We start from the raw sequence: 58,077 nt of genomic DNA on the forward strand, positions 1-58,077 counted from the left end.
ATGAACTCATTTCCAACTTGATGGCAGCAACGCATTTCAAAAAAGTTGGGACAGGGCCACGTCCACCATTGTGTAGCATCCCCTCTTCTTTGACGTATGTAAACGTCTGGGAAGTGAGGTGATCAATTAGAGATTTGGGAGAGGAATGTTGTCCCATTCTTTTTTTCCTCTTGGTTAAATGTCTGGACTGCAGGCAGGCCAGTTCAGCACCTGGACTCTTCTTCTGCAAAGCTATGCTGTTGTGATGGAAGCAGTATGTGGTTTAGCATTGTCTTGCTGAAATATGCAAGACCTTCCCTGAAAGAGACATTGTCCGGATGGGAACATATTTTGTTCTAAAACCTAATAGTGCCTTTCCAGATGTGTAAGCTGCCCAAGCCATCAAAGATGAAGGCTTCTGAACTGTGCACTGATGACAAGCTGGATGGTCCCTCTTCTCTTGAGTCAGCAGGACATGGTGTCTGTGTTTCCAAAAAGGATTTAAAATTTTGATTAATCTGACCAGAACATTTTTCCATTTAGCCTCAGTCCATTTTAAATGAGCTGTGGCCCAGAGAAGACGGTTGTGTTTCTGAATTGTGTGATATATGTGGCTTCTTCTTTGCATGATGCAGCTTTAACTTGCATTTGTGGATTGCTTGATTTTCTTAAACATGCTGTTGCCTGAAGGTCATGAACATCCAATATTGACCATCAACCTTGTCTCTTGCGTACAAGGATTCCTCCAAATTCTCTCAATCTTTTGATGATATTATGTGCTGTAGATGGTGGGATATCCAAAGCCTTTGCCATTTTTCTGTAAAATTTGCAATTTTTCTGAAAATGTTCCAAAATTGGTGAACCTCTGCCCATCTTTGCTTCTTAGAAACTCTGTCTCTCTAAAATGTTTTTTGGGTACCCAGTCATGTGAGTTAGTTGCAAATTGCTCTTCCAGCTGTTTTTTCAGTCTTTTGTTGCCCCTGTCCCAACTTTTTGAGATGTGTTTCTACCATGAAGTTCTAAATGAGTTCATGCTTTTCTTGAAATAGTAAAATGTCTAGCTTTCAACATCTGATATGCGTTCTCTGTTCTATTGTGAATAAAATATAGGTCTATGAGATTTGATGCAAATCAGTGCATTCTGTTTTCATTTACATCCATTTGCATTTTACACAGCGTCACAACTTTTTTGAATCTGGGGTTGTATTTATATTGCACAAAAACAGCTGAAAGTCTTTAGGTAGTTGTGGGAAAATACAAAACACACTTGTCATGTTTTTTTTCCAAACACCTTTTCCATATTGTAGAGAAGAACTCGCACAGCAAAAACTCTACTTCTGAATAAAACATTGATGTGTTTTATACATCTTAAAATGTCTTTGAATCTGTGGAAGCTTGCCTGGGGGAGAGAAAAGTTCCCCTAACTGAAAAAACCGCCTGGTCTAGAGTACAGAGTTTCAGCAAGTGCTCCTGAAACTGTAGGAAGGAGAAGCTGACGCTGTTAAACTGTGAAGGTGAATAAGAACATTAGCTTAGCCCATTTCAAGGGCCTTTCATAGATTCCCTGTCCTTAGGTTCCCTGACCTCGGCGCTACCATGGCAACAGCTAGCGATGTAAACAGTGATGCCGTTAATCTTACAGCGTCACTGGAAATTAAACACCCATATACATTTATTTCTAAGCTTGATAGCATCTCTGGCACTGGCTAAGTGCTGTTTCCACTCGAGCTGAGACGTGGATGGGACAGGAAGTGCAGTGAACTCACTTCTTCAGCGAGTGTGCGATGGCGACGAGCGCCCCGCTGCTGCCGGACAAAGAGAGAGAGATCAGATAAAAACAGCAGCGAAACAGACGAGGAACCGGGGAAACAGCTGATAAACACCGGGGAAACTAGACTGCCGCCAGCACTTCACATGTGCACGGTGTCTTTTTGAACGGTTTGAGCGAATAAAAGACGCGACTGTGGATCCGGTGCTACTGATGACAGCCGGCGCGCTTCAGCATAACGGGTTTGTTTTTATATTTATTTATTTATGTTTAGATTTATTTCACTCTGGTCAGATATTCTAAAAGCAAGAACAGCTAAATGGACACTCTTTTTTTGTACGAAGCTGAAGTTTGCTTCCTATTCGCCACCTTCTTGTTCGAATGTTCCTGTTCCACCTTAAATGGTGCATCCGTTACACTCTGGCGCCTGAGTCGCTTGGATGGAACTGCTGCACCATTTAAGGTGGAACGGGAAAAAATCGAATAAGAAGCCGACTTCATTTTCGTCTTATTTGCAGATAGACTAAATTGAAATTTGTACCGTCTTCTTGCAGCCTCCAGCTGCCCTTGCGTTGCCAAACACATCCCTATAGAGATATTATATGGTTAATAAGTGGCCAGTGCTGCTTTTTTTACTCTTTATTCCCTTTTTGCGTCCGTCTGCTGCAGTAGGTCTGTCTGCTTACAGTGGGCTAACCCATAACGGATAGTTGTCTGCTAGTCAGCTTGTGCAAGAGTGAACACTGCGGGCAGTTGCCGCGTTTACTGACTCCTGTGTGTGGGTATATAGGTGTAACAGTGTTCCTACTTATTCTGTAAATTTAAATATGTTTTCTTGCCATTTTTTATCGAAAGGCATTGTTATAAATAAGCAAAATGTGGTCAGTCTGTCGTGCCGTGCGCGCGTCATTGTGGTGCGATATTGGGGGGTTACTAGAGGGCAAAGACTCTGTTCATTTGGGCGGAGCTACATGTGGGATAGGGGGTACATGTTTTTTAGCCCCTCCCCGGATCAACCCTTCACATAATGCTGATGTAGGGACTAGAGAACCAGCGTCACCGCAGCAGTGGGCCTCGAGAAAAAAGAGGGGCCTTATGGAATACAGTAGAGATCAGAGCAATCTCCAGTTAATCTGCAAATAACGATATGTAGAAAGATAAATATGTAGCTTGGCATAACTTACAGCCTTTATATTTTCAGTGTTTGGTGCTATAGGATAATAAAATGTGGTGCAGAAAAGTTTTAATGCAAGTCCACTTAATACATAGATTTTAAAATTTCAAGAATTGTTTTACACAAGAATGTAATTTAAAACAATTTCCCCTTGACCCTAGACACAGTCAATTGACCAGTTATGACATGTTTAGTAACTAAAGTTTGCTTCTTTAATTGTGCAGTGAAGCAACAAGGCTAATATGATAGCAGTCTGTTTCACGCAATAATATTTTGGAAATGAGATTTTCCTGCGAACCATTCCAACCAGTTTGAATGTAAAAACAAGATAGAAATATAATAATTGCTGCTTGAAATCCGCTTATCAGATCTACTTGAGAACTGTCTGGGTGTGGTCCTAGTATTCTGACATCCCAGCCTATTGCACCTCTGAGGCAACTAAGCAAAACAGCACAAGCAGGGAGAAAAGGGTAGTGTGCTGTACACACATCTGGTGGCATCTTAAAGAAAGTAGTGTTTGCTTTCACTTTAATAAGGGAGTGGCTGGTGTTACAAATGAACAACAGGCAGATAGACAGGTGAGCTAGTTTGATAGCTCAGTTATCCAAGATTAGGATTGGCCAATTTAAATTAAAATGCGGAATGTGGTGAAATATCATAGACATTGGAAAGTTGTGCATCTATATTATGTGACCACAAGAGTTAACCTTCTTTAGGAAGAAAACGCTTTGTTGGCCAGATCCTTCAAATAACACATTAGTTTGCTGCAGTCAGTTAAATACACTGCAGTTTATTCTTCAGTGAATATAAAAATAACAGTATTCAGAAATGCAACATACACAACATGTAACTCCAGCCCAAATTCCACTTTACATTTAGCAGAAGGCTTTTTGCAGAAAGGTTAAGCCCCACCCAAACTGATATCTGAGAGCAACATGGGCAGGTCTAAACATATAGCTCCTCCTAACATTTAGCCCAGTTCCAACTTTGACTTATATTGAGGGGCTGCACGTTGTCAAGAGGTGAGTGAGTGTAGGGCCTCGATTTAAAATGTTGTTCTTTTTAATAATCTTTTGCTTAGATTACAGAAAAAGCTCTTTTATTCTGTGCAGTTGTCTTAGGTTGTATGTGTAATGTGTCAGTTGCAGTTTGGATTAAATTCAGACCAGACCTTCTTTATTGTTGTCTGCCATATGGCTATGCGCACATGCACACTTCACTTAATCCTATGAAGTCCAGATCTCAGTAGTGCCAGATTGCGTCTTGACAGTATCTGCCTGTTTTCTTTCTCTTTTAATGCATTCTGATGGAGTACACATGGCTTTTGGCCTTCTAGGCCTCTCTGTTTGTTGCAGTTATGACTGTACTGTGCATGATGAGTTTAGACAGAAGTTTTAAACTGTTACACAGGTCCCAAAGACTTGAACTCAACCTCAACTGATTATCCCCTTCAGCTGGTGGCATGCTTAAAGCTAACCCTATTACCGTTACAGCTACCGTATAGGAACGCCTCCAACTTGGTGGTGGAGAATATGTTGGTCCACGTCACCTAAAGATCCCAGTGTAGAAGTACTGCTTCTTAGTCTGCTCTAAAGGTTATCTCATGAAAGCAGTTCATCTAGGATCTGACCCTAGATTGGCAAATGTAGTTTGGAGCTTCTTTGTGAATACCTGGCTTGCACTGTTGTTGGACAACTTTGTGTCTTGTTGATACTTTGTGGGTCAAACCTTTTGGTGACGCCCTGCTGAGATCCTCTTACTGGTCCCTACTTCTTCACACTCTTAACAGGCTATAACGAAACGACACCGACTGTGTGGCCTCTTTGCTTTTATTTCTGTTTTCATAAGGATCCGCAATGATAAACGGATCCTGTCGGTATCGACAGATAAAAAATGGCATTGGATGGATGTTTAGATTTGACTGATATTTAAAACCAGTATTTGCATTTATTGTACTCCAGAAGTGCAGAATGTTTGACCTACACTGGAATAGATAAAATGGGTCACTAGGAACATTTTTCTGCATATGTTATCCTCCGTACAATGCTACATGCTTTATAAAAATGTTACATTACTCTAAAGGTTACAAAATGTTACACTGCTCTATTATGCAAATTATATAACAAATCATAATAGTTCAAAATTCTACATTTTATAAATGTTTATAAATCAGTATCTGCTTTGGTAGATATGTATATGAAAAATATTAGATGTCTGCATGAGCCCACAATTCCCATATCGCATCCCTAAAAAGTAAATGGTAACAGTATACTTTACTACAACTTAGTAAACTAAAGTAAGTTTGCTTAGTTTAGAACAAATTGATATGTTACTCATTGAATTAAAATTTTCAAAAGAAATATTTGTAATTACTTAATTTACGTAGTATGTGAGACAACTTGTTTCCCAACTTTTTAAAGAAAACTATAGTGTAGGTTTTAGTATTTTTAGATAACCTGTGTTATTGCTAGGTGATATCGTCTATATTGGTTGACCAGTAAGATTGTTGCATGTCACCAATACGATTTTTACTTGGAACAGTTTTGATAGGCAGAGCGTTTAGTTTGTTTGTGGTTTCCCCATTTTGTTCATTTTAAGTGTGATATCCACATGCATACATGACATACATTAATACAGTGTAATGTATTAAACTGGCTGCATGCTTCTGATTGTTTTGAAAACACTTTAAAGTACATAAACACTAACTAAATGGTAGGTTTCCTTCTGCATATGAAGTTTCTCTGTGGTAAGGTTCCCATTGGTGTCATTTTAAGATCAGAAAACTGACAAAAACAAGCCAGCCAGTAGCAGTACTCTGGAAACAAGGACTCATTAACTTCCATCCATCCATCCATCTTCTAAACCGCTTCTCCCTCAGGGTCGCGGGGAGGTGCTGGAGCCTATCCCAGCAGTCATCGGGCGTAAGGCAGGATACCCCCTGGACAGGTCGCCAGTCCATCGCAGGGCAGACTAACTTTATCGATCCAAACTTAAATGTCATTTGTTTCTCTGATACATTCCAAAAGTATAATATTGAATAAAATGTTCACTATTGCCCAGCACTGATGCAGGAAGATTTTCATTTTTGTTTTTCCCAGTTGGCTATTTTGGCCTATCTTTGGAAACTATAATTTTGACACCACAAATCTTGTGACAGAGCTCTGCCATTCCCTTATTACACTGAGAGCTTACGTCAGTGAACAGTGGTTTAGAAAAGATTTATACTCCATTACAAAGGCCGCAAAAGGTGTTCAAAACCTGTTCTGTAGGCCATAGACAGATTAAACATGGCTAGACTTTACCTGAGGTTTTAGAACTTGCAGCCTATAGTGCACCAAAGGAGTCTTTGCCAAGCTGCGATCTGCCTTATTTAGCGCAACACAAATCAAGTTTGAGTCTTGATCGTATTCAGTGAGAACGTATTCACATTCACACCTTTCACACCTTTCAGTGCTGTTTGGAACCTAATTTTACTTGAATTTAATCTTTCATTCACCTGAAACCCCTTGCTGGCATGCTTTTGTTATCATGATGACTTTCATGATGACAGTAACTAGACCGTTTTATGACATGTCTTGGAACTGTTGGAAGATATTTTTATCTAAATCCAAATTACTTTGCCCTATTACCCTTTATAAGCTGTTCATAAGCTGAAGCATATTTGACGTCTAAAGTTTGATTATTTATTGCTTTTCAACAAAACATCATAAAACGAAGAAAATAGCAGTTACTCTAACAATGGTGATATTAAGCTAGAAAAAAAGTCATATGCACATAACTTTAGCTAAAGACTGAACACAGCCACACTTAGCAGATACTTGTATGTTGACTTGTATGTCTTTTTATCTGGTTCAACATTACAGCACACCTACCCTTTGAGTTCATTATGTACAAAGGGATGATTAAACATGTAAAACTATTTGTTAAAAATCAAAAACCGTGATAGTATGATTAAAAACAATTAGTTTGGTATTTCTATACTGTGTTCTGCTGCAGCCATTGATGAGCTCTCCACCACTGCAAAATAGACCCACCTCTGTTCCCTGCTGTTCCCTGAACAATGAGAACAGTGGTCATCAGCATACAAAATCAAGATCCAGAAAATGACCTTTTCTTCCCAGAGGAGTAAATAACAAGGTAAAATATCATCCAAAGACTGAATTAAGGGGTTGTTTGTCTTATACTCTTCACAGTTGTCTTTTGAAGAGCATATGGGACTATGTTAAAATTAAAACAGAGTTGTTGATTTTTGTGGAGGTGAAAGGACAATATTGCTATATTTGATCGTTGCTTACCACAATTTCAAAAGATGTTTTGATGGTCATATAAGCCAGCGTATGAAATTAGCAGCATGTTAGAGGTCCAGATGAAGCTAACTGGCTTCAAAATAACTGGAGCATGTTGATTCTGCACCATTTTGGACAGGTGTTTTAGTCAAATGTAGAGCTTTGTTCAGGACCTTTTGAGTAGAGCAGTCAAAATGTATTAAGACAAATGTACAGCTCAGAGCATCTCCTTTTGGGGTTGACCTGGTTAAAACTAATGCTGCTCAGATAAAGGAGGAAAAGTTTGTGTTTGGTAATATATAAAACAAATAAACAGAGCTATGACTTCTAAACATAACCTTAAATCTAGGGTTTTCACATTTTACCAGTGAATTGTCAAAGGAATCATATCCAGCTCAACATGGTAGCAGGAGGGAGTTCTTTTTGTTCCACATGTACCCTAAAATCTTCAGGAACCACAGTGGTGGAGTCTTTGTGAGTGTTGTGTCTCACAGTTGTGTCTCTTTGTGAGTAATAGTAAGATAGTGTTTGCTTATTCTGACCTGCCTTTGTTGTATTCCATTAAGCTCCTCTGGCGTAATGTGAAGGAAAATAGATGCAGCTTACTAACATGCCCTGTTTTGAATTATTGAAAAGATCATAAAGGAGCTTGTTTATTAGAAGATGAAAAATTCCACATTCATTATGTCTACTGTGAAGAGCAACCTGAATAATTTGTGGTTGTCCTCATTCCCGGCGGCTCATAAACACTACTGGTCTCAGCTTTTGTTCGTTCTGAGATCAGTACAGATCATCTGAATCCATTCACTGCTCCAGGAAAAGCATGATGACACATGGCGAAGTGGAAACACAATAACCTATTTTTTGTCAAAAGCTGGTTTTGCTAACAGATTAAGCCTAATTCTAGACAAAGGACATTTCAGTAGATGGTCCAATTAACTGTGATTTGTTTATTTGTTTATAAGTCCAAGACTAGGTTTAATCGTTGTCCAAAACTACATTTTGTGCTAAACTCAAAGTTTCCTAAGTAGTTCTTGGCCGGTACGTATCATTCTAGGAAGACACTTGTACTGATGAAAGAACCATATGTGGGATTTCTTAAAACTTTAAAAAAAAAGTGGTTCATACTCGCCACATGTCTTGCTCAAACAATGGTTATTCAAAAAGCAACCTGACAAATTTGTCAGTGAAAAATCAGTTGCCTTTTTAAAAAGCATGATTCAAATCAAATACTACATTGACCTTTAGAGGCCAATGGCACAATGAGACATGCCTAATTATGTTAGTGTAAAAGCAGCTCTCAGATACAGTGTCAGTGCACTTACCTGACTCATGCTGTTGTTAGCATTAAATTTCACCTCTGATTGGCCCAAAAAAAAATAGTAGATGGCCAATCACTTGTTTCGAGCTCAAATTCTGATCTTGGCTGATTTTGCTTTTGGCCAATTATTCCTAATTGAAAATTTCTGTAGGAATTCCAAAATTGTTATTCTGTTCTTCATTCATTCAAAGAGCCTCCCCCTTTTATGTATTTATTTATTTTTTATTTATTTATTTAGTTAGTTAGGACTTTTGTTGTTTCATAAGACCCATGATGTGCCTCAATGAATGCGCTTTGTGCTCTCTTTTATTTGCATACGTTTGCCTCAGCCTAACAAATAAAAATGCACCAAATTCACATTGTTCCTTCGAATGTAAACATATCATTTTGAAATTATGTGATATTGTGATAATAGCGATAGGCCTAAGTATAGGCCTTGTGGCATTTACATAAGAATAGCCCACAGCTTGTGTGGTCACCTTTTTGAAGCAGTTTTACTTGTTCCTCGTTGCTAATATGCACCTTGTGGGAATTATGGTGCTGCACTGATTATTCTTTCTTCCTTTGTGCCCCACCAGGGATTTAGAGGCACACTTAGATCTACATAGGCTGGCCTAGACATTTTTTTAATCATGCATGCATGTCCAGATAATCCTTTTATGTACACTTGTGGTGAGATGAATGGGTAAAGCTTTGAGAAATTGCTTTGATTCTTTTGTTACTGCCTGTTAAGGGACTAGTCTGTATTAAGAATGATGCAGTCTTAACAGGAAGGAAAGAGAGAGATACGCGTAATGATAAGAGAGAGCTCACTGGTTATGCTAGACAGTAGTGGTTTTTTTGGTCGTTTAGCCTTGTGTGTCTGTGGGCAGAAACCTGCCTACTCATCTTCATCACAACCAAGTCTAAACTGGACCTAGGGGGTATGGTTGCCCTTGGATACTTGAAAAGAAAGGTCACGCATTTGCTGCGGCAGAAGTGCGGGTCACTCACATCTTTCTAACAACCAGAGGGGAATACATTTATGACCAACCAACCACTCTCAATTTGCTTGATGCTAACAAGATCCATCAAGAAGAGTGGCAGTAAAGTTTTTGTTTCAAGGCAGCTCCTTTTACTTATTGAGCTAATCACAGCTGCCCTGCCCTCCTAAGCCACGCCTCACCCCTTCCAGCCTTGCCTTAAGGTTGATGTAAATGGGATGTGACTTATCCAGGGTGCTCCTCCAGAGCACTAATCACTGCTAATCCAATCCAGAGAAGATTAGCAGAGAGGAGGGCACACTGGATGCTAAAACATCTCCCTGTCTCTTTCTGCTCCTTTGTCCAGTCTACATTGTCAGGCTAGTTCCCCTTAGCTAATGAATTGCTGGCTGCACTGTGAGGAGTTGAGTTAGCATTTTGTAGTTAGTCAAAGTTTGGGCATTTCTCGTCCCTCTGGCCCGAAAATCTCAGCGTTTTTGCTTTGTGCTGACGGGACAGTTTGGAGTCGCGCCTCCTCCTCAGTTTATTGGATCTTGATTTGTATTTGCTGTCATCATCATAATCGCTTTCTCTCCTCCCGGGATTAGCATTAGCATGGCTTGTTAGCCAGACAGGCAGTGGACATTGTTCATCTTTCTTCTGCCCTCTTCTAGGAAAAATTGTGGATTTTTATGCCTTTTTTCACGGAAACAGGAGACCATTTACTCGTTCAGCTTTTTTGCGGACTGTAGTGTTCCACTTTCAGAAGTCTTTATTTTAGCTTTTAACTTATTTTGAGAGCATAAACCCAGGGTGAAGATGCTGAACCAGGGGGCTGTGATGATTTTCACAGGGATCTGTGGGGCGCTAGTGGTCATGGCAGTGGCCTACTACGCCTACTGGTAAGTGCTATGAACAGTTCCTCGATAGTTAAGTGCTTGGTATAGTCTAATTATGGGATTTGTTACTTTTAAAGGTTAAGTCAAGTGGGCTTTTATTCCTGCTTGGTCTACTTTAAAAAGGGCAGTGCAAAGCATGCTTTGAAGTCACTTTTTGATCAGTTTGGGAAACCTTTTTGGTAGCTTTGCACAGCTTTGTATGCAAGCACTTTTTGGGAGCATTTCACTAGACTGTTTCAGGACTTTGTTTTCTGCCTGATATTTTCTTCAGTATGTCTTTCCAGTTGAGGTTTTAAGTCTCTACTAGTAGTTGGCCTCATTGAGGCTCAACTGATTAGCCAGAAGTAGAGCATGGATAAACATGTCTTCTGCTTTCTAGTCCCTTATCTGTTTTCATTCTAACTTAAATTTGTTTTGGTACTTCTTGAGTTTGTCCAGGGTGATAGAGGGTGATATTTTAGTCTTGGATTTAGAAATGGAACCATTCCAGACTTGTAGACGGCCATCTTGGCCTGTTTTGTTTGGGATGGCCCCAACCTGGCTGATAATGCAGGCAAGGCAGCTACTTCCTCCTAAGAAGGTTTATTCCTCTATCTCTAATCTCTCTCTCTCGCTATCTGGATAACTCTGTCCCTCTACAATCTTTCTTTGCCTTGCCCTAACAGAATGAAGCTGGGAAACAAAGAGAGAGATATTATGATGATGATGTCTTAGTGTGGCATTTTAACTCCCATGTTAATAAGTAAAAAAGGCTTTTTGAACTTTGTAGCTAATGAGACCTATGGCTCTAAGCCTTCAATCTTTCTTTGTAAAACCAAGCTTTCCACACACTGTGCATGGTGTAAGATCATCTTAGCAAAAGTCTTAAGTCAAAAATCTTCCGAAAAGAGTAGTTCGCAATCCCAAGGAAAATCCAAACAAGTCATAGTCCTCTCATTGTTGATTAGTAATCAAGTGATTATTCTGACAATCACTCGACCAATATGAGTTTTTAAAAAAGGCCTAACAGTTAAAACAGACTTAAATGAACAGTATGAAACAAAACATACCTTCTCAAAGATCACAAATTACAGTCAAAGTGGCTTCATGAAACGAATATAAAACCTTTATGGTAACAAAATGCATATAAATGGATATGCTAGTCAGGCTGTGTTTGTTTGCTGACTTATTGGGAAGTAAAGCGTTTTTTAATTGTGTTAATAACGCCTTAGTTGGGCAATTATACTTTCTGCATATTCTGTCCTGTGCAAAAGACCACCCTTCATATATTAAATTTCCAATTAAAACAGGCAGTGAAGTAAGGCATTAAGTTAAGTTATTGACTTTTTTAGGAGATATTTCTGAGGAGATTAGGTATTGATAATCCATTTGCATAACAACCATACAAAATGTGGTAGACCACCAAAAGAAGCCGTAACTGAGACAAAAAAAGAGCATTTGCATACCAAACAAAGAAGCTGCTTGTGTTTTTCCCAATGGACTGTCCAGACCTCAACATCATCAATTGTGTTTGGGATTATTTGGCTTGTGAGAAGCAGAAAATGCAAACAACTTCTCAGACATTTTGACTAGAAATAAATGAAGGTAGTCTGTGACTTTTGCACAGTACTGCACTTGCGTTTATTAGGATGTTTCATTAATACAGGTGATGCCCCATGAACCCTGTGATCTTTTTCCTTTTCAATGGACCCTATGAGATAACAGGTATCTGAACAGAGCTAGTAAAATCTCTGTTTATGTGGTGGCCTTTGGCCTGTCGTCTTATCAGTGTTTAGCTCTGGATGGGCAGAGTTCCTCTCTGTGTGTGCGATGTGTCCCTTGTAACATGTGAGATGTGAAGGTAACAATAAGACTGCACAGAGGTATCTAACTTCCACTAGCATTCAGAAGGGGATTTATATAAACATTTTGTTTGTCTGCAGTATTAGGTCTGTTGGCTTTCTTTAAACAAATGCTTAATATTGTTAATTCACAGTTACCCTCACAATTGGTGTACATGGAGAACATTAGTAATTTTGTGGTACAGATAATCCGTATAATCCTAGTGTTCATGTAATACCCCAGTGATTTGAGTTGGATCTTATTTTGGGCTATGGTGAGGAAAGGGGGTCAGACTGAATGGGTTGTCTATACCAGTGTGGATATAGCACCACAATATTGATTCTTTGTAGGAATGCACAGTGATATCCAAATCACATCAGTGTTGCTGTATGACTGCCTAAAAATATGTATTGAGAGGATGTTTGGATTTGGCTGATATCAGTTTGAAATATTTGAAGATGCATTTATTGTAGTCCAGAAGAGCAGAACATTAACCTACTTCTCTAAAATACCCGAATTTTGTTCATTTTACTGCATTAGTAACCCTACATAAATAAATGTTGTATTTCTCTGTAATGCTAATCCAGGTAGATTTTTTCCCTGCAGATATGTACCTGAAAATAGCAGCAACAGTCTGCAATTCCAAACCCCATTTTTTAGAGCTATTGATAGATAATGAGCATTATGTCTATGGTAACATCCTATTTCATCCAGCAGTGGTATGTCTGTCAACGTGCCAGGAGAAATACGCTATGTAATTACTCTGTACACTATGTAATACTATGTTTATTAAGTTTTATTAGACATTCTTTTAGCAGAGTTCCAGTACTGAGGAAGCCTGAGTTCATTAGACTTGATCCATAATATCTGATGTCATACTGTGGTATATTTGGAAAATATAATATTACATTTTATTAATAGTGCCTAGCACCACCTATTTCACATGTACGTCAGGGATTAGTTGGAAAACTAGAGGCCATTTACCCTAGCAAACATTCAACCTTGTTGACCTCTGAAGAGAAAGAGTGTGTGTGTGATATGAAACTTTTGTGGCTGATACTATTGCAAATTTTAAGAGGCTAAAAAGTTATATAAATAATGACCTTGGCCAATATAATTTGATACATTATACAATATAATTTGATATAATACATTTTAGATGTTAATTTAGTCAAGTAAAAAAAACTACACTCTGGTAAAAAATTATGTTTCGCACTTTTTAATAAAGGAACACGCTCCTAGATGTACTCAAAAGTAAGAAAGTAAAAGTATTGAATTAAAAAAGCATTTCTAAATGAATTTTCTAAACAGGCTGTTCTTTATTGAGTGTTAATTAGATATAAATAATGGTTTATGCTGGACCTGCATGCATCATCTTTATCAGTTTTTTTTGTGGTGCATAAGCCAAAAATAATTTTTTAATGAACCAGGTCAAACCAACTTTCTTGGTAGTTGTGTACTAGTTTAGCCTCTATTTCTGTAATGCATTTTAACAGGGCTGACGCATATCAGACTCCCCAGTGTCATAACTGTGTAAGATTTCTCTCTGTTAGCAAGAGGTCACAAGCCTGAATCCTGCTGATGTCAAAAAGATGGTAATTATCAATGCATTACAAGCAATATTTTCACAAATATCAGTAAAGCCCCAGGTTGTCAATATCAACCACTATTATCAGCCACCTGATATCCATCAGTACTTTAGTACGGTGTTTCCCAGCCATGGTCCTAGAGGCCCACTGCCCTGCACATCTCAGTGCTTTTCCTGCTCTAGCACTTCCCATTCAGTAAGGGGTTGTTATTAAGCTGATCATTGGATCAGGTTTGTTGGGAAAACGGTATTTTATATGCAGGATTGTGGGCTTTCAGAATGAAGATGGTGTATGAGTGTTTCAGCAAGAGAATAATTTTGATGTTTGGGCATAAATAGATAATCCATTAAGTGCAAAATTAGAACAATGCCAAAAAAAAGACTTCAGCCAAATTTAATGTAGAGGTGTAGGTGAATTCAGCTGAAATAAGTGGAGGGCTGTTAGCTTACCTTTTTTAGATGATGGCACTCATCAGGTTGCACAAAATTTGGCAGTACACAGAGGAATACATTTCCAATTTTATTATTCCAAAATAGCAAGGAAATAAGTAGGTTTTTGTGTTGGATGCGTGACAAAGGCTGCATCAAATAGGCTAATGAGTTGAGTTACTAGAGGTAACAGGTGCTGGATGCTGCCGGAGATTTGCCATCATCTGCACGAGGTCATTAATCAGTGGACAGTTTACCAGCATGTTAGTTTGTCAGAAAATCATAGTTTCACTGTTTCTGGACAGAGCTAAAAATAATCAACAAAAGTAGTTAGCCTAGTTAGCAGTAAAACCTATCTCTGCCTTCCATGGCAAATCACTCACATTAGGCACTCACAGTTTGAAGTAGCAAAAATAAACAAACTCACTGCATATTAAAGTCCCAGGTAACAAAGAGTAAAATATTAATATTATATGCTAAACTTGCGTGTTACATTAAACATACAGCAAAGCTCGAATGGAAATATAAGATATAAAATATAAAAGTTTATATATATATATATATATATATATATATATATATATATATATATATATATATATATATATATATCATAATTTATATATAAGATATAAAACACAGCTTAAAACTGCTGATCAGACATATCTGAGCAACAAAGGGACATGGCTAAAGAGCAGCTTGATTCACTTGCTCTGCAAATTATACAGAGCTGCAATCGTTATCCAGCTTTTATGTGATGAATACTGAACAAAAAAGTCCTGGATGAACAGATGTGCAGACGGAGAGCAGCAACATGTGAAGGAATGGACGAACAAGCAATATTTGTGTCTGGATAAACAGATGTACGGGAAACAGGCGGCTAGAGACAAGTGGTGTAACTTGCTAGCTTTTAGTTATGCGGTTAGCTTTAGCTCACTAAGCTTCTCCGATTCGGAAACTATTTTGTGTGGGCGGGGCAAGAGACGTCAGTCTTGTGATGGGTGAGGTAAGCGCTTATGGAAGCATTACCTGAGATGAGGATTGTATCAAGAGGAGAGAAATATGGTGAATTAAATCGGTCATTTATTGGTCATTTGAACATTGTTCGAAGGGTATACTTAGTACATGTTTGCTGTTTGCCAGCAAGAACAAGGGTAAACTAATTAGAAAGAAAACAGATTTAGGTTCCTTGGGTCTTTAAAACATAAAATCACAGTTTCACTCAATTGTCAACCAGTATGTTTTCACGCCATATATATATATATATTTTTTGTCTTCCCATGATCCCATGTGCTGCTCAAACCTCCAGGTAGATCAAGTGATCCTTAAAACATGCCCACATTCATACATATGTTTTGAGACATGTAGGCAGTAAGACTAGTCTTTCTGCTCTTCGTCTCTCTTTTGCTTGCTGTGTCTTGCTCTTTCCTTCTCTGCACCTCTCTCCCTCTTTTTGTTTCACTCTCAATCGTTCTTCTTGACGGCTCTGCCTCACACACACACTCACTTAGGCCAGTCTCCAGAATTTATAGACTGGAGCACTGTGGCAATTGTAGAGAGCTTAGCTTTTACATCCTGTCTGTATTTAAGGGAGTAAGCTTTTTTCAGCTGAGGTTGAGCTGTGCCATGCTGTAAAGAACCACGTTTGTCCTCTTTTTTATGCAGTTTCACTACATGATGCACATAGTAGTGTTGTGCTTTCAAAACAGAAATGAACATTTAAAACATGCATCGAAAATCTGTATCGCAAACACACCTCTCTGTCTCTCAGCTTCGGCCCTCTGTCTCGGCTTCAGTATTGCAAATCAAATGTAACCTGAAAATATCTATCCTGACGCCCCTACTGCTGAACAAACAATCTAATTGAAGTGTTCTGTCATTTGTGTGCATGTTGTTGGATGAGTGAGAGGGTGAGTGAATGTGATCCAAACCCAGCCCCAGAAAACACCATTACTTGATTGAACTCATTAAGGAATTCCACCATTGGCCAAAATTTCTGCATAATTCAGTGGTTGGTTGGAATGCAAACAAAGTCATTTTAGAGTGGTGTAAACACTTATTGGCTTCATTTATATTGTCTACAGTGCAAATTTAGCCATTTTATTTACCATCCAAAACGATCAGGGAACCTACACATTCTGGTTTTTAATGTTCATAATAGGGATGCACCGATCAGCATTTTTATGGTTGATACCAGTTCCCATTTCTTTATAGCCAAATTGACTGATGATCATTATTGTTTACTTATTATTTTATTTACTTACCTCAGATGCCTGGTTCCTATCTCAAACACTGTGAACAGTTCTGAGTAAGTGTATCTAGAACAATGCAGAATTTAGCATCAAAGCACAGTGAATGACTTTGTTTAGACCTCAACAATTGCTTTGAGAGCTTTATAATGGCCTAGAGTTGAATCAGTTGCAAAGGAATTTGTCCTGTGTCCATTCAAGGTTGGAGTTTGCCATGTGACTAAGCCCAGCCCAGTACTATTCTGAAATGGAACAGATTTGTTCTAGCACACACTGTGCCACAGCTAGCTGACCAGTCAGTATCGCGATCGACTCTTTAATGGCAGATAAAGAGTTAAACAGGCAGAACAAACTACAAATCCCAGCTGCCAGATTGGAGCAGGTAGGCACAAGTTGTTTCGTACTAGCCAGCACAAAATCATTGTCCAGTTTTGCAACAACAGAGATACAGGGACAGTATTTATGACATCAGTGGTCTGTTACACAATCCTTTATTGCAATAGCAAGATCAGTCAGCTTGAGTCATTGTGGTTAAATCGAGTTGCAGCAGGGAGAATATAAATCCGGAGCCATTTTGTTTTGGAGCTTCTAGGGTAATTTGAGATCAAATTGTAAGTGGTCAGTTATGGCCAACATGTTTTTGAGAGACAATGGCCAAGAAATAGCACCAGTCTGATGCTGTGCATGTTGCATGTAGAGAGTGAGAAAGTAAAGGACAGGAAAGGACAGTAAAACTTGATTGTGTGACATTTGCAATGTAAAAAAGCAGCAAGAGAGACAGTGCTTGAATGAGAGGGAGAAGGGAATTTGTTGGCATTGCTTCAACTGGGTGAAAGTTCGCATAAAGAGTGTGGGTGTGTGTGAGGGACAGAAAAAAAGGGAGAGCAGCACTATGGTAGGAAGCTGCAGTCTACTCCCCCCTGCCTGCAGGAAGGGTAAAGAATTTACAGTGGCAAACTTTCACCGACTTCCTGCTGCATTTTTAGCATCTGAACAGAGAAGATACACAAGCAAATAATTTTGAGTCCTTTGATGCCAAGGAGTGAAGTCACTATATGTTTAATGATTGAACATTCAATACTGCAACCATTCAGGCTGAAATGGAGGCTTTATGATAGGACTATAGATGCTGAGGCATGCTGCCGCTTCGACTGGGTAAAAATACGCATTGATTTATCTGTTAGTACATGCACGTCTTTATCAAGGTTTGTGCATTTGTGTATGAGCTTGTGGGTGAACTAAAAGGTGCAGACTGCAGGAGTGAACATTTTGTCTTTGTCTCTTGCCTCTCTCTCTCTCAGGTCTGTGGTGTTGAGTGAGGGGCCGTGTAAAAGGGGATTGTAAAGAAGAAGAACCCACTGTGGTAAGTTCCGCACCTGTGAGAGGCCTTTCCTAATGCAAGCACTGCTGCGTAAAGAGTGTGGGTTGGACGATTTATAACCAAAATGCGTTTCTCATAATCACCAGTAGGTCTTTTTTTTAACCCTGGCAGATGATATTGTCCTCCTTATTTTTCAAAAAAAGGAAAAACAGTTGGTAGATTATAGCGCTAACTTGGCTACTTTAAAAATCCACCTTTTATAAAAATCCACCTTATCTGCCGCACCCACTGGTGGTCAGCCATTCTTTCAAAGAAACAATCTGTACTGTACTAAAATATTTTTGCGTTACACATGCTTTCAATCTCAAACTCTCATATTTGAAGTTGGTGAACTCGATGCTTACTAACACTTCTTCTGCCAATAACTCAACACAGAAATTATGTCATTGGTCAGGATTGTTGATGTTAGAATGGTCAAATTGCCCAAGTCTACTATGCACTACATTCCCGCTCTTTATGTACTATGTACTGTGTGTTTGAATTTTTGTGGCGTCAAATACTAATATTTATTTACTATGCAAAATGTAAATGGATTTTTGTAGAATTGAGTACTAACTTTCATTTAGCACAAGGGCTATCTCTATCAATTATTTTGACTATTAATTGAGTAGCCATATACACACAATTTATAACAGTGAACATTTACTGTAAATCTAATTTGTAACTACAAGCATACATGCATTCACAAGATCCCCCATGTGTATTATTCAAACTGTAAACATGTGCATCAAGAACATACATTTTAAAAGACTGATTGTTTTTAATCATGTTTTTGCTCTATTTTTCATTTACAACTAAAATTATGTTTTGCCTCACATCACTGAATCCAGTCTAAATGAATCCAGTCTAAATGAATCCATTCATCCCTAGTATTAACAGTATGCACACACATAGACACACTGCTTGCACTAATGGTGTCTAGTACAGTACAGATGTGCTCTGTTTCATGTAGTGTGTAAGTCGCTGCTTCTTCCCTGTCTGTTGCACTCTGCCTGACTTAACTTCTCTACAGACTGGCACTTCCTTATTTTACCAGGATGCCATATAAGGTTACTGTCTGTTATAGTTCACATCTTTTAAGCACAGCTGTCAGTGATATTTTAAGCTTATTCTAGACAAAGATATGAATTTAATCACAGCCTCATCACTGCAGTGTTGCTTTTCTATGGAAGTGTCTGGACTGAATTTGCATGTTGAGATATAAAGTTAAGATATGAAAGTCTGTGTTAGCATTGCATTTGCATGTTTAGCATTTGGCTTGATTGTGGTTAGTTCCACTGTAAACATGCACATAAAACTATATACTACCTTTCAAAGGTTTGCAATGCTTGTCATATTAAATATTATCTTATTGAATAATTTAAATGTTATAGACTTGGCACCAAAACTAAATTAAATTGCTTTTTTCAGTACTTCATGTGTCATGGAGTTTTATAAAGTTAATAAATAGAAATATTATTCTGCCAAAAAAAAAATATATATATATATATATATATATATATATAATTTGTCAACTTACCTGTCAATAATTACTCACCACTTTTGAAATGCAAGGCATTTAATTGTTAATTTTGTAACTTAATTTTTTTGTTATACTGCTTTCTCAGTTAATATGGGGGCAGTCATGGGCTGGAGGTTAGGGAACTGGCACTGTGACCGGAAGGTTGCTGGTTCAATCCCCAGTGCCGACAGCACGTGACTGAGGTGTCCTTGAGCAAGACGCCTAACCCCCAGTTGCTCCCTGGGTGCCATGAATAGGGGGACCTGTATCTGTATCACCTCTATCTGACCCTCAGTTGTCAGGGCTATATCATTAACTGGCAAGACTAAAACCAAAATATTAATTGTAAGATTTTTACAGCTCTGTATTTCACTTTGGACACACACAAAATGTTCAAAGATAAGGTAAAATACTTAAACTCAAAGGCACACTAAAAACTTTTGCTCGTATGGGCCATGGAACATTGTCCTGATAGGTGGAGACAGACATAAACAGGTATATGCAGTAAATGGCCCAAAACAATATTTAGCGTACAGCATACATATTATATGAGCAAAAGTGAAAAGAAGTGGGCTACTGAAAGGTCTGTATACTACAGTTATAAAATTCTGTTTATTTCTATTTATTTACTCATTACAAGCCAAAGGTAAAACAAACAGAAATGGCAAGTCTGGGAGTAGCTTTGTCTCAGTGAACCTCAGTAGCTTTCAAAGCCGCTAGCGTCCTTCTCCAACTTGGTGTGTGTGTAGCAAAATCAACCACACAAGTCAGGCTAAACCTGCAAATGTAGCGCTAAAAAAAGGGCATCCATATCTTTACCTTGTGTCTAAACATGCAAAGCCCAGGTGCTTTCCAAGAAAAGCATCACTGTAGTGTGAAACATGAAGCTGTGTTAATCACTTTCCTCACACTGCTGTGCCTCCCACTCTCAGAGAACATGCACAAAATAGTTCTCTGATTTACAATGCTTGTTGACGTTTACTTTTAATATGGTACATTGTTGTGTACTGTCGTTCTCTCTAAAAAGGACTCCTGAACACCACCATCTAGCGGAACCAATTGCGTATTGTGCTCTTATGCATACAATTAAAAAATGTTCCATGGATGAAAAACTTGAATGAAAATATGGCCTACTCAGACATGACCTGGAAATGAAAAGAAATTGAATGAAAGTAACGTTTTTAACTGATAGCATTGATCAAACAGTTATATATTTATCAGTTAGTGGTTAATCAGTTGATCATTTGCATCTATGCATGCAACCAAATTAGTGTTGTACAATTAAGAACAGTGATTCCAAACTTTTGAACAGTAATATATACACCCTCACTTTCTGTGTCTTGCCACAGGTGTGCATGTATGTGTGTGTGAGGCTCGTCCGTCATGGGTGTGTTGGCCTGGCTGAAGAGCCAGTTCATCCTGCAGCTCCTCATCGGCTTTGTCTTCGTGGTCAGCGGCCTCATTCTCAACTTCATTCAGCTTTGCACCTGCGTGATCTGGCCCTTCAACAAGCAGCTCTATCGCAAGATCAACACCCGCCTGAGCTACTCGCTATGGAGCCGTGAGTATTTCTGTGTCATGTTTAAATGTGGAAGTAACTAAGAAGCAATGGAAGATTAAATTAGCATCACATAGTCCACTTGCCTAAATTATCACAGACTTGCTTAAAGAGCCCATATAATGAAAAAAAAAATTTCTTGATTTTTAGAAATAAGAGTTTGGTGTAATATATAAACATTGTTAAAGTTTCAAAATGTAGTCCAGTCCATACATTCAATAAATGGGAGTTAAACTGCAAAAATATTGGAATTTGTTATTTTTGTTTTGAAACCCAGGGCATTTACATAGCCGTATGCAAAGGTATTTGCCAGCCCCAGTCAAATTATGCTTATTTTTATTTCTAAGTGAAGAAAGGTTAACACATCCTTTACTGTGAAAACACTTCTGTGCATTTTACTGCACGATTATGTTTGATTTGTTAATGTGTAATGCTACCAGCTAGCAGTGAGCTTTGTCGTGTGTCTCAAACACATTTCAGTTGATGGTACCTACATCGCAAGGCTGCCTTCTAAGGCACTGATTTATGAGATCCATCGAGGCATAGAAACAGCTGCCTTCAGTTTCAGATAAAGCTCAGGAGTGCTGCAGGCTGGACTGCTTTTTGAATGACAATACTGCACAGCCAATCAGAGATCATTTACATATATCAAAAGTAAACATCCATAAACAGGCACACTTACTGTTTATTTGCATTGTACGCAATGAATACAATGAATATGTATTAAATTCAATCTAATGAGGAGCGTTTCAGACTGGATTTAACATATATTATGTACATAATAGCAGTAACAGCATGTTCAATTCTAAGGGTCATATAAGAAGATTTATGACAGTTTGGTACATAAAACTACACAAATGCCATGAGTGAACTTCATGAAAACAAATACAAGAAAAATGTACGATGTGGGCCCTTTAAGTAATCTCAGGTAAACTTGCTAAAGTGGTTTTTGATACTGTATGATATACTGTTATCTATTAAATGGACAGAAATGGATTTTATAGATTACTGTCAGAAACCACATAAGCAAGTCTGTGTAAGTTCACTTAATGTGATCTGCGGTAAATGTCTGATTTAATTGCTTTAATTTCTGCATTGTTGCACAATGGCAAAAGCCTATAAAAGTTCTGAAGATGTAGGTCATTTGCATTTTATCTTAAGGATGAATGATTTTTACACAAAAATGCAGCTTTTGACTGAAAAACACTAGCACAGCCAAAATGTTTCCTATGGTTGCTCAGGTTAATATCAGATGGAAGTGCAGGCATAGATGTGTTCCCATAAGTGTATTCAAACAAAAGGGGGAGCATGTGTGGGACTAGTATTGATAAGTGCACTGTAGTGATTGATAAGTAGCAGGAGTTAAAAAAAAAAATAAAGGATATAAATTAAAGATATTGGATCAGGAGAAACACTAATTAAGACTTATTATTGATTTCTCTCTTTCCCTCTCATTTTCCTTCCTTAGAGTTGGTGATGCTTTTAGAGTGGTGGTCAGGGACAGAATGCATGCTGTACACTGACCAAGCTACGGTGGATCAGTTTGGCAAAGAGCATGTCATCATCATCCTCAACCACAACTATGAAATTGATTTCTTGTGCGGCTGGACCATGTGCGAGCGATACGGCGTGTTGGGGGTCAGTACCCAAACCTCTGTGTGTTACCTAATAATGCTAACATTACTAATACCTAATGGAATCTAATAAGGACTGTTTGGGGTTTTAATAAGCAGAGTACTAGTAATAAGCTAAGAGTAATAAGCTGAGCACTATACACACTTTCACTTATTGTATAAATAAGCTTGCTTGCGGAAATAAACATGCTGAAGCTTCTGCCCAGAAACTTGTAGGCTAACTTGATTCTTGTTTTGGTTTGGTAGTTTTTTGCTATACAATAAGTAAATCACAATTATTTTTATCAAAATAATAAAGTGGCTAAATCGTACTGTGCTAAGTTAGCCTATAGGCTACTGTTACTGTTGCCTAATGTGGATAATAGTCTATTAGACAGGGCTGTATTAAATTTGAGTTGAATTTTTGGATTTAACAAATGTGATGCCATCACAGTGTCAATCATTCAAGCCTACATTCATTAAAAAAGTTTGACTTAAGTCCTAATCACTGTGCCATTTGTTCTGATGTCCACCTGACTGTGATTGGTTCTAATCAGGGTGTCATTTCTTAAGAGATGCCCCTCTGACTGGGACTGGTCCTAATCGCAGCATTGTTTGTTCTGAGACCACCCCTTGACTGCAATTGTTGCTAAAGCTGAAAAATTCATAGCTGTTATATCAAAATCTCAAATTGAAAGAGGACAATTTTCTAATTGCTTATATTATCAACAGTGTTCTCATATGAATTTTTAAGTGGTAATATTTAACAGCGCTTATGAACTATGTGCTTATGTGCTAAAACATCAGAACCACTGCCAATCTGATGCGCTACGTTCAATGTCCTGTGGATGTGACAAAGCTATATTCTGGCCTTCTTGGCCAGAAAAACAAAATAATCACAATTTAAATTGCTGTCACAAATATTGGTGAGAAAAATCACAATTGGATATTTTCCTCAAATCGTTCAGCCCTAGTTCCTAATCGCTGTCATTTATTTTCTGCCTGAATGCAGTTGGTTTTAATCTCAGTGTTGTTTGTCATGTAACCACCCCTCTGGCTGTGATTGGTCCTATTCACTGCATTGTTTATTCTGAGATCTCCACTTGACGACAGCTGGCCCACGTGACACATGGTTGCCTTTAATCACTGCTCAGAATGGACCTCTAGCAGTGCTGAGTGAGAAGGATGTACTTTTTAACTATGCTTAACAATAGCGCATCTGGGGGTGGTTGAGTCTGGTTCGGTGCTTTTATCGTTTGAAGAATACTGCCACTTTTACTCAATGTAAACATGCAAATTAATCAACACTTTCCTTCTCGTTCTTCCTCTCTCTATCCCTCTTTTGTTCTTTGTTCCTCTCACCTTTTCTTTCTTTCTATCCCAGAGCTCCAAGGTGCTGGCAAAGCGTGAGCTGTTGAAAGTGCCTCTGATTGGCTGGACCTGGTACTTCCTGGAGATTGTGTTCTGTAAGAGGAAGTGGGAGGAGGACAGGGAGACAGTGTTTAAAGGGCTCCATCAACTCAGAGACTACCCTGAGTATATGTGGGTGAGTGTGTTCAGTGGCTCCCCCACATCACTGATCCATTAAACCAGTGATGTCTGAAAAGACATAATACTCAGCTGTTAGGCTGAACTGACAAGAGCTAACAAAAAAAAAGAAAAAAGAAGTGGTGGCGCTTCATCATGGTCAAAACCTCAAAACCACTCTCAATACACTGTCAGAAAAACTACGTTTTGTGGGTACTGTGCAGTTATATTTTTGCTCATCAAGATACAGATAATGTAAATGTACCCTCAAAGGTACAACATCAGTCTTAGGGTCCAACTGTGTACCTCATATAAGTTTTGTAGGTACACTACATTCACTTTCCCAGGCAAAAAGGGCATACTTGTACCTTTAACAACAGCTTCATAACATTTTAAAAGACAAAAAATTAAAAGCCTGGAGTTAAGACAGGATGTGAGAAGTCAGTGGAACTTAAGAAAAGAAATATATTTGGTAAATAACTATACCATAACTCAAGGTACTGAAAATGTATCTTTGAGGGAGCCACCCAAATTACAGTATAGTACATTTTTGTGACTCTTCTCTAGCCAATAAAATATTCTCTGTCAAAACAATATTCGATCTTCACATATTTTAAAGCATTTTAGTGTTAAATAATTATGAAAATTTAAATTTAAATAATTGTGATAAGTCAAAGTGTGTTATTGTGAAAAACATGATGGCTGTGGTTTGGTTACATTCATGAAACGCATGTTTTCTGTTGTAGGTATTGTTACAAATACATGTTTTTAAGATTGGCATTTTTTTCTGCCAAAAAAGTTCTTCCACGGGTAGTGTATTTATTAGAATGGTGTATTCTAGTCTATTTCTAGAATGTTTCTCCACTCATACAGTTCCAGATTGTTCTGCACAATTTACACTGTTCAACAATTTTCCTGCATTCACACCGTCTTAGAATGTTTCCCCTCTTCACACTGTATTTTCCCTTATTCACACTGTTCTGGAACGTTTCCCCCAGGTACACTGTACCTACACACCAATCAGTGCAGCAGAGGGAGCTGCAAAGCACTTAAATTGAAGAGATACATTGTACCTACCTGTAAAATGTACACAATTTTCCCCTTGCCTTAAATGTAGTTGTTCAGTCTTGATATGTTAGGCTAATGAGTCATGGTTATCTAAAATACAAAAAATGTTGACAAAGGTACATGGCATACACAGCATTAAAGTCTGAATTTTAACCACACTTTAGTTTAACTTTATAGATTAGAGTACAGTTTACTAAAGCATATAAGCAATTTGTTTGAAATAACATGGTTCGATGCAAGTGTCTGATCATTTCAGGCTTGAAGTCAGCACAAAAGTAAAGAAACAAATGTCAGACCCCAAACATGTTCTTGGCAAATCAATAACATTTTTAGCAGGGGAAAACAGTGTGTTTGATTTTTTTTATGTTTGTTTCTGCAGTTTCTACTCTATTGTGAGGGGACCCGGTTCACTGAGAAGAAGCACCAGATCAGTATGCAGGTGGCCGAGAGCAAAGGGCTACCCAAGCTCAAATACCACCTACTGCCACGCACCAAGGGCTTCACCACCACAATGCAATGCCTCAAGGGAACAGGTGCGCTCTCATGCACACACATCACTGAATGCTACTGCAGTGCCTGAAAAAGGAAGCCACCACACATGCACATTCCATATTAGTCACTTGGCAGGATGTATTAAGCCTTTCTCACCAATTTCAGACACAAATAGGAACCTTTTGCCCTGAAACAGTGTGGACATTATGTATAAAAATTTATACAGCACTGTACACACGGTTTTCCTAGACAACGTAATTTACCATTAGGTTTTGCACGTGTTTGGAACGTGAATGGGCACAACTTCCAATATATGTCTGTTGTGGACAACCGATAGCGTATGGATTAGCGTCAAGGCTAAAGAGAGCTATCATTATCCAGCTATTGTGTAGCTTGCTAGGTTTCGCCTCTATTGCACAAGAAGATGGCGGTTGTGTTGCCGTGGCATCATAGACAAGAATGTTTAACAAGAACAGTCTGTTCCTTATCCATTGAACCAATCCCAAGTGTGGGTTGAGGTGAAACTCTGGACAGATGTCATGTATATTGACATTATCAACTACCTTGGTTTTTCTGAAGGTGAAGATGACGAGGAGCTAGGAAATTATAGAAACACAGAAGCTTATCATTATCCACACAACAATAAAAATCTGAAAGGTTCTGTGCTACAATTGCAAACAGTTCACATTTCTCAAAGCTGAGGTACAGGCAGGCCAGTCCGTCAGGAAACCTAGGTTAATTACTCAGCATGGGTTACAGTTCAAAACAACGGTACTGACGACAGGTTGATTTTGCATCGCTGGTCTGGGCAGATCTTGTAGCCACGCCGCTGCTGTTTTGTGGAAGGTAGATTAGGGATTTTAAATGAAACTAGAATACATAGCTGGCTAAGATGTAACTTATTTTGTCAGAGTACTGGTTATGGTATTTCGTAGGCAGACTAAAATACCATCAGGTGTATGTTCTTCATTTGTTTTGTTAATCAGAATCTCTCTCTTATGCATTTATTATGTTTTATCTGACACTGACATTCTGATCTGCCCTTGCCTTTGTGTTCGTAGAATTTATTTTCCAACATTGTTTTAAGTTTTCGAGAGCTGCTGTGACTCCCTCTGACAGCACATAGTGTTCCTGTGTTTTTGAGACAGTTCGTCATTACTCTCAGTGAAATGTTACATGTCAGTTTAGCCCCTTCTAGAGGAACTGTTGTGATGTCATGGCAACTGCCGTTGAGAATAGCAGAAAACCATGGATAAAAATGCTAAATGTGTTTCTTTCCTTCATTCATTGAAATGTGGCTGATTACATATTCCTTTTACCAAAGGTTTGGTGGGTAGTTTAGTATGAAAGTTACTCTGTCTCTTCATCAGGCATAAATAATGTCTCAAAAGTGTGTTGTTGGAAGGCTTCCTTTAACAATGGCAGCAGTCAGACTTGAAGACATGATGCAAGAATATTTGCCAACAGAATAACGCTATTCAGCTCTCAGAACATTTCTCAGTTTGCCTAATGTCTCCCATGTTGCTGACTTACTGTGATATTGTTTTACAAATTCTGTTGTTTTTAGCTGACATAGAATTACACTCCTATAGAATGTTTTGAACTTTAACTCAATATATCATCTTGAAATTTACATTTTCTCGTTTGTTTTCTCTCTGACAATTACCATTTAACTGCACCTTTTACACCCTGTGCATTACAGATGGTATAGTACATTGAATAAAAGCCATCGTAAATTGAATGTTCGTTACAGAATGCCACATTTTAGGTTACATCTTTTCATGTTTGTACACCTAATTAATTGTTATCACATATATATATACATTTATTCATTTAAACAATTCAGAACTTAATTTTCACATCATTTTCCATAAAAAGTTAAGACCTTTGACATGATGTTAAAGACACCACTCTGTCTCACTTGAATGTAAACTCAGTGTTTCTCAACCAAGCCTTTGGGGTCCACCAGATGATGTACATTTTTGTTCTATCCCAGTCCCCAAAATTCCTCAAGCAAGCCATTAAGGAGACTCATTCTGGCAGGTGCACTGGGAGCTGAATGTGAACTGTCTGGTGGCATATGAGGACTGGGTTGAGTGAGGTGAAAGTTTGCGGTGGCATTCTCATAATCTTGTTTTTATTTATTTATTTTCTCAGTAAATGCAGTATATGATGTCACATTGAACTTCAAAGATAAGGAGAACCCCACACTATTGGGCATCATCAATGGGAAGAAATATAGAGCCGACATGAGCGTCAGGTTGGTAATCCCACTTTCTCTGTCAGCTCTGCTTGCAATGCAGTGATCAAAAACTCACATAAAGAGGCAGATAGATTAGATTTTGAACTTCATATCTGCCATATCTGTAGCATATGGATGATTACCACAAACAGTAATTTCCTTTCAAAATAGATTTTTTGCAGCAAATGGCACTGTAGCATTGAGCATCTGAAATAGAACAAGTGGCTTTTTACTAGGCAGTGAATATACAAACAGGTGATTACATTACGTTAAGTGCACGATTCTCTGGGATCTTTCTTCTCGAGATTTAAACTAGTGGCACTTTAGTCAGATAATCACTGCTTTCACGTCCTTTAGTGCAGCATAGCAGAAAATGAACTCTCATTTACACTTTTGTTGTGTTGTCTCTGAAAATTTCAGCACAGGCTTTTTGTTAGTTGTCAAACACCAACAGCCTACCCAGTAGCATCTTTACTAGCCACTTAATTAGCTTGACAACTTCACAGAGATTGTGCCCACAGCAGGGTGGATTTACAGCAAACAGGTCCAACTTAGCAACCATGAAAGATGGCTTAGCAGAGACAAACAGCTTCCACCTGAGCACTAAGCTGAAAATAACACTTGCCTGTGAACTACTGTTGTTATAAATGATACATTGGCAGGGCTGCAACTCATTTGAACCCATTAAAAAATATTTATCTACAGTCAGGTTTTAATGTTCCATTCAAAACATAATAAATAAATGAATGAATGAATGAGAGTGCTTGGTAAACTTGTAGATTTTGTAAATCTAGTGAAAAAAAGTTGTAAATGTGTAGAAGTGAGTTCTGTGTTGAGTGTACGAATTTTCAGGAAAAAAACATGTGATTTGTATGCCTATGAATGTGCGTGCATAAAATCTTTTCACACAGAGCAACAGCTCTCCAATTGGCCATAATTAGCAGGATTTTACATACAGCATGGTTTAGGCAGAACAACTTTGTATAGAATAACACACATTTAGATAATGAAAGCCACCTGGTGCTCACACCCATGTCACCAGTGTCTCTCCTTCTTGGAGTAATGCTGCCCTCTAATGGTCCATTGCACTGATTGGTGTTTTCTGTTTTGTCTTAAAGGCGTTTCCCAGTAGAAGAGATTCCTGATGATGAGAAGGAGTGTGCTGACTGGCTTCACAACCTCTATAGGGAGAAGGTTAGAATTCGGTCTAATGTCTAACATGACTTGCTATTTGTAACTATTTGCAATCAGCTAATAGTGGCTCTTGATGTCTCTCCTCGTTTTTAACTTATCTAGTTATACATGTACACATATATACACGCAAAAGTAATTTCTTTAAACTTAATGAAATATTTGCACAAGGAACCATTTTTTGTGAATGTATACGATTTTCAGTTTATACAGTTACTTTCTCTACATTTAGTGGAGTTGAATTTGGCAAATATTTTGATTTTGGTTTTTCAAGTTAAAAACCAGAGCTAACAAACGGATTCAGCAAACCGTGGGTTCCCAATTGCAGTCCTAGAGATCATGTGCGAGGCACGTTTTCACATTTTCCATCTACCACATGTGATCCAAACTCATGAGCTAATTACCAAGTCTTTCAGCAACTGGATCAGGGATGTTAAAGCAGGTGAAACGCAAAGGTGTTTTACCTGTGAACAGGAACCACTGACCCAAGCACTATAGTTTCAGTATTGAGAATATTGGCTTTTTGGTGGATGGCTGGTTTACACTCTGCTCATTTTTGCTTCAATGATACCATCACAGACAAAAATAAGAGACATTTATTGGGAGTTAAATTTTATTTATTTATTTATTTATTTATTTATTATTTAGATTGCTTAATGTCACTGGCCATTTTACTACCTTTGCAACAAAAGACAGCCTATAACAAAGTTGTGACAGTGTGATACATTCTGGTACACAATCTTGGAATGTGTTGGCTCCTGTGATGCGCATGTAAAATATTGTGCTGGATTATGTGATGTTGAATTATGTTATGCAACTTGTGACAACTGCTGTGTACATGCGTGTACTAGAGTGCATGCAGTTGAGTGAAAAAGATAATGTCCAGTCAAATGACTTGGCTCAGAATTGTTAGCACACTTGCCTATTAGCCTAGCTTTGCCTCCAGTTCACCTAGAGCACCCTGCCTTGAAATTGCAAATTCAGCTATTCACTACTGGTTTTCTTGGAGTGTCGCAGAATCTTTATGGTATAATCTAACATGCAGCACAAGTGATCATGGGTGATATAAGTTTGCCACAGATTGTTTTATTGGTATCCTCTCTTATGGTGTGACATACAATAAGCCTCATATGGTGTGACGTATAATAAGTCTTCTGTTACTGCAGTATACTTTATGTAGGCAAATAACTGGTTGAACAGTTTTGTAAATATGTCTTCAAAGCCACAGACATCCTGAAGCGAAGACACTGGCTTTTCTAGCTTGCTTATGTGAACTAGTCAGTCACTCCATCTCATACCAGCCTGTCCGTTTGTTGGTAGGATGCACTGCAGGAATTCTATGAAAAAGAGGGCAAGTTTCCCGGCCCCACCATCAAACCCAAGCGTCGGTTATGGACTCTGCTCAACTTCCTGTTCTGGGCTACGCTGCTTCTGTCCCCGCTCATTAGGTTTGCCTGGGATGTCTTCGTCAGCGGCTCCCCCCTCCTCATCATTGGCTTCATGCTTTTCCTCATTTTCGGTCAGTGTCTTCAAGAAATTCCAATTGTTTTGATATCATTTGTTTCTATTGTAGATGTCACTGATATTATGAACTGTTGGAATTAACAAGCAAACATGACTTGTGAAAAGCTACAGATTCAGACTAATAGTTAGCTAACAGTTGCTTAACAGTTGATAATAAGTTTGCCAATTTTGCTAATGACATTCATCCACCCTCTCTGTCTATCTGTCTGTCTATCTATCTATATAGCCTCTGTAGCTGTGCGCCGTCTCATTGGTGTAACAGAGGTGAAGAAAACGGGTTCCAGCTACGGCAACGCAGAAGCCAAAAAAGAGAATTAGAACTTTTTTCCGCTGTTCAGCCACCGTGTTGCTCACTTTGCCGTCACTGCTCAGACATGGAGTTGCCCACCTGTGCAGTCATCCTCCTTTTTTTAATAAAAAAGAAAGAAAAAAAAGTAATAATTACAACTGAATGGGGGGGAAAAAATGAAAAAAAAACTCAACATGGCATTAAAGCATGTGGGGGTTTGGGGAATAGTTAATTGTAACTTTATAAACTAGAATAATACTTATCAATTTTGGCAGTTGTTGTAAAATGAACAAAATGTGAAAAGAAAACAATACAAATGTGAGATCATCAGTGATACTCATCTCCCTCAGTTACCTAGAGGGTACTCTGAGGCTGACAACACTGAAAGGGTGATTGACGGCCTGCTCCTCCTATTCCTAGACTTTGTCCTTCTCACTAGCTTAAGACCCAACAGTCCTCAGGGGTCTCTACACAGCCACGTAGTGTGAGGTTTTCTATTTAAGCCACTTCCCCTAGCTGGACACCTCCCAACCCCAAGTCCCAGATGCTTAACCTCCTTCCTGTCACTCTGTATATTCCACTGCCCTTCTGCTATGTCCAGACAGTGGTTCCTTCTGCACGGCTCTGCAGCAGCTGTCCCACCCGCCGTCCACTCTCTAGCTGTTATGGACTTCTAGAGATGCCGTTAACGTGATGTCCCTGTCTTTCGTGTCCGAGTTTCTGTCAAACGTTTAACTCAAAGCTACAACCTAGAACTCGAGAATATTTTGACATTAATACAGATTGTGTGGTAGGAATGGGCCATCTCGTCCAGGCCAGCAAAGCACAGGTGACAGCCAGCCCACCGCATCATAGTTCAGACTGAATTTACGTGACCTTTGTATCTGTTTGTTACTGACTAGGTTGGTACGACTTGACTGGTAAAGATTAACAGCAGAGTTGATAATTAACAAACAGGGTTGAAGCAAATGAATGTAGTGAGTAGGGGGCTCTCCAGTGGCAAGTGAGTCTTGTTCCATGTGTCATTTCTTTCCCGATTTATTGCATTGTCAGTAGTGTAATACAACGTAGCAGAAGGGACGGTTCTCATTTCATATAAATTTAGTAAAATCACTAAATAATAAAAAAAATTCATACTTGGGTCTGGGTCTACCAAAACTACAAAAATTATTTATGATGAGACTGCCTGTATAAGGATGCTTAAGCATTTCATATGTAATAAAACATGCATGGAAGGTAAAGAGTAATGACTTGAAATTAGCAGAGCAGACCATGGTATCCAATTTTAAAGTGTTCTCTAAAACATTACAGCAGTTTACAGAGACTGAAAGAGGGTGGTTGAGGGGATAAATGGACCAAGAAGAAAGATGCATAAGATTAACTTCAATTCAGTTCAGTTCCATTTCATTTCTGTAGGTTACTCACTGTGACAAATGGCTGTGTAGCATATGTGAATGTGAATCACTGGATGATCAACATTTTTTTGAGTTTGAGTTGTAAATAAATTTCAGGAATTCCTCCTGGATGTTGACAGTTCTCCAGTAACTGTTTCCTATAAGCGTTTAGCAATAGCAGTGTAATTTATTGGAGGATTGGCAGGGGAATATTAAAATGTCACTGTAGTGATCTATCAATCCATCACACTCCCACCAGAAACACACAGAATCCAAACACATAGCAATAAATTAGCATTTTCACATTCTTGTAATGTAACTGTCCAAAAGCATATTTCTTGTCAATTTAGCATGGTTTTTACTGCAATGAGTGTTTTTAAAAACATTACAGATGGCTATACTTGGGGTTTGTTTGTTAGTGCACTAATTGTTTGGTTCAGTTTAAGGAATGCTCAAAATTAGTCGAGTTCATCTTCAGCCCACTTTAAATAGAACCAGTTAGCCTGCTAGCTCATTAACTTGTTTTCTACTGCCCGGATCCATGCAAGCCTTAACAGAATAGTGCAGCTTTTTTTTGGGGTGTGTGCATGTAGAGAGCCCTTTAACCTCTAAGCAGATGGATGTGTATAAGTCTCACAGGCTAATGGGAGCATTTGCATTGTGGAGGTTTCATGCAGATAGATTCATGTGTAGTCGACTATGTTGTAAAGATCAGTGTGTGGCGTATCTGCTGCTGTACATGTAATTTGCACAGGTGTCTTTCATGATGAAAATCTGTACAAAGCTTATATGATGCAAATGTACCCAAGAGTGAGGGGTATGGTTGACCACTAAGGTCAAAGTTGATCATTTTAGAAATGCATGGGATATCAGGCCCATAAGAATAATCATTTGTCTTGTCTGATTTTGTGTGTTTGCAAAGAGATGCTATAATTAGCTTGTTTTTTTTCCCAAAGCATCGTTTGACATAGTGGAGCTAGAGTGCAGTGTAGAGAGACAAACTAAAGATCCTTTGTTTTTAAAGCACTGATTTCTTTTTTTTTTACTCAGTTGCTTTGTGTCCTGGGCTCCATTGCGCTGATTTTGGGTCATGTTCCCCTTTTGACTGAATTCTCTTACTGTATGCTTACAAGCAACTCTGACCCAGAATCAGATACTTTACCATCAGCACACACCCTGATGAGTAGAGTTTAAGATTTGTGTAGGACAGAAAACACATTTAACCACATTTTATAAGAAGGAGTGGTTCTCACACTGGGATTTGAATTTTGTGTGTGTGTGTGTGTGTGAGAGAGAGAGAGAGAGAGAGAGAGAGAGAGACACTCGAGACATTCTGTTCTAGGCAAGGCTTAGTATGTTAATGAAGACTGCATATAAATATTGAATTAATATAGTCCATTAAAATCAGCATTTCCCCCTTTTGTATTATCTACCAAATCAATTAAAGAATTCAGTATGTGATAGGAATTGTTGTTTTTCATTCTCCAAATATCTGGGTGTCACTCTTCTGCCACGTTATTTTACCATAGTTAGGATAACTGGTTTAAAAATATTTTGCTGCTTCCAGCCAGTGAGAAAGCAATCCAAACTTGAAGTAGTGGAAGGGGAATTCCACCAATTTTTCCAAATTTCTGCATAATACAGTTGAGATTTAAAGAGTTATTCAGATGTGTATTCAGAAGTATTTTGATGTGAAATTGTAGAGAAACTTGCTGACTCAAATTTCAGTGGCAGTGATAGGAACCAGGGATCACAATGTCAACAACACAAATATAGCAATTTTATTTGCTACCCAAAACCACCAGTGAACCTACACTTGGTTAAAAAATAAAAAATCCTTTCTATTTTGCCTCACAGCATCCTGCATACACCCTTTCATTACTGATGTGTTTTTAAAAATACATTTTAGGTCAAAACTTTACTGGAAAACATTGGGCCTCATTCATCAATGTCTTCCTACGTTTTTTTTTCTTAAATTTATTCTTTGAAAAGTCCTAAGAAATTGTCAATTAGATTCATGACATGTTCTTAAACTGCAAAATTGTTCACACTTTTGTGCTTTTAAATGTGCATAGAGTCTAAGATCCCAAATAAGAAAACACTGGTGAATGTCAGAATCTTTGTGAAATCTGCTTAACTAGGTTTTAAGAAGAACTTCGTTCTTAAGAATGGTTAGGCCTGATCTCACACAGTATATTTGAAAATATTTCATGGAATAACTTTCTGTGATGGAGCTCTTATAGGCATTTAACTATTTTGATGTTTGGCTCCTATCAGCACCACTATAAACAATACTGACTTTTTTCAGTTTCTTCTTCAAACCACTTCAAACTTTACCGATAAAACATTATTTTTGAAATGTTCCCTAAAAAGTACACAAACTTTTAGTTTCGCAATAACTGATTAATTACTGTGGATGCACAAGATCAGTAGAATCACGCCATAGACTTTATAGTTGATACATCAATACAGTACTGATATTATTGATATATCTCTTCTTAATCGGACTCAAGTCTGAAGCCCAGCTGGATACGTGCTGCCTCAACCTTTAACTGTGCCTCGTCCTTTGTCATACATTTAGATGTGGGGCACTACAACCCCAATTCCAATGAAGTTGGGATGTTGTGTTAAACATAAATAAAAACAGAATACGATGATTTGCAAATCCTTTTCAACCTATATTCAATTGAATACACTACAAAAATGATATTTAATGTTCAAACGGATAAACTTTGTTTTTTGCAAATATTCATTCATTTTGAATTTGATGCCTGCAACATGTTCCAAAGAAGTAGGGTCAGGGGCATGTTTACCACTGTGTTACATCACCTTTCCTTTTAACAACACTCAATAAGCGTTTGGGAACTGAGGACACTAATTGTAATAACTTTCCCGTTCTTGCTTGATGTACAACTTCAGCTGCTCAACAGTCCGGGGTCTCTGTTGTCGTATTTTGCGCTTCATAACGCGCCACACATTTTCAATGGGAGAAAGGTCTGGATTGCAGGCAGGCCAATCTAGTACCCCACTCTTTTACTACGCAGCCACGCTGTTGTAACACGTGCAGAATGTGGCTTGGCATTGTCTTGCTGAAATAAGCAGGGATGTCCCTGAAAAGAGACATCGCTTAGATGGCAGCATATGTTGCTCCAAAACCTGTATGTACCTTTCAGCATTAATGGTGTCTTCACATTTTTGCATGGCAGAATTTAACTTGCACTTGTAGATGGAGCAACGAACTGAGTTCACTGACAATGGTTTTCTGAAGTGTTCCTGAGCCCATGTGATAATATCTGTTACAGAATGATGTTTTTAATGCAGTGACCTCTGAGGGATTGAAGGTCACAGGCATTCAATGTTGGTTTTCTGCCTTGCCGCTTACTTGCAGAGATTTCTCCAGATTCTCTGAATCTTTTTTGATTATGGACTGTAGATGATGAAATCCCTAAATTCCTTGCTATTGCACGTTGAGAAACTGTTGGACTGTTTGCTCACGCAGTTGTTCACAAAGTGGTGAACCTCGCCCCATCCTTGCTTGTGAACGACTGAGCCTTTCAGGGATGTTCCCTTTATACTCAATCATGACACTCACCTGTTTCCAATTAACCTGTTCACCTGTGGAATGTTCCAAACAGGTGTTTTTTAAACATTCCTCAACTTTCCCAGTCTTTTGTTGCCCCTGTCCCAACTTCTTTGGAATGTGTTGCAGGCATCAAATTCAAAATTAGTGAATATTTGCAAAAAACAATAAAGTTTATCCATTTGAACATTAAATATCTTGTCTTTGTAGTGTATTTAATTGAATATAGGTTGAAAAGGATTTGCATCGTTTTCTGTTTTTATTTATGTTTTACACAACGTCCCAACTTCATTGGAATTGGGGTTGTAGATACTGCTTACTATTTATGTGCACTAGCATGTTGCTGGTTTTGTTTAAGGTTGTGCTGGATTAGGACAATCTTATAGAAGCCAATTTCAGCCACTGGAGAAAAATTTACAGCCATTTAGTTGAAAATGTTTTTCATCATTATGATTTAGTATGTCATTATTATGACTTGTTATGGCACACATATGACCCGTATATTGTAAAAACGAGGTCTGTCATAATTATGGCTTAATATCTCATAATAATTACTACAGTGAGAGAATTCTCTAATAATTTTGACATACCAAGTCAGTCATTAATTATGACTTGCTATGTCATAATTATGAAATACTATCTCATTATTATGACTTGCTATGGCATAAACAACAAACTATCAGTACCTCATAATACTGAGAACGTTTAATAAGTATGGCTTCATATCTCATAATAATCACTATCTCAGAAAATTGTCTCATCATTATTTAGATACCAAGTCAGCCATTAATTATGACTTAGTATTTCATAATTATGACCTAGCATCTCATTATCATGACTTGCTATGGCATAAACATGATACTATCAGCATCTCATAATAATGAAGTTTCTCCTAATAATAACACTCAGAAAACTGTTTCATAATCATGAGATTCCACGTCAGTCATTATTGAGGTGCTAGGTCATAATTATGAGATGTTGCGTCATAATTATGATACTAAAACTTATCATTTTTATGACTTACTTAATGGCTATATATATTTTTCGCAGTAGTAGAAACGGGCTTCGATCTTGACTAAATTTCAAGAGTCATGGACTTCTTAAGTGAGCCTCTCTGACCCTTGACATCCGGTCATGTGAAGTGAACGCGCCGCAGCAGTGCAGACCAGGAGACTTTCTATATGCAATGCTTGTATGTTCCCAAACACCACGCGATGGGGAAGTCGAGGGAGGACAAAACCGGCTGAAGCACTTGATGGGGACTTTCTTTCTGCGCATTAAGCGAAAAACGTGGGAATAAAACAAGCAAAGATGACGCGTCGTTTTAACGTTTTCGCACTAAAGGCGCTTCAGGCGTAACGTTACAGGTGAAGATGGGGAACCACTCGCTGAGACACCAGCTGGAGGCTCTGAAGGTTCTTCACGAGCTGAATGGGAGCAGAACGGCGAGGAGCAGCGCTGAGGTGTCTTCAGATGATTCGGGGAGCAGAACAAAGTCTCTCCGTTATAAACCCCAGACCGTCGCCGAGAGGGCGAGAGAAAGCCAGTTCTCACGACTAGTCGAAATACTATCGCAGATAATATCGATAGAGCAAGACTTGCTGAGACCTCTGTCAGAAGACCTGGGAAGTTTTCTCCTCCGTCACAAGGTGAGGGGCTCGAAAAGTCTTGCGTTTAGCTTATCAGCCTGTTTAAAGTCCACTTCGTCCACTTCTGTCTCTCTTTCTCAGGACAGCGTCGACCTGAGGAACATCTGTCTGAGAATGGCGATCAGCGAGGCGGGCTGTCAGTCCGACAGGGACCTGAGGGAGCTGAGAGTCTGTCTTCAGCTCATTGTGGACAATTTGCTTTCTGCTCTAAGAGAGGAGAACAGTTTATCGGCCCTGGGGGCTGTCCGGAGACTGGTGGGCATCTCTACCACATTTTCAGACATGTGAACTAAAGGCGGAGTGGGCTTCACCGGCTCTGCGCGGACCGTCTGTCGTTTGTTTTGCTGGGTTAGTAAACCCGGAGCTAGTTCAGGATACCGGGGTTTGATTAACTTAACTGACAAACTCCAAACTACCTCAAGCCTGTCAAGACTCGTTTTTGGCGCTGAACTGTAGAGCTGGGCGACATGACCAAGTTATATATGGTTGTTGAGTGAAATTATCTCACAATATCTCACAATATCGTAGATATTGTCAGCAATTAAAAACAACTTCATGTTTGACTACAAAGGGAACCTAAATTCCCGTTTAATTAGATTCAGGGCAGGTTGGCCTGTGTGAAATGTTGAATAGAAATCAATGGAGGCCTATTCAGAGTTTTTGATAGTATTTTTAAACCTGAATCTACTCCAACGTACACCAGATAAGATATATATCGCACCTTATTTTGTATCTGGAAAACAAATATTGTGAGTACTGTGACACTGCATTAGTGCCATATCGCTCAGTTCTTCGCTGCAGCCACAATTTTCCTATAAGTTGTGATTCATAATAGTATTTAACATTTTTCCTACAAAACCTTTCTGTCTGTTTTCGAAAGACTTCGAGAGAATTGGCTTTTCACATCTACACTCTGTTCTCCTCTTCACATTTAGCCCAGGCCTGTTTTAACAGAAAGTATGGTATCATATTCCTATTTTCTGTCTGTATCTGCAAAATGTCAAACATACTTGTAGTGCCTTTAACCTTACTGGGCAGCTCTACAGGTGTAACAGGTTCAGTAGCTGACAGAGCAAAGCGAATGTCTTTTATCTGACTCAGTTGTTTTAATGGGCAGCGCCTAAACAGATGGCGAACCACGTTCCAGAGAAAGTTTGTGACTTCTTTTATAAGACGCATTAGACAAATTGGGACTGGTTTTTCTACCATACCAACACACTCCTTGACGGTATGAGCCTGGCCCCAAACTATCTGTAACAATTATCAAGGGTTCTTTTGGCTAGACTTAGATGGCACTAGGCTTAGATGGCGATTGTTATGATGTAAAAAAGTCAATCACAATGGTCTGATGTGAAATGTTCTATTCTAGAGAAACGTACCAAGTCAGAATTGTTCACTGCAGAGTTTATAGGAACCAGACGTCAAGAGCACTTGACGCCTCTGAAAGCTCGCAGAAAGTTATACTGAATGTTTGCGAATATGTTGCCTGAAGTCAGAGACATTGTTTTTGAAATCATGAGATCACACCAAAAATAGACTTCAGAGAAAAGTTTTATTTTTTCTGTTTTTTCAACCATTTTACCCATACCATCATGACATATAAAACTCAAGACATGTGGAGGTTATTTTTCTTTTGTATAGTAAATAAAGTGGCTGTATTTACACTGCCCATATATCAGAGCCTCTGGTTTCTATGAACTGCATTGTAAAGAAATCTGATTGGCTAAGTCTCTCCATGCTTAATCTCACATTTGGGATCCTCATTTTATCTGTGTTTATAAAACTAGCCATGGTAATGGATTAAATATCATGGGATGGGGTTATTTAAGTTACATTAAGTGGGATTATTTTGATTCTGATTGTATTTATTGAAGGTGTTTCACATTACTGGTCATGGATTAGTTTTTCTGTAGAATTGATCTTGTTTGTTTACTTAGTTTTGTTTATTCAAAATAATCTAAACAGTTTAATAAATGAAGGATTCAAACTATGTCAAAGCAGGTTCTTCAACACATGAGGTTCCCGAGTTAACTGAGAAATTATTGGCAGTAGAAAACACTGTCAGCTCTGTAGACTCCAATGAATACCTCATGCTGTATTTGTTTGGCTTGTGTTTTGCTGTATGAAAGGGCAATAGTAAATGGTTTGTATTGTTTTCATGTTTGTTCAGAGACGACTCGTGACTTGTGAGACAGTGAGCATTGGTGTGATGCAAGATCCCATCAGGATAGAAATGCTTTCATTTCAGTTTTTCCTAGATTACCGTAAGCAGAATGCTGGGCTTTGTTACATGAATTGGTTTGTTTAAAGAATCATTTTTGTAAATGAAAAATGTGAGTTTGAAGAAACTTTTGAAGTTTGAAGAACCTCCATGTAAAGTGTTTTATGACTACCATTGTATTTCCAGACCAACACCATTTAAAAACCATTCATTTCTAAGAATGTACTATCTCTAAAAACTTGGAATTAATGATCTTTATTTTATTCAATGATAAATTGTACAGTATAGACTATGATATTATAAACTAGACCAAATGTATTTTGAGATGTTTTATACAATATCTCATTTGGTTGGTAAACATAAAGCTATTAAATGATGAATAACATGCTCCACTCTTTGGGGCATTTCCTTTATAAAATTTGCATTCCTCATTCCAGTGTTTGGTGGTTATCTGTGTTGTGTTGCACTAGTGAGGTTGTAGCCATTTATGGTCACTAGATGTCACTACAAACCAACTTATGAAGGAAAGTTGAAGACTCAAGAAGACAAACCAACTCATGGCATAATTAGTCTACATTTTTGGTAACTGAAACCAAACTATGTATCCTATGTACTACATACCTCCAAAATAGTAATTTTACAGTAGAAGCAAAACTGGCTAGCTTTCTACTGGCTTTTATTCCAAATGATTTTAGAGTATTTCTAATGGTCCATTCATAATAAAATTTTCACGCATTGTGAAAAACAGCAACAAGGTTCAAATGATACAGAAAAATAACAATTGACAAAATCGAGAGGCTTTTTTTTGGACAGGCGGGAAATACAAAGCAGAAATATAAGTAGACAGTGAAGGAAAAACCCAGTAGAAATATGAGATAAAACCACTGTAAACTGCATCCCCACAACAGAATCTTTATTTGCCAAATACAGCTGTCGAAGAATTTTTGGTGTTAGTCTCAAGGAGACAACACTCCTGAAAACAAAGTGTATATATATATATATATATATATATATATATATATATATATATATAATGAATAGTGTGCACTACTGCACTCTAGATACATGTGTTTCTGTGGCAGAGGAGCCACCTAAACCTATAATGATGTAAGAGTTTCCAAAAAAAGCATAATTTTGTCTTTTTTTTCTTGTAATGAGTCAAAAGTGGATTCCTCTCCTTACATTTCAACTTATATATTAAAAGTATTATCAAGCTCTAAGTACAAATCATGCACAAAACCTTACTTCTAACATTAACTGAGTAAATGTAATTAGTTACTGACCACTTCTGGTGGGCATGAATAAGCAGCGGTGGACAAAGCACGCAAACCCTGTACCTGAGTGACAGTAGAGGCACCTTTTGTAAAATATGAGTCAAATTACAAAAATAGTTTGTTGCTTTTTGAGCCAAAACATTTTTGACGTTTTTTTGTCCAGTTGCCCCTCATGGTCTGTTAAAATTTTATAATAGAAATTCCAATATAAAAAATTATTTGGAAAGAATCTTGTTGCATTTACTTCCATTAAGCATTTAGAAAGTTTTTTCATTCACCCTTAAAATGACTATTTTGGAGACACCAGGTTTTGTACCCAAAGTGATGACTAGCTTTTTCCATAGGTAGGCCTATAAACATCAAAAGAAAAACTACAGTGAGTTATTCTGTTGTAGTTTTTACACTTTAGACCAACACCATTTAAAAAACGCTCATTTCTAAGAATGTACTGTCTCTAAAAACTTGGAATTAATGATCTTTTTTTTTTATTCAAGTTATTCTGATATAGTTTTTACACTTTAGACAACTTTTGTCTGACTTTGAATGAATTTTAGTTTCATTATTTAGTTTCATTTTGAATATTTTATGAATCTCACTCCAAACTCTTATGGCTGTATTGTTCACTTCTGAAAGCTTGTCAGAGGTGACCAGGCCCAGCTACAGCTGCTAAGCTAGGATTGGACAGTCTGTATTTAGTGGTGGGGCCAACAAATACGCTTTCTTTTGGATCTATTTTGCCTTATAACGCCCTGCATGTGTCTCTCCGCCATGCATGGATATAAATATGCGTTTCAGACCAGAAACCGGACTTCAAAACTATGGTAAAACGATGTGTTGGGTGTCAGTCAACAGATCCTTTACTATTTCATGTAATAACTTTCTGTGAGGGAGCTTTTACAAGTATTAAACTCTTCAGACGTCTGGTTCCCACCAGCACCACTGTGAACAATTCTGACTCGGTAAGTTTTTCTAGAACGGATCACGTGCTTTGTTGTTGCATTAGCTTTATAGGCGTTACTAACATTATTTCACTAGTTCATTATTCGTCATTTATTTCATTTTATACGACTCGACACTGTGCAATGAGTAACACGTTAGTAAAGGCTGCTGTAGGTAAATACGAGCTGTGACTGATTGAGTGACAGTTCTCGAGCGATTCCGATGTCAGTCAGTAGAGGGCGCCGCATACACAGATTCTCACCAGTGAGAAGCTCTACAGCCCCGATTGAAGTCGTTTTTGGAGACCTCCACACTAATGGCTTTCAACCTAGAAATATCACGCACTGCACATGCTTATAATCCTCGCTCTTACACCCACCATTTGATTGATTGATATTGATCACCTAAGTTAGATCAGGAGCTTTAAAGTAAAGGAACACTCGGCAATGTGCGCGGGCTCCCTAAACACTGGCTTCAAAGATTGGCAACATATGTGCCCAGATTCACAAATACACTATATGTCCAAAGATGTGTGGACACCTGCTGATCCAACGTCTCAAATCAAAGGTATTAACAGAAGATTTGCTGCAGTAACAGCCTCTGCTCTTCTGGGAAGGCTTTACACTGGATGTTGGAACATGTACTGTGGGGATTTGATTGCATTTAGTCAGAAGTGCATTAGTGAGGTCAGGAGCAGATACTGGATGATTGGTTCTGGATCATCACTTCGTAACTCATCTATAACACAGTGGATGGAGCACCATCACTCTAGAGAATGCGGTTCCATTGCTGCCCGATGCTGAGGGACTTTATGCTCCTCTAGATGGGAGTGGAATTGGAAATGGTAACCTTAGGCTTCTGTGGCTGCGTCCCATTCTTTCTAGCAATGGTTTTCTACAGTTAGAATTGAAAGATGAAAGATTCTGTGCAGGTACATTTTTTGTTCATTAAGGTACAACAGTGGTTTTAATGTTAAATTGTGTACCTTAAATTTAACTTTTTCCAGGTTAAAAGTACGTATTTGTATCTTTTTTTATAGCATAATGTTTTAAAAGAGAGCAATAAAGTAAAAAGCCTGGAGATGAGACAGGGTGTGTGGAGTCAGCATAATTTAGAAAATACAAATGCAATGGATTACAGTACAATTATAATCTCTGACTAAAGCTCCTGAGATGTCCCTTGAAGGCACCACCCCAATGACAGTTTAGTACCTTTATTTCTGAGAGTGTATGGAAATTACGTACTGAGTAGCTGAACTCACTAAGTAGAAGGGGATACCTAGACACATACAGTATATCTTTCAGTTTTCCCAAGCAAAAATGCATAATTGTTTTAGTCTTTCCTCAAAAAAAGTCAACAGTGAGGACTGTGGCCCATCATTAATGTGTGCCTGTTATAATTTGCATAGAAATTATATTATAAAGTACTGGTTTCAGCATTTTTCCTACAAACCGTGACTCCTTTTTTTTTTAAATGGCTCCTCTCGCAATTAGATTCCCCACTGACCGGTATGGCTTTGTCATCCCTTTGTTGTGGCCAAAGAAGCAAACATCAGCTTAAGACAAAAGTAGTTGCACTAAATAGTGATTGCTGTATGTCTCCTCACTTAGCTGAAGTGGCGGTGGTTTGCCTGCTGTAATGAGGGCCTCTAGTAGAAAATAAATGAGGATGCTTTTGTCTGTACATGCAGATCTTTTGTCATTCTGTTCAAAAACACCACAGCTGATCATAGAGCTTGTGTGAGTTTGACCCCAGTGTTTCATGAGGACAAACCACACCCTCCCAGAGCTTCTCAGTGTTACTGGTGCTTATGTGCTCTGTGCAACAAACACGCTAGCTGTGAAGATTGGTATTACGTTACATTGTTTAAAATGGTTGTTAATTTTACAGTAATACATTATAGATTGTAAAGTTATAAAATGGACAACAAAAGTTGTTTGTAGATGTTACAACATTGATGCTATGTTCATCATTCTGGACATTCTGGACTAAAATTTAATTACTTACTGCCTATTTCTAATTGGTTGTAACCTGTTTATTAATGTCTCAACGTGTATCTGCAACCAAATTTCATATGATTGAAAACACACAAGCACACACACACACACATTTTCTAAGCCGCTTACCCTTCTGGGTTGCGGGGGAAGCTGGAGCCTATCCCAGCAGTCATTGAGCAGGAGGCACCCTGCATTGGTCTGATTGAAAATTGTGGTTCCAAATTTTTGAATTGTGCACTGATAAATACTGAATGTACCTGACTTGTTTGGATTTAAGTTCCAGGAATCCGTTTGATTGGTGTATAACCTTTGTGTAGAGATTCTTCAAACTTTCAAAAGATTCTTCACACTCACACTTTTCATTTGCAAAAATAGTTCTTTAAAGAACCAACAAATGGAATGTACTGAAGTGATTCTTCTATGGGTTCTCTCTGAAGAACACTGTATAACTGAGTATGGTGTACTTTCACACTACGGTGCTGATTTTGGAATAGTGCTTCTATTAGAGTGTCCTGATCTCTGTGTCTCTGAGGGCCGCCGTTTAGCCTCCATACAGCACGCATGTAATGGGATGAACTCGGTGACCCCCGGCCTCGATGCTGCTGTGGGTTTGGGCGACGGCAGCCCAATGTGGGGTAACAGTGTCGACTCCAGACGGCGTCTGGCAGGGCGGATGATTGGCCCGTTGTGTCACTTCCTGTGACCTGGCAAAGGCCAGACGCAGACGGGTGAGTCAAGAGATGAGTGCATCGTGTGGGTGGGACACTGGGGGCGGGAATGAGCGTTGCAGGGGATCAGCTCCACGCCATTTCTCTGTTCCCCCTCTTTCCTTTTGTCCCCTTCCCCTTCTTCTCTCATTCTTTTTGCCTTTTTTCTTTATCTCTCACTCTCCTCACTCTCACTCTCTCTCTCGCCCTCTGTCACTCCTTTTCCTTCACTCTATCTCTCTTCTTCTCGCTTTCTTCTCTTTCTCTCATTTGCACGTTCTTTCTGGAATTTCTCATCTCTTCTCACTTTCACTCTCTCTGCCTTTGTCTCACTTTATCTATCTTCTTTTCTCTCTTATGCTTTCTTTTTTCTGCCTTTCTGTCTCTTGTTGTATTCTCTTTGTCTCTCCCTCTATTCTTCACTGTACATCTTTAGTTCTTTCTATCTTTCTTTGTCTCTCCTTCCTCTGTGTCTCTCTCCTTATTCTTTTTCTGTTACTCTCTTCTCTGTCTCTCTTTCTGCCTAAATTCTCTCACTCTTTTTTACTCTTTATTGCATTCTTTATTTCTTTCTTTCTTTCTTTTTGTATAATTATTGACTCCTTCTCTGTCCATCTTTCACTCTTTCTGTCCTTCTATCTGTCTCTCTCTCCTTCTTCTCTCACTCACATACTTGTACACGGCCTGTCAAAAGTTTTTGCATACTTTTCAAAATGTTTTAATGTGGAAACATTTTAACATATGAAACACAGGAAGGTTTATTTGAGCAAAGCTAATGAAGACGTGTAAATTTGTTTGATATATTTAAAGCAATATTTGTGACAGTCCTGTCTTGGGAATAATGATTCCTAATATGCATGAGAATGTTAAATTTCCATTAATCATACTCTGCCTGTTTGGAGATCTCACTTTTCAAAGCATATTTACTACTAATGAGCTTGTTTTCTTTGTCAGTTTGCAATAATGTTACGGATTAAATACTAGTCTGCTTTGTTTCTTTGTTTTTTAAGAAAACAATATCACATTGATAATGATAATGACGGGCAGTGTACACGCTTCTCAAACTCTGTAAAGTATTGTAAACATCTTGTTTCTGCATATACAACAATAATAAAAGGTGGATATTATTCTATATCTCATTACTGATCTGCTTGTTCTCACACTCTGTCAATCCACATGTTGAAATCCATCCTCATTTTATTTCTAACTTGAATATCCTTTGCATGTTTTCCATGCTCTCCTCCTCTGGTCTTTTTATCCTTCTTTCCTCTCTTTGGATCACAAGTTAGGGGCCACCCTTCATTTATTTAAGCAATTAATCCATTAATATACGATGATCCACAGGAGAAAATTAAGCTCCACTCTTGCTTCAGATCTGTAAAAATCCACAGGTGTTTCTGTCCATCTTTCCACTGTAAGAAGACAACTTGACACAATGAGTCTGAAAGGATGAGTAGCTGTCAGTGGTACTAAATGGCCATTTTGACTTGGGGGGAAAAATGAATTGTGAATATGAATTATTTTATTGAATTGGTTCAGAGTCAGATTTTTTGGAGGGACCATTAACTGATTTTAAACAGACCAAAATTCTTATACAAGGCTCTGCCTACAGAATAAAACTCTTCTATTTAAAACTGTGCCCTGTTCACTATATAGTGCACTATTTTGGGGCTCTGCCAATTTGTAGTGGTGTCTGAAAACATAGTGCAAGAGATCAAAACAATCCCACAATGCACCACAATAAAACAATCTCACAATGCACTACAATAAGTAATGTACAATTGATGTACACTAGGGTAGCAGGGATACCCATAATGCACTGCATTGTTTGGTTTGAAGATTTGTGCAGAACTTCTTAGCGTAGGATTAAAGAGACCAGCGTCTCCACAGACCTTTTATTACCTTCAAATGTAGGACTGAGTAGGGCACCATTTCAGACACGGCATTTATGTTTCAGTCGTGACATGAAAACTTTGTACAGCATTGTTTTAATAAAGTATTTTAAACTATATGATAAACACAATCTATCTAAATTCTTTGAATTAAAAAAAGAAATCAAAATTTCTTTAAAGAATGAAAAAAGTGTAAATATCATTTTCATAATATAAATTTAGGGGTTAGGGTTTGGAACAACTACCTCCCAATAAGGTACCATATAAAGATGTTTTTTTATGTATTTAGATATATCATAGTAGTAATTAGGGAACACAGTCCTTGGTCTGAAAATGCAAGTTTTTAATGCTTTTTTTATTCTGGGGCCTCAGTGTAAACTTTACATTTGGTAAAATGGTCTATATAAGTGTGTGGTGACAGAGGCAAAATGAAAAGAATGATTGTTTTAGATTATTCATATTAATTTTTATCGATCCATTCAAATGTTAACTCACTGTAAACAGCAGCTGGCATTTTCAAATGGTGTAGAAAAAAAAGTTGTGTGGTTTGGAATCAGTAGCAACTTTATATATGTGTCATTTTTTTATGTGTCATCTAATATTCTTTAGTTTTAACAGTTTTTGGCTCTCTTTGTTTTGCCCTCTTCTTCTTTGTTCCTTCTCTTTTCCAATGTAATGCAAAAGTAGGCAGCAGGGATGACCTGAATAGGCCTGTAATTGTAATAGGTCATATCTCCCACATCTCTCTCCCAAACATTCTGCCTTTGCTTTGTTCCCCTCTTTCTTTTTTTGTTCTCTACTTTCTTCACCTCCGCCCTCCCTCCGTCCTCTGAAGTCATGCCAGACAGGCCGCCATGGTGTGTGTGTGAGTGTGAGAGTGTATGTGTGTGGTATGAGTTGTTCAAAGAAGTCTCATTCATTCTGGGGGGTCTGATGATCTTTTTCCCCTTTTCCCTCATTTGTTCATTCCCTCCTCTAACTCCAGGCCAGACAGCGTTGATGCTTCATATATGATGAATCACTGGACAGGACCTCGTGTCTTCTTTAAACCTTTATAAAGGGATTTGTAGTAGTATCTTTCCTTATTTTCTATAATTGACCTATTCATGTTCCACTCACAACAGTGTTCTTTTGCATTAGCTAATTCAAGCATAGACAAGCTTTACAGAACGTTAGGAATGATCACATACAACATTATGAGAACTTGTACTGCCCAGTTTCTGTCAAACTATGGACATTTAGAGTGTATTAATTAATTATTAATCAGATTATTAATTTTGAATATGTGTGAAATGTGACACTGTTATTGCTATTACAGCTAGGCCTTCAGTTTGGGCCATATATGTCAAAGCTCTTACCTTAGCTAAGCTAAGCTTGCTAGTGCTGAGCTAACGCCAATTTACATGAACATTTTTTGGCAGCTCTATGTTTTGGACGCTTTATTTGAAGACTGTGACAGACATATTAGCATATATTTTACCTTGTAGCAGTTTCACAGTGACTCTCTAGTAAGAGCTTTTTAGTGAGCTGTAGTATTGAACTGCTGCCACTATTTTTCATTTCTAACAACCCATGGACTACCCTTTTCTCCCAAAATTGTTCCAACCTATTGGAAATTAAAATATTGGTGGATTCCTTGGTCACTTCGTAATTGTGCCGATAGTTTAATGCCAGATAACATTTTCTCCTAACCAAAAGTCCTGACCAATAGGAGAGCTCGCTTAACTAAAACAATTTGTGAATAGTCATTTGTGATTAAGAAGCGCAAAATACGACAACGGAGACCCCGGACTGTTGAGCAACTGAAGTTGTACATCATGCAAGAATGGGAAAGAATTCCACCTACAAAGCTTCAACAATTAGTGTCCTCAGTTCCCAAACACTTACTGAGTGTTGTTAAAAGGAAAGGTGATGTAACACAGTGGTAAACATGCCCCTGTCCCAACTTCTTTGGAACGTGTTGCAGGCATCAAATTCAAAATGAGTGAATATTTGCAAAAAAAAATAGTTTATCCGTTTGAACATTAAATATCTTGTCTTTGTAGTGTATTCAATTGAATATAGGTTGAAAAGGATTTGCAAATCATCGTATTCTGTTTTTATTTATGTTTTACACAACATCCCAACTTCATTGGAATTGGGGTTGTACAAGCATGATTCTACTAAATAAAAATTAACAAAAATTACAGACATGTATTTAGTTCCTAGAAATGATTAGATCTTCTCTGAATGCTTTGAGGGTTCTGTGATATATAATGACTGTAAATTCATTAGGCTGAGTGGATTTCTTGCCAATGCCTTTGCAACAGTTGCTAAGGAAAAGCACAACTGTGGGCTGAGCATGGATATGTTAGTTCTTTTCTGCCTCTCTGGGATGCTCTTTATATACCCAGTCATGTTACTGACCTGTTGCCAGTTAACCACTAGGTGTTTTTTTAGCATTACACAACTTTACCAGCTTTTTGTTGCCCTGTGCCAAATTTTTTAAGACATGTTCTTGATATCAAATTCAAAATGGGCAAATATTTTTCATAAAATTTCTCAGTTGTACTATTTTCAAACTTTTCAGACTGCTTCTACAAGCATTTGTGAAAGAATGGGTTGCTTTCAGGAGCTCAGTGAATACCAATGTGGTACTGTGATAGGATGCCACCTGTGCAAAAATTCCAGTCATGAAATTTCCTTGCTACTAAATAATCCACAGTCAACTGTCAGTGGTATTATAGCAAAATGGAAGCGACTGGGAACGACAGAAACATAGCCACAAAGTGGTAGGCCACGCAAAATGACAGAGCAGGATTAGCAGATGCTGAGGCACATAGTGCGCAGAGGTTGCCAACTTTCTGCAGAGTCAATCGCTACAGACCTTCAGACTTCATATGGCCTTCAAATTAGCTCAAGAACAGTGCATAGAGAGCTTCGTGGAATGGGTTTCCATGGCCGAGCAGCTGCATCCAAGCTTTACATCACCAAGTGCAATGCAAAGCGTGGAATGCAGTGGTGAAAAGCGCCACCACTGAACTCTAGAGCAGTGGAGACGTGTTCTCTGGAGTGATGAATCACGCTTCTCCATCTGACAATCCGATGGACAAGTCTGGGTTTGGCGGTTGCCAGGAGAACGGTACCTGTCTGACTGCTTTGTGTCAAGTGTAAAGTTTGGTGGAGGGGGGATTATGGTGTGGGGTTGTCTTTCAGGAGTTGGGTTCGGCCCCTTAGTTCCAGTGAAAGTAACTCTTAATGCTTCAGCAGACCAAGAGATTTTGGACAGTTTCATGCTCTCAACTTTGTGGGAACAGTTTGGGGACGGCCCCTTCCTGTTCCAACATGACAGTGCACCAGTGCACAAAGCAAGGTCCATAAAGACATGGATGAGCGAGTTTGGTGTGGAAGAACTTGACTGGCCTGCACAGAATCCTGACCTCAACCTGATAGAACACCTTTGGGATGAATTAGAGCAGAGACTGTGAGCCAGGCCTTCTCGTCCAACATCAGTGTCTGACCTCACAAATACGCTTCTGGAAGAACGTATTCCCATAAACACACTCCTAAACCTTGTGGAAAGGCTTCCCAGAAGAGTTAAAGCCATTATAGATGCAAAGGCTAGGCCAACATCATATTAAACCCTATGGATTAAGAATGGGATGTTGCTCATGTTTATATGCATGTAAAGGCAGACGAGTGATATTTATGGAAATATAGTGTGTGAATATATATATATATATATATATATATATATATATATATATATATATATATATATATATATATATATATATATATATAAAACACTATGTTTAGTTGAAAAATTACCAAAGTCTGCATAACTAGTGTTTAAACTGAGAATTTGTTTTTGAAAAACATATGCCTACTTTATATTTGATGCCAGAAACACAAAGGTTAAAACCAGAGAGCCCGACCACCAAGTTAAAAGGAGCATCTAGGGAAATCCAAAAAACAACAAGAATTCAAAACACAGCAACAATGTAGGGCAACATGAAAAGTCATGTTGACATGAAAAACGTTGTACACAGACAATCCTACAAACAGTATAATGCTCAATATGCAACAGGGATGTTGACAATACTTTGCAAAGAACTAAAGTAAAGACTAGGCTTATATACTATATACTAACAAATTCCGCAAAAATGAAGAACAGTTGTGCTCAAAACTCTGGTGTCATGGAGCACTGGAATACATTTTTATTGGATTAAGGCATTGTCAGGTGGTTTCCCTATGTGGTTCTACAATGAGAATTGTAAGCATCCTCCGTAGGAGGCGTGACAAATGTGTTTAAAAAAGTTTAAGGACAGGGCCAACAATAGACAGGTAAAGTTGTGAAGTAAAGATTGTGAGAAGTTCACCACTCTGTAAAAGACTGTGCAGACAAATAGTCCAAGAATTCAACAACATTTAATGAAATCCAGTGGGAGTCACTGCATGGGCTCAGAAACACTTCTGAAAACCACAGAACACAGTTGAGCACAGTTCATCACTGCATCTACAAATACAAATGAAAACTCTACCATGCAAAGAAGAAGCCATATATATAAACAAGATACATTTTCTGGGCCTGAGCTCATGTAAGATGGAATGAGGCAAAGTGCCAAAGTGTCCTGTGGTCCGACAAATCAAAATTTTATATTCTTTTTGGGAATCATGGACACTGTGTCCCGCGACCCTGACGGAGAAGCGGCTTGGAAAATGGATGGATGGATGGACACTGTGTCCACTGGCAAAGGAGGAGAGGCACATGGCTCTTTAGTAAAAGAGCCTGGGTGCTAAACTGAACTGCATGCAATCCAGACCTGTTACTGAAAACATTTGCAGTGTTATTAAATGAAAAATATGAGGAGACCCCAAACTGTTGAGCAGCTGAAATTCTATATTAAATAAGCAACATTTCAATTTCAAAACTACAGCCGTTGGTGTCCTCAGTTTTCAAACGCTTACAGAGTGTTGTTAAAAGAAGAGGTGATGCGACGTAGTGGTAAACATGATCCTGTCCCAGCTTTTTTGGAATGTGTTCTTGACATCAAATAAAAAATGGGCATATATTTGTCAACATGTGATGTCTCTGTGCTTTTTTCAAATAAATATAGGGTTTTTGTTTACATTTTGCAGAGTATTCCAACTTTTTTGTATGTTCAAATTATTATTTTTTTGCTTTTACCACTTATATCTTAGTCTTGTAACATTTGCCATATTACTCAGTAGCAAAAACTACAAGACTAAAATCCAAACTGGCTTAAGTATTCTTGTGTTCCCTGCTGAAAAAAACAGTATGGAAGAACATACATTCTTTCCTGGTCTAAGCTTGTTTATGTTGCTTTATGCCAGTGTGGTGCAGGTCTGCTGCTGGTGTAGCTGGCCACCCAACATAGTCATGCTGATTGATTAGCACACCAGCATCCAAAACACAACATATCATGGTTGTCTATGCTGCTTTTTCTAGCAGGGTTATAGGTGTAGGTTTGATCCTACTGGCTGTTAGAAGTATTGAAGAGCAAATCCAACCAAGAGTTCACATTCTCTTCATTATTTACACGACAGTACGTGTACACATTTGTTTAATGGTATATCTTATTTATAGGCCTGTTTGTGGATATTTTTATTATATATATATATATATATATATATATATATATATATATATATATATATATATATATATATACACACACACACACACACATATATATACATATATACATATATATGTATATATCTGTGTATGTGTATATGTATATATATATATATATATATATATATATATATATATATATATATATATATATTTCCCCCTCCATTTCGCAGTTCATTTTCCTGTAGACAGCTTTAATAAGGTCTTACTTTCCTAACTAAGTGTGTGTGCACTTGTGTGTGCATGGGTGAGTCCATCTGCCCCCAGACTGCCACCTCCAGGTCTCTTTAGACCCCAACTGTATTCGGCTGAGGGACTTTCCTGCAGGCTTAAGCTTCTCTGTGTGATTCATTGTTAAATCACACAAGAGGGTGACGCACCCCAGCACGATCTTATCACAACCCCCAATGCCTACGCTCTGCCTTTCCAGCTGCTCCGCTCACTAACAAAAAAAAAGAAAAATGAATTAATGGGGTTATTTTTAGACAAAGAAAGCTTAAAAATAGGCCCTGGCGGGTGTAATCTTACTTCTCGAAAGAAGCCTGGTCACGTTCTTTGTCTCTGAAACCAAATATGCTTCAAATTAAGTCATGGGAAACATGTGACTTAATATATTTTCAGGATTCTTTTTTTCTCATCATTTGTGTTTTTTTACTCTACTTTTTACTTTTGAGATATAGTCACACAATTTTCAGAGCATCTCTTGTGATATCAATACATCAGGCTCTACTGTATCAAAGTGAAAGTTGATGATTTCAGAAATTGGTTCGACTTTTCAATATAATCTACCTTGGACCAAAGCATGGAGTTGATATCTGATTAGTCAAACATTTGTACAAGCGTTTTTCTTATAAAATACAGGACAATTATTGAGAATACCTCCGAATAACAGCTATGGTATGTATGTTTGTCCATTTTTATGCAAAGGTTGTAGGTTACAGTGTCACACCACATGGAGTTGATTTTAAGATAGGAAATCAAACAATCGGACAAATGTTACTTTATTCTTGTTAAATGTGGGATAGTAAGTTCTCTCGTCCTTATTCACTTCAGATATGTGCACAATTATCTTAGAAGCTGCAAAGCTAATGTAACAGAAAAGTAATGAAAGCTAATAATTCTACAAACTACAGTGTAAACTTGAATTGGCTGATTTTACTTTACAGGTTCAAACTTAAATAACTTTATAATTCAGTTATAATTACTTTCTAATTGTCAGTAATAAACACTTCTACAGCAAGTAAGATCAACTCAAACATTATTCCCTGTGCTTTGATGCAAATACTCCTCCCTGTGCAATTAATGTTTTGGCATGAATTGAAACAACTCCATTATTTTAAACAAACTGTTTCAGACAGTAAAGAATAAACATCTGAGGTTTGAGTCTCCAATTTCTGAGGAATTAAATGGCTTCATGACTCTTTGCTGTTGTGATCAGAAGTTTGGAGGCTGGTATTCACTAACTCATAGCTTTTACGGCTAGGCTGACAATCAGCCTATAGCCTAAATGATGATAAGAAAAATAAAAACATGAAAAACTAATCTGAAGTTAAAATAACATTTTGCAAAGAGAACTACTAAATCTTTAGAAAACTAAAAGTTGACTAGAAGGGGAAAGTCCATGAACTAGCTTTGATTTGAAAAAGCTGTTGCTATGAAATCTTGTTGGTTGTTAATTTGTTATGAAGGTGGTGCTAGGCTACTGCTGTAGTATCCCAGGTGGTTGCTAAGGTGTTGCTAGACTATTGGTTCCTAATGTGTGTGGGTGTGAGTGGGTGTGTGTGTGTGGGTGTGTGTGTGTGTGTGTTTATAGTATTTGCCATTTATGTTGGAATGGGCTCTGTATGAAAAAGTATGTGCATTCAGTCTCAAAAGCACAAGCTCAAGGTCCTGCAAAGACATGTGAAATTGGTACAAAAAGGCATAATAAATGACTAGTTTGCCAGTTTTGTCAAGTCAACTTAATTAACAGAAATCAACAAAACCGCTGCGATCCTGAGAATCTTTTGGGGTAAAAGACTGTATGACATTGCTTTGAGACTGCAGAGCAGCAATATCAGCATAAAAAAGGGTCGTCGTTTTTTGTCTTCTGCTCGCGACTTCTGTTCATAATTTGCTCAAGTCGTTCTTTTCCCACCAGATGCGTGACTGACTCTTCTCTGACTAAGTGTCTACATAAGAAAACAGGAAGCGTATGGGCGGCCGTGTGTTTGGAGTCAACAAGCGCTGAAGGTCCACAAAATGGTGGATGGCCTTTATCGGTGTTTTGTGGGCCTCACTGTCAACCTTCAGCCAAGACAAGACTTCCTCTTGTGATGAAAAGAGCTGTGAAGGTTTCATTATGATGCTAATATTTAGAGTGATGGTGCATTTCATTTCTCTTTAAATTAGAGGGATAGGAGATTTCCATCATGAATTTCTCTCAAGGCCTGTGTGTGAGAAAAACAAGGCTAGCCTATATTATAAGAGCCAAAGAGGAATGGCCCTGACTTTGTGCAGTGATTTTTTTTTACTAAAGCTTACTAATAAAAGCTTTTTTAGGGTATTATGTGTCTACATTTTGTGACTCACCCAACTCCTGTTTGTTTGGTTTTATTTTTAACTCATTTTCCTTTAACCTTCCCTTGCTTATGCAAGTATATTATCTAGTCTCCTAGAAAATTATTAACTTGTATTTAAAGGCCATTTTTGGTGGAAATTAAAACGTCTCTGACTTCTGTGCAGTCCTGTTTACATAATACATATATGGTGTATTGTTATTATTACACACAGGTAGTGTATGAAACTATATGGATCATTCTATCAAGTTGGTTCAAATTAATAGTTCAAAACTCATTTTGGACATTTTTTAAAAGTCTTTTTGCTTTGAGTGCCTTTATACCTTTATTATGTTTATTTTATTCAAACAATAATTAAACATTACATTTTGCCACTAACAAAAAATTCCTAACTCAAAACTTTACCAAATGTTTTGGTAGTGACTATTTTAGCAAATTTTGAGCAAAACCCCCAAATGCTTGCTAGTACATGACTAGCAAACACAGTTGTGAACAGTATATAAAATAAAATAAATCAGTATTTTTATTGAAGCACAATGTAGTTTACTTTTATCACAGAAAATATGTGTTTCTGTAGTGGCAATTTGTAATGTTACATCCTGATTTAGGGATTTCACAATTTCTTCAAAACAATGTCTAACTTCACACTACGCAGCCACATGATACAGGGATGCAGTGTCTCTTACTGCTTCCAGGAGTGTGGCTAAAATAAGGCTCTGCTCATGAACTAAAACTCTGTTTCGGCAGTGGCATGAAAATGTGGGACAGAATTTTTTTTAAATAAAGTTTTTGAGTTAAATTTATTGTAAATCTAAATCTTTCAACTTTGTTCGAAAAGAAATCAAATAGATGAAAAACAAAAAAAAAGATTGTTTTCACAAGTTGAAATTTAGGGGTTGGAGTTTTTTACAGCCTCCTGCCAAAATTATTCTATAAATGGTGATTTTGTACATATTTAACTTATTACTATCTCTGTTAATGTCCTGATACAACCCCATGTCAACATTGTATTAAAATGTGTGTGTGTGTGTGTGTGTGTGTGTCAGTGAGAGAGGTAGAGGTTTGGTTTCATGTTTACATAGTGGGGGAAAAAAACAGTTTCAGTCACCCAGTCTAGTTTCTGCATCAGTTACAGTTTGGCTACTAGCCTATGCGTCTCTTTCAAATGAATGTTTTAAAATGTGTAATGTTAATATTCTCCACTATGTTTGGCATTGCTTTCCACAGTGGCAGTGGCTTCTAGTGGAAGACTCCTTTCTTGGTTTATTTTGAACAGAAAACAGATAGATTATGATCTAAATGATCTGAATTGGTCAGAGGCATTGCTGTTGAAATGGTGATGTATGGCCCTTTAAAATTTCTTTCTCTCTCTCATAGCGCAATGTTGAGGTCATCCTGTGGTTCTTGTAGAGGAGTATAAAGTGAGTGGGTCACAGCAACCTGTCCTTCAATCTCTCATCACTTCATTGATTCCACTTAGTCGTCCTCTTTGCTGGTGGAGCTCGCTTTAACGGGCGCATATCATTGAAAACTTTTTAGAAATAAAAGAGGTTCATGTTGTACATAAATGTTGTTGATCTTTCAGTATGTGCTGTTCACTCCCCATCCTACTTTGAATTTATTGTTTTTGCAATGTCACAAAAACCTGCATATATTTGCATATACTGATAGATAGATAGATAGATAGATAGATAGATAGATAGATAGATAGATAGATAGTTAGATAGATAGATAGATAGATAGATAGATAGATAGATAGATAGATAGATAGATAGATAGACAGACAGACAGATAGACAGACAGATACTTTATTGATCCCAAAGGAAATTTAGCAAACTGGTCTATAGGCTTCCAGGAGATTGCCCTGCCCATTCACTCTAAGGAGTGTTTTATCCTGTACTGCTCTTGAAAGAGGTTTATTACACAGCAGCCAATCAGAGCAGAGGCAATTTACACACGCAGCACACTCACACACACACACATAAGAAAAATAAACATTTTTCTGAGAGATAAAGAGAGGTTGGAAAATGGTTATGTAAAAATGAGTTATGACACAAACATAAGCCCACACAAACATCATGTTTGTGGACTAAAGAAAAAAAAATCAAATGAAGGATATGGGCCCTGGAGAACTTGAGACTTCTGAGTTGCAAAGCCACAAGTCTCATGACTAATCTGACCCCAGCACAAGTTCTAAAAGCAAGTGATTGTTGTATTTAAAAAAAAAGCCTAAATCTGAGGGTGTTTTCGTCACCTGAGGGGAATTCTGAAAGGAAATTCCAAGGTTTTATGAGGTCATTTTGTTCTGTTTTTTCTTTATCAGTTATACCAGGGGTGTCCAGTCTTATCCACAGAGGGCTGGTGTTGCTGCAGGTTTTCACCCCAACAAAGCAGGAGGTCACCGTTTGAAGACTAAGACCAACTGATTAAATAAATAGAATCAGTTGTGCTTCAGCTTGTTTGAAGTGAAAACCTGTAGCCACACCAGCCCTTTGCAGAAAAGATTGGACACCCCTAGTTATACACATATGATAGAAGCCAGTAGGCAGTTGCTTCAGTACCTATTTGAAGTAAATGTGGTTAGTTCGCAGGTTTTCCATTCTTCTAGTACATGCATCAAAATTATTGTCCATGGTAGATGGCTGTATGTTACAGGTGTGTCAGATAAAGGTTAGAATAAAAGAAAATAGCAGTCTTTTACAAGTGGGCTTGGACAGCTCGTCCATACACAGCTGTATCAAATTACACATTTTGTTGAAACAAGTGAACACATTTTCTACAGAGAACACACTTAAATGTGTCATTTTTCTGCAAATGATGAGTGCACAATCTCTATTTAATTGCTACGTTGGCAAGAATCAGCAAGAAAATAAATATAAAATGTGCAATACCTTTTTCACAGGCCACATTTGATGTTTTTCCCCAAAATGTTTCAACAAATAAACAGTAATTGAGCATTAAAGTGTGCAAAAACATGTTTTCTGTAGAGGATGTGTTTACTTGTTTTCACTTAGGAAATCAACAAAAGATGTCGTTTGACCAGGGGCGCCCAGACTTTTGTATATAACTGTATATGTGAGACAAAGGTAGACGGACAGAGAGACTAGGTTTCTGTCTTTCACTACTCGCTTGTAATGGAGGTCTGATCATATAGTTGTGCTGTGGTTCAGATACATGACCTGTGTTTGAGTTGCCTCTCTGAATTGACTTTAACGTCTAATATTCTTTAGCAACTACCGCTACTTTTCATGTCTTTCAACCATCACACTATAAAGAAGGCAAATGACTTTTCAGCAGGCCTTTTTGGTTGTTTTCTAGGGGGACATTTGCTCAGCTAAATCGTTCATTGCAGGTATCTCTCAC

The 58,077-nt window shown here is 38.0% G+C and overlaps 2 protein-coding genes across 5 annotated transcripts; both read left to right on the plus strand.

The window, feature by feature from the left end:
* Nucleotides 1–1,710: 1,710 nt before the first annotated feature.
* agpat3 (1-acylglycerol-3-phosphate O-acyltransferase 3) lies at nt 1,711–33,717 on the plus strand. 4 transcript variants are annotated; one of them, XM_017699032.2, is made up of 10 exons: nt 1,711–1,989; nt 17,778–17,839; nt 20,708–20,919; nt 22,385–22,554; nt 23,914–24,075; nt 25,504–25,657; nt 27,774–27,876; nt 28,977–29,052; nt 30,370–30,568; nt 30,800–33,717. In XM_017699032.2, the coding sequence occupies exons 3-10, from the start codon at nt 20,742–20,744 to the stop codon at nt 30,889–30,891; spliced, it is 1,134 nt and encodes a 377-aa protein (XP_017554521.1). In that variant the 5' UTR covers nt 1,711–1,989; nt 17,778–17,839; nt 20,708–20,741; the 3' UTR covers nt 30,892–33,717. The 4 variants fall into 4 exon arrangements, with proteins under 4 accessions (XP_017554521.1, XP_017554520.1, XP_017554522.1 ...); XM_017699031.2 differs by lacking the exon at nt 1,711–1,989 and adding an exon at nt 9,842–10,392; XM_017699033.2 differs by lacking the exon at nt 1,711–1,989 and adding an exon at nt 16,727–16,858.
* A 3,146-nt stretch (nt 33,718–36,863) lies between these two features.
* dleu7 (deleted in lymphocytic leukemia 7) lies at nt 36,864–40,118 on the plus strand. Its single transcript, XM_017698983.2, has 2 exons — nt 36,864–37,485; nt 37,567–40,118. Exons 1-2 carry the CDS (start codon nt 37,210–37,212, stop codon nt 37,771–37,773), a joined length of 483 nt encoding a protein of 160 aa, XP_017554472.1. The 5' UTR covers nt 36,864–37,209; the 3' UTR covers nt 37,774–40,118.
* Nucleotides 40,119–58,077: the final 17,959 nt, after the last annotated feature.

This window comes from Pygocentrus nattereri, chromosome 12 (assembly GCF_015220715.1).
Source record: "Pygocentrus nattereri isolate fPygNat1 chromosome 12, fPygNat1.pri, whole genome shotgun sequence".
Taxonomy (NCBI): Eukaryota; Metazoa; Chordata; class Actinopteri; order Characiformes; family Serrasalmidae; genus Pygocentrus; species Pygocentrus nattereri.

What these genes read in the sequence shown, in the direction of transcription:
- dleu7 (XM_017698983.2), top strand. Translation starts at nt 37,210, where the DNA reads ATGGGGAACCACTCGCTGAGACACCAGCTGGAGGCTCTGAAGGTTCTT. An exon ending in GTTTTCTCCTCCGTCACAAG is followed by an intron (nt 37,486 to 37,566) that starts GTGAGGGGCTCG and finishes TCTCTTTCTCAG; the next exon opens with GACAGCGTCGACCTGAGGAA.
- agpat3 (XM_017699032.2), top strand. Translation starts at nt 20,742, where the DNA reads ATGGGTGTGTTGGCCTGGCTGAAGAGCCAGTTCATCCTGCAGCTCCTC. An exon ending in GAGCTACTCGCTATGGAGCC is followed by an intron (nt 20,920 to 22,384) that starts GTGAGTATTTCT and finishes TTCCTTCCTTAG; the next exon opens with AGTTGGTGATGCTTTTAGAG. An exon ending in AGCGATACGGCGTGTTGGGG is followed by an intron (nt 22,555 to 23,913) that starts GTCAGTACCCAA and finishes TTTCTATCCCAG; the next exon opens with AGCTCCAAGGTGCTGGCAAA.